The sequence below is a fragment of the Triticum aestivum genome, chromosome 1D, assembly GCF_018294505.1.
Source record: "Triticum aestivum cultivar Chinese Spring chromosome 1D, IWGSC CS RefSeq v2.1, whole genome shotgun sequence".
NCBI lineage: Eukaryota > Viridiplantae > Streptophyta > Magnoliopsida > Poales > Poaceae > Triticum > Triticum aestivum.
In genome coordinates, this window is record NC_057796.1 from 279,983,104 (window position 1) to 280,055,192 (window position 72,089).

At 44.2% G+C, this 72,089-nt stretch overlaps 1 protein-coding gene across 1 annotated transcript; it reads right to left on the bottom strand.

Annotated features, from left to right (window-relative positions):
- Positions 1-30,064: 30,064 nt before the first annotated feature.
- On the bottom strand, positions 30,065-46,810 carry LOC123181468 (dnaJ homolog subfamily C GRV2). Its single transcript, XM_044593727.1, has 22 exons — positions 46,033-46,810; positions 44,844-45,077; positions 44,671-44,758; positions 43,544-43,752; positions 43,192-43,293; positions 43,047-43,109; positions 39,843-42,038; positions 39,180-39,542; positions 38,940-39,080; positions 38,096-38,488; positions 37,496-37,987; positions 36,668-36,891; positions 36,229-36,573; positions 35,724-36,018; positions 34,353-34,799; positions 33,924-34,269; positions 33,209-33,552; positions 32,656-33,126; positions 32,123-32,247; positions 31,270-31,393; positions 30,736-30,804; positions 30,065-30,603 (listed from the first exon to the last, which is right to left on the bottom strand). The coding sequence occupies exons 1-22, from the start codon at positions 46,468-46,470 to the stop codon at positions 30,379-30,381; spliced, it is 7,734 nt and encodes a 2,577-aa protein (XP_044449662.1). The 5' UTR covers positions 46,471-46,810; the 3' UTR covers positions 30,065-30,378.
- Between the last annotated feature and the right edge of the window lie 25,279 nt (positions 46,811-72,089).

Consider the following 72,089-nt stretch of genomic DNA (forward strand, 5'->3'; position numbering starts at 1 on the left):
TTTGACCGTAGTCGGTCTATGTGTGGTTTTTGGATGATGTATGAATTATATTTATGTATTGTGTGAAGTGGCGATTGTAAGCCAACTCTCGTTATCCCATTCTTGTTCATTACATGGGATTGTGTGAAGATAACCCTTCTTGCGACAAAACCACAATGCGGTTATGCCTCTAAGTCGTGCCTCGACACGTGGGAGATATAGCCGCATCGTGGGCGTTACATATACGCTTTGATGAGTGATACGTCTCCAACGTATCTATAATTTTTGATTGTTCCATGCTATATTATATTCTATTTTGGATGTTTAATGGGCTTTGCTATACACTTTTATATTATTTTTAGGACTAACCTATTAACCGGAGGCCCAGCCCAAATTGTTGTTTTTTGTCTATTTCAGTGTTTCGCAGAAAAAGAATATCAAACGGAGTCCAAACAGAATGAAACCTTCGGAACGTGATTTTCGGAACAAACGTGATCCAGAGGACATGGAGTGGACGTCAAGCAACAGACAAGGAAGCCACGAGGTAGGGGGCGCGCCTACCCCCCCCCCCCAAGGGCGCGCCCTCCACCCTCGTGGGCCCCTCGTGGCTCCACCGACCTACTTCTTCCTCCTATATATACCTACGTACCCCCAAACCATCGAGGAGCACCAAGAAAACCTAATTCCACCGCCGCAACCTTCTGTACCCGTGAGATCCCATCTTAGGGGCCTTTTCCGACGCTCTGCCGGAGGGGGCATTGATCACGGAGGACTTCTACATCAACACCATAGCCTCTCCGATGATGTGTGAGTAGTTTACCTCAGACCTTCGGGTCCATAGTTATTAGCTAGATGGCTTCTTCTCTCTCTTTGGATCTCAATACAAAGTTCTCCTTGATTCTCTTGGAGATCTATTTGATGTAACTCTTCTTTTGCGGTGTGTTTGTCGAGATCCCATGAATTGTGGGTTTATGATCCAGATTATCTATGAACAATATTTGAATCTTCTCTAAATTCTTTTATGTATGATTGGTTATCTTTGCAAGTCTCTTCGAATTATCAGTTTGGTTTGGCCTACTAGGTTGATCTTTCTTGCAATGGGAGAAGTGCTTAGCTTTGGGTTCAATCTTGCGGTGTCCTTTCCCAGTGACAGCAGGGGCAGCAAGGCACGTATTGTATTGTTGCCATCGAGGATAAAAAGATGGGGTTTATATCATATTGCATCAGTTTATCCCTCTACATCATGTCATCTTACTTAAAGCGTTGCTCTGTTCTTATGAACTTAATACTCTAGATGCATGCTGGATAGCGGTCGATGTGTGGAGTACTAGTAGTAGATGCAGAATCGTTTCGGTCTACTTGTCACGGACGTGATGCCTATATACATGATCATACCTAGATATTCTCATAACTATGCTCAGTTCTATCAATTGCTCGACAGTAATTCGTTTACCCACCGTAATACTTATGCTATCTTGAGAGAAGCCACTAGTGAAACCTATGGCCCCCGGGTCTATTTTCCATCATATTAATCTCCTGTCAACGAGCTAATTCTGGCGCCGTTTATTTTGCTTTCTTTACTTTTAGTCTTTATCATAAAAATACCAAAAATATTATCTTATCATCTCTATCAGATCTCACTCTCGTAAGTGACCGTGAAGGGATTGACAACCCCTTTATCGCGTTGGTTTCGAGGTTCTTATTTGTTTGTGTAGGTGTGTGGGACTTAAGTGTGGCCTCCTACTGGATTGATACCTTGGTTCTCAAAAACTGAGGGAAATACTTATGCTACTTTACTGCATCACCCTTTACTCTTCAAGGGAAAACCAACGCAGTGCTCAAGAGGTAGCAATGAGGTGATCAAAGCATATGGTTTTATACAGACTTTTGGAGAAGCCTGTATTTACAAGAAAGTGAGTGGGAGCTCTGTAGCATTTCTAATATTATATGTGGATGACATATTGTTGTTTGGAAATGATATAGGATTTCTGGATAGCATAAAAGGATACTTGAATTAAAGTTTTTCAATGAAAGACCTCGGTGAAGCTGCTTATATATTAGGCATCAAGATCTATAGAGATAGATCAAGACGCTTAATTGGACTTTCACAAAGCACATACCTTGATAAATTTTTGAAGAAGTTCAAAATGGATCAGTCAAAGAAAGGGTTCTTGCCTGTGTTACAAGGTGTGAAGTTGAGTCAGACTCAATGCCCGACCACTGCAGAAGATAGAGAGAAAATGAAAGTCATTCCCTATGCCTCAGCCATAGGTTCTATCATGTATGCTATGTTGTGTACCAGACCTGATGTGTACCTTGCTATAAGTCTAGCAAGGAGGTACCAAACTAATCCAGGAGTGGATCACTGGACAGCGGTCAAGAACATCCTGAAGTACCTGAAAAGGACTAAGGATATGTTTCTCGTTTATGGAGGTGACAAAGAGCTCGTCGTAAATCATTACGACGATGCTAGCTTTGACACAGATCCGGATGACTCTAAGTCACAAACCGGATACGTATTTATATTGAATGGTGGAGCTATCAGTTGGTGCAGTTCCAAGCAAAGCGTTGTGGCGGGATCTACGTGTGAAGTAGAGTACATAGCTGCTTCGGAAGCAGCGAATGAAGGAGTCTGGATGAAGGAGTTCATATCCAATCTAGGTGTAATACCTAATGCATCGGGTCCAATGAAAATCTTTTGTGACAATACTGGAGCAATTGCCTTGGCGAAGGAATCCAGATTTCACAAAAAGAACCAAACACATCAAGAGACGCTTCAACTCCATCCGTGATCAAGTCAAGGAGGGAGACATAGAGATTTGCACAATACATACGGATTTGAATGTGGCAGACCCATTGACTAAGCCTCTTCCACGAGCAAAACATGATCAGCACCAAGACTCCATGGGTGTTAGAATCATTACATTGTAATCTAGATTATTGACTCTAGTGCAAGTGGGAGACTGAAGGTAATATGCCCTAGGGACAATAATAAAGTTGTTATTTATATTTCCTTATATCATGATAAATATCTATTATTCATGCTAGGATTGTATTAACCGGAAACTTGATACATGTCTGGATACATAGACAAAACACAGTGTCCCTAGTAAGCATCTACTAGACTAGCTCGTTAATCAAAGATGGTTAAGTTTCCTAACCATAGAAATGTGTTGTCATTTGATGAACGGGATCACATCATTAGGAGAATGATGTGATGGACAAGACCCATTCGTTAGCTTAGCATAATGATCGTTAAGTTTTATTGCTACTGCTTTCTTCATGACTGATACATATTCCTTTGACTATGAGATTATGCAACTCCCGAATACCGGAGGAATACCTTGTGTGCTATCAAACGTCACAACGTAACTAGGTGATTATAAAGATGCTCTACAGGTCCTCCGAAGGTGTTTTGTTAGGTTGGCATAGATCGAGATTACGATTTGTCACTCCGAGTATCGGAGAGGTATCTCTGGGCCCTCTCGGTAATGCACATTATAATAAGCCTTGCAAGAAATGTGACTAATGAGTTAGTTGCGGGATGATGCATTACGGAACAAGTAAAGAGACTTGCCGGTAACGAGATTGAACTAGGTATGAAGATACCGACGATCGAATCTCAAGCAAGTAACATACCGATGACAAAGGGAATAACGTATGTTGTCATAACGGTTCGACCGATAAAGATCTTCGTAGAGTATGTGGGAGCCAATATGAGCATCCAGGTTCCGCTATTGGTTATTGGGAGAGGTGTCTTGGTCATGTCTACATCGTTCTCGAACCCGTACGGTCCGCACGCTTAACGTTCGATGATAATTTGTATTATGAGTTATGTGATTTGGTGACCGAATGTTGTTCGGAGTCCCGGATGAGATCACGGACATGACGAGGAGTCCCGAAATGGTCGAGAGGTAAAGATTTATATATTGGATGATAGTATTCGAACACCGGAAGTGTTCCGGAATGTATCAGGTACATATTGGAGTACCGGGGGGGTTACCGGACCCCCCCCCCCGGGGGGGGAAGATATAGGCCATATGGGCCATAGGAGGGAGGCAAGCCAGCCCACAAGAGGTGGCACCCCCCCCCCACCCCAAGGGAGGAGTCCGAATTGTACAAGGGAAGGGGGTGGCGCCCCCCTTTCCTTCTCCTCCTCTCTCTCCTTCCCCCTTTCCTCTTCCGGTAAAAGGAAAGGGGGCGAATTGTACTAGGAGCCCCAGTGGGACTCCTCCCACTTGGGGCGCGCCTAGGCCGGCCTCCTCCCCTCTCCCTCCTTTATATACGGGGGTGGGGGCGCCTCTAGACACAATAATTGTTCCAAGCCGTGTGCGGCACCCCCCTCCACAGTTTATGCCTCCGGTCATATCCACGTAGTGCTTAGGCGAAGCCCTGCGCGGATAACTTCACCATCACCGTCACCACGCCGTCGTGCTGACGGATCTCACCCTCGACACTTTGCTGGATCAAGAGTTCGAGGGACGTCATCGAGCTGAACGTGTGCAGAACTCGGAGGTGTCGTACGTTCGGTGCTTGATCGGTTGGATCGAGAAGACGTTCGACTAAATCAACCGTGTTAAGCTAATGCTTCTGCTTTCGGTCTACGAGGGTACATGGACACACTCTCCCCCTCTCGTTGCTATGCATCTCCTAGATAGATCTTGCGTGAGCGTAGGAATTTTTTTAAATTGCATGCTATGTTTCCCAACACTCAATGCACACGGTTAGTCCGCAAACATATTGTCATAAATAACCAAAACCACTAAGGGACAAATATGCCCTAACATAAAGTGTCATGAAGAAAATGGAATAGCACATGATAACCAAAGGTTCACTCGAATGTCATTCGTGTACACATAGGGATCGATATGGATGTCCACGGTTCCGTTATCGGTCATTGAACAAAAGGGGTTTTGGTCATGTCTATGTTTTACCGAACCTACAAGGTCACAACCTTAAGGTAATTATGATTTATTAAGTGTTAGTAGGATAGGAGTAATGAGAAAATATTTATGAAATAGCTTCATTAATGTTCCAAATAGTTTCGAGAGGAACCGGAAGGGTTTTGGGGTTTACCGGGTAGTACTGACAAATAATATATAGGTGGAAATTGTTTTCGGAGATGTTAAATTAATATTAAAATGCTCGAAATATGATTAGGATGCTTTTATATTTATTTAAATAACAACAGGCCTTAAAAGTCCAAGTGGTGAAAAGGATATTGGGCCACTTGGGCCCAATAGGAGGTGGTGCCCCCTTCTCTCTTGGGGAAGGAAGGGGCAGGCCGAATTGGAGGGGGGGTTCCCCCTCCTCTTGGCGGGCGCAAGGGAGGAACCTTCCCCCTTCTGGCGCCCCCTCTTCCCTCCTCCAACCTATATATACTAGAGGTTTTGGGCACTTTTGAAGAAACAAGTTTTGGAGCCTTCTCTAGTTCTAGTTCTAGTTGATCCAATTAGAACTAGATCTAGTTCTCTCATCCTCATAATTAGAATCCAAGTGTGGTTCTAATCTCCTCATTCTAATTCTATAGCGATAATTTGCTCTGTACGGCGAAGCGCTACCGGATCATGAAGACCGTACGCTTGCAAACTGTGGAGAGGTCATGCTTTCGGTCTTTCGTTCAAGGGATCATTCGCGAACGGTTCGAGGGACTTCAAGCAGGATCTACACCGACTTTGTTGGGAATCGTTGCATGGTAAATAAAAAAATTCTACGCACATGCAATGATCTATCCATGGAGATGCATAGCAACGAGGGGGAGAGTGTGTCTACGTACCCTCGTAGACCGTAAGCGAAAGCGTTTCACAACGCGGTTGATATAGTCGAACTTCTTCGTGCTTCAACCGATCAAGTACCGAACGCACGGCACCTCTGCGTTCTGCACACGTTCAGCTCAGTGATGTCCCTCACCTTCTTGATCCAGCAAGACGTCGAAGTAGTAGATGAGTTCCGTCAGCATGACAGTGTGGTGACGGTGATGGTGAAGTGATCTCCGCAGGGCTTCGCCTAAGCACTACAAAAATATGATCAGGAGTGTAAACGATGGAGAGGGGCGCCGCACACGGCTAACAATTGATCTGTTGTGTGTTAGGCGCTCCCCCTCCTCGTATATATAGGTGGGAGGGAGGGAGGAGCAGCCATAGGAGGCGCCCAAGTAGGAGGAATCCTACTTGGAGTTCCTCCCAACCCCGCGCCCCCCTGCCATATATAACCGAGGGTGAAGGAAAGAGGGGGGAGAGGGAAGGAAGTAGGAATCCTAATCCACACTTTCCTTGCCCTCCCCTCTTTCCTTCAACTCCTCATAGGGCTGGCCTCTAAAGGGCGCACCAGCCCCTTGTGGGCTGGTGTGTTCCCTCACTTGGCCCATAAGGCCCATATCTTTGCCGGGAGTGCCCGAAACTCCTTTCCGGAGACCCGATATACCCGGTACCCTCCGAAACACTTCCGGTGTCCGAATACCATCGTCCTATATATCAATCTATACCTCTCAACCATTTCGAGACTCCTCGTCATGTCCGTGATCTCATCCGGGACTCCGAACAACATTCGTTCACCAAAACATATAACTCATATAACACTATGTCGTCAACGAACGTTAAGCGTGCAGACCCTACGGGTTCGAGAACTATGTAGACATGACCGAGACACCTCTCCGGTCAACAACCAATAGCGGAACCTGTATGCTCGTATTGGCTCCTACATATTCTACAAAGATCTTTATCGATCGAACCGTTATGACAACATACGTAATTCCCTTTGTCCATCGGTATGTTACTTGCCCGAGATTCGATCGTCGGTGTCTCTATACCTAGTTCAATCTCGTTATCGGCAAGTCTCTTTACTCGTTCCGTAATACATCACCTCGTGACTAACTCCTTAGTCGTTTGCTTGCAAGCTTATGATGTGTATTACCGAGAGGGTCCAGAGATACCTCTTCGATACTCGGAGTGACAAATCCTAATCTTGATTTATGCCAGCTCAACAAACACCTTCGGAGATACCTCTAGAGCATCTTTATAATCACCCAGTTACGTTGTGACGTTTGATAGCACACAAGGTATTCCTCCGGTATCTGGGAGTTGCATAATCTCATAGTCGAAGGAATAAGTATTTGACATGAAGAAAGCAATAGCAATAAAACTGAATAGTCATATGCTAAGCTACTGGATGGGTCTTGTCCATCACATCATTCTCCAAATGATGTGATCCTGTTATCAAATGACAACTCATGTCCATGGTTAGGAAACCTTAACCATCTTTGATCAACGAGCTAGTCTAGTAGAGGCTCACTAGGGATACGTTGTTTATTTATGTATTCACACATGTATTTAAGTTTCCGATCAATACAATTCTAGCATGAATAATAAACCTTTATCATGAATAATGAAATATAAAATAACAACTTTATTATTGCCTCTAGGGCATATTTCCTTCAGTCTCCCACTTGCACTAGAGTCAATAATCTAGTTCACATAGCCATGTGATTAACACCAATAGTTCACATCACCATGTGACCAACACCCAAAGGGTTTACTAGAGTCAATAATCTAGTTCACATCGCCATGTGATTAACACCCAAAGAGTACTAACGTGTATCATGTTTTGCTTGTGAGAGAGTTTTAGTCAACGGGTCTGCCACATTCAGAGCCGTATGTATTTTGCAAATTTTCTATGTCTACAAATGCTCTGCATGGATCTACTCTAGCTAATTGCTCCCACTTTCAATATGTGTCCATATTGAGACTCAGAGTCATCCGGATTGGTGTCAAAGCTTGCATCGACGTAACCCTTTACGACAAACTCTTTATCACCTCCATAAACGAGAAACATTTCCTTAGTCCTATTAGGTAACTAAGGATAATTTTGACCGATGTCTAGTGATCTACTCCTGGATCACTATTGTACCCCCCTTGCCAAACTCATGGCAAGGTACACAATAGGTCTGGTACACAGCATGGCATACTTTATAGAACCTATGGCTGAGGCATAGGGAATGACTTTCATTCTCTCTCTGTGTTCTGCCGTGGTCGGGCTTTGAGTCTTACTCAACTTCACACCTTGCAACACAGGCAAGAACCCTTTCTTTGACTAATCCATTTTGAACTTCTTCAAAATCTTGTCAAGGTATGTGCTTTGTGAAAGTCCTATTAAGCGTCTCGATCTATCCCCATAGATCTTGATGCCCAATATATAAGTAGCTTTACCGAGGTCTTTCATTTAAAAACTCTTATTCAAGTATCCTTTTATGCTATCCAGAAATTATATATCATTTCCAATCAACAATGTGTCATCTATCAGAAATGCTATAGAGCTCCCACTCACTTTCTTTTAAATACAGGCTTCACCGAAAGTCTGTATAAAACCATATGCTTTGATCACCTCATCAAAGCGTATATTCCAACTCCGAGAGGCTTGCACCAATCCATAGATGGATCGTTGGAGCTTGCACACTTTGTTAGCACCTTTAGGATTGACAAAACCTTCTGGTTGCATCATATACAACTCTTCTTTAAGAAATCCATTAAGGAATGCAGTTTTGACGTCCATTTGCCAGATTTCATAATAATAAAATGCGGCAATTGCTAACATGATTCAGACGGACTTAAGCATCGCCACGGGTGAGAAAGTCTCATCGTAGTCAACCCCTTGAACTTGTTGAAAACCTTTTGCGACAAGTCGAGCTTTGTAGACAGTAACATTACCATCAGCGTAAGTCTTCTTCTTGAAGGTCCATTTATTCTCTATGGCTTGCCGATCATCGTGCAAGTCCACCAAAGTCCACACTTTGTTCTCATACATGGATCCTATCTCAGATTTCATGGCCTCAAGCCATCTGTCAGAATCTGGGCTCATCATAGCTTCTTCATAGTTCGTAGGTTCGCCTTGGTCTAGTAACATGACTTCCAGGACATGATTATCGTACACTCTGGTGCGGATCTTGCTCTGGTCAACCTACGAAGTTCAGTAGTAACTTGATTTGAAGTTTCATGATCATCATCGTTAGCTTCCTCTCTAGTTGGTGTAGGCATCACGGGTACGGTTTTCACTGATGTACTACTTTCCAATTCGAGAGAAGGTAAAATTACCTCATCAAGTTCTACTTTCCTCCCACTCACTTCTTTCGAGAGAAACTCCTTCTCTAGAAAGGATCCATTCTTAGCAACAAAGATCTTGCCTTCAGATCTGTGGTAGAAGGTGTACCCAATGGTTTCCTTAGGGTATCCTATGAAGACGCACTTCTCCACTTTGGGTTAGAGCTTATCAGGCTGAAGCCTTTTGACATAAGCGTCACATCCCCAAACTTTTAAGAAATGACAGCTTAGGTTTCTTGCCAAACCACAGTTCATACGGTGTCATCTCAATGGATTTAGACGGTGCCCTAATTAACGTGAATACGGCTGCCTCTAATGCATAACCCCAAAATGATAGTGGCAATTCAGTAAGAGACATCATAGAATGCACCGTATCCAATAAAGTATGGTTATGACATTCGGACACACCATTACGCTGTGGTGTTCCAGGTGGCGTGAGTTGTGAAACTATTCCACATTGTTTTATATGAAGGCCAAACTCGTAACTCAAATATTTGCCTCCGCGATCAGATTGTAGAAACTTTATTTTCTTGTTACGACGATTCTCCACTTTACTCTGAAATTCTTTGAACTTTTCAAATGTTTCAGACTTGTGTTTCATTAAGTAGATATACCCATATCTGCTCAAATCATCTGTGAAGGTCAAAAGTAACGATACTCGCCGCGTGCTCCGATACTCATCGAACCACATACATCGGTATGTATTATTTCCAATAAGTCATTAGCTCACTCCATTGTTCCGGAGAACGGAATTTTAGTCATCTTGCCCATGAGGCATGGTTCGCAAGTATCAAATGATTCATAATCAAGTGATTCCAAAAGTCCATCTGCATGGAGTTTCTTCATGCGCTTTACACCAATATGACCAAAACGGCAGTGCCACAAGTATGTTGCACTATCATTATCAACTTTGCATCTTTTGGCATCAATACTATGAATATGTGTATCACTACGATTGAGATTCAATAAACCATTTACATTGGGTGTATGACCATAGAAGGTTTTATTCATGTAAATAGAACAACAATTATTATCTGACTTAAACGAATAATCGTATTGCAATAAACATGATTCAATCATATTCATGCTCAATGCAAACAACAAATAACATTTATTTAGGTTCAACACTAATCCCGAAGGTAGAGGGAGTATGCGATGGTGATCTTGTCAACCTTGGAATCACTTCCAACACACATTGTCACCTCACCCTTAACTACTCTCTGTTCATTTTGCAACTCCTGTTTCGAGTTACTAATCTTAGCAACTGAACCGGTATCAAATACCCAGGGGCTACTATGAACACTAGTAAAGTACACATCAATAACATGTATATCAAATATACCTTTGTTCAATTTGCCATTGAAAGGATTGAGAAGAGGTGTCTAGAGGGGGGTGAATAGACTCTTAGCAAGAAAAGTGGCTGTTTTTAATTTCTTCAAGTTGAGGTGGAATTTAAGCACAAGTTTAAACATTCACAATACATATCAAGCAAGCATGAAAAGAGTATGAGCAGCGGAAAGTAAAGCATGCAATTTGCAAGAATGTAGAGGGATGGGATTGGAGTGTGCAAACGCAATGTAGACACGGAGATTTTTTATCCGTGGTTCCGATAGGTGGTGCTATCGTACATCCACGTTGATGGAGACTTCAACCCACGAAGGGTAACGGCTGCGCGAGTCCACGGAGGGCTACGCCCACGAAGGGTCCACGAAGAAGCAACCTTGTCTATCCCACCATGGCCATCGCACACGAAGGACTTGCCTCACTAGGGTAGATCTTCACGAAGTAGGCGATCTCCTTGCCCATACAAACTCCTTGGTTCAACTCCACAATCTTGACGGAGGCTCCCAAGTAACACCTAACCAATCTAGGAGACACCACTCTCCAAAAGGTAATAGATGGTGTGTTGATGATGAACTCCTTGCTCTTGTGCTTCAAATGATAGTCTCCCCAACACTCAACTCTCTCTCATAGATTTGGATTTGGTAGAAAGATGATTTGAGTGGAAAGCAATTTGGGGAAGGCTAGAGATCAAGATTTATGTGGTTGGAATGGAATATCTTGGTCTCAACACATGAGTAGGTGGTTCTCTCTCAGAAAATGTATGCTGGAAGTGTAGGCACGTTCTGACGGCTTTCTCCACGAATGAAGAATGGGTGGAGGGGTATATATAGCCTCCACACAAAATCTAACTGTTACACACAAATCACCAAACTCAGTGGGACCGGATTAGAAAACTCGGTCAGACCGATTTAGTTCATAATGTGACCGTTAGGCATTTCGGTGGGACCGATATGATCAACTCGATGGGACCGATGTGCTAGGGTTAGGGTAAAACCTCATCTCGGTTTGACCGATTACACAAACTCGGTGGGACCGATTTTTGTAAGAAGCGAAACTGATAGTTGGTCAGGAAAACTCGGTGGGACCGATTGCATATCTCAGTGGGACCAAAACTATTGCAATAGGCAACAGAGAGTTTGCAAGCCCATCTCGGTGAGACCGAGATCCCATCGGTGAGACCGAATTGATTAGGGTTTCTGTCAGTGGCTATGTCAAGTGAACTCGGTGGCGCCGGGTAGATCAAATCGGTGGGGCCGAGTTTGACTTTAGGTTTGGGACATATATGGATGTGAGAAAGTGGTTGAGGGCTTTGGAGCATATCACTAAGCACTTTGAGCAAGCAAGCCATTAAGCAACACCTCATCCCCTTTTAATAGTATTGGCTTTCCTGTGGACTCAATGTGATCTTGGATCACTAAAATAGAAATTGTAGAGTCCTGAACTTTGAGTTTGAGCCAATCCTTCGTCCTTAGCATCTTGAAGGGGTTCCACATCCTCTTGTCCATGCCACTCCACTGTTGAACTTATCTGAAACATACTAGATAGAAGTATTAGTCCAACAAGAAATATGTAGACATTAATTACCAAAATCACCCAGGGAGAACTTGTGCTTTCAGCCATCCTTCTTATCCGCCAAGTATTCGGGGCAGTTCCGCTTCCAGTGACCATTTCCTTTGAAGTAGAAGCACTCGGTTCCAGGCTTGGGTCTACCTTTGGGCTTCTTCATGGGAGTGGCAACTTGTTTGTTGTTCTTCTTGAAGTTCCCTTTCTGTCCCTTGCCCTTTTTCTTGAAACTAGTGGTTTTGTTAACCATCAACACTTTATGCTCTTTCTTGATTTCTTCCTTCGTCGATTCAGCATTGCAAAGAGCTTGGGAATTGTTTTCGTCATCCCTTGCACATTATAGTTCATCACGAAGTTCTAGTAGCTTGGTGATAGTGACTAGAGAACTCTTGTCAATCACTATCTTATCTGGAAGATTAACTCCCACTTGATTCAAGCGATGTAGTACCCAGACATTCTGAGCACATGCTCACTGGCTGAGCCATTCTCCTCCATCTTGTAGGCAAAGTACTTGTCAGAGGTCTCATACCTCTCGACACGGGCATGAGTCTGAAATACCAATTTCAGCTCTTAGAACATCTCATATGCCCCGTGGTGTTCAAAAAATTTTGAAGTCCCGATTCTAAGCCGTAAAGCATGGCACACTAAACTATTAAGTAGTCACCATATCGAGCTTGCCAAACGTTCATAACGTCTGCATCTGCTCCTGCAATAGGTCTGTCACCTAGCGGTGCATCAAGGACATAATTCTTCTGTGCAGCAATGAGGATAATCCTCAGATCACGAACCCAGTCCGCATCATTGCTACTATCATCTTTCAACTTATTTTTCTCTAGGAACATATCAAAAATAAGGGAGCTATATCGCGAGCTCTTGATCAACAACATAGATTTGCAAAAACTATCAGGACTAAGTTCATGATAACTTAAGCTCAATTAATCAAATTACTTAAGAACTCCCACTTAAATATACATCCCTCAAGTCATCTAAGTGATACGTGATCCAAATCAACTAACCCATGTCCGATCATCATGTGAGATGGGGTAGTCATCAATGGTGAACATCTCTATGTTTATCATATCTACTATATGATTCACGTTCGACCTTTCGGTCTCCAGTGTTCCGAGGCCATGTCTGTACATGCTAGGCTCGTCAAGTTTAACCCAAGTATTCCACATGTGCAAAACTGTCTTGCACCCGTTGTATGTGAACGTAGAGTCTATCACACCCGATCATCACGTGGTGTCTCAACACGACGAATTGTCGCGACGGTGCATACTCAGGGAGAACACTTATACCTTGAAATTTAGTGAAGGGATCGTCTTATAATGCTACCGCCGTCCTAAGCAAAATAAGATGCATAAAAGATAAACATCACACGCAATCAAAATATGTGACATGATATGGCCATCATCATCTCGTGCTTTTGATCTCCATCTCCAAAGCATCGTCATGATCTCCATCGTCAGCGGCTCGACACCTTGATCTCCATCGTAGCGTCGTGGTCATCTCGCCAACTATTGCTTCTACAACTATTGCTAACTCATAGCGATAAAGTAAAGCAATACATGGCGTATGCATTTCATACAATAAAGAGACAACCATACGGCTCCTGTTGGTTGCCAGATATCTTACAAAACATGATCATATCATACAATAATGTATATCTCATCATGTCTTGACCATATCACATCACAACATACCCTGCAAAAACAAGTTAGACGTCCTCTACTTTGTTGTTGCAAGTTTTATGTGGCTGCTACGGGCTTCTAGCAAGAACCGTTCTTACCTACGCATAAAACCACAATGGTGTTTCGTCAAGTTTGCTGTTTTAACCTTCTTCAAGGACCAGCCATAGTCAAATTCGATTCAACTAAAGTAGGAGAAATAGACACCCGCCAGCCACCTTTATGCAAAACTAGTTGCATGTCAGTCGGTGGAACCGGTCTCATGTGTGTGGACATGTAAGGTTGGTCCGAGCCACTTCATCCCACAATACCGCTGAATCAAAATAAGACGTTGGTGGTAAGCAGTATGACTATCACCGCCCACAACTCTTTGTGTTCTACTCGTGCATATCATCTACGCATAGACCTGGCCTATGATGCCACTGTTGGGAATCGTTGCATCGAAAATAAAAAAATCTACGCACACGCAATGATCTATTCATGGAGATGCATAGCAACGAGGGGGAGAGTGTGTCTACGTACCCTCGTAGACCATAAGCGGAAGCGTTTCACAACGCGATTGATGTAGTCGAACTTCTTCGTGCTTCAACCGATCAAGTACCGAACGCACGACACCTCCGCGTCCTACACACGTTCAGCTCGGTGACGTCCCTCGCCTTCTTGATCCAGCAAGACGTCGAGGTAGTAGATGAGTTCCATCAGCACGACGGTGTGGTGACGGTGACGGTGAAGTGATCTCCGCAGGGCTTCGCCTAAGCACTATGAAAATATGATCGGGGGTGTAAACGATGGAGGGGGGCGCCGCACATGGCTAACAATTGATATGTTGTGTGCTAGGCGCCCCCCCCCCCTCCTCATACATATAGGTGGGAGGGAGGGGGAGAAGCCATAAGATGCTCCCAAGTAGGAGGAATCCTACTTGGAGTCCCTCCCAAGCCGCGCGCCCCCTGCCATATATAACCGCGGGGGGAGAAGAGAGGGGGGAGAGGGAAGGAAGTAGGAATCCTGATCCACACTTTCCTTGCCCTCCCCTCTTTCCTTCTCCTCCTCATAGGGCTGGCCTCTATAGGGGCGCACTAGCCCCTTGTGGGCTGGCGTGTTCCCTCACTTGGCCCATAAGGCCATCTTTGCCGGGGGTGCCCAAAACTCCTTTCCAGAGACCCGATAAGTACTCGGTACCCTCCGAAACACTTCCGTGTCCGAATACCATCGTCCTATATATCAATATTTACCTATCAACCATTTAGAGACACCTCGTCATGTCCATGATCTCATCCGAGACTCCGAACAACATTCGGTCACCAAATCATATAACTCATATAACACTATATCGTCAACGAACGTTAAGCGTGCAGACCCTACGGGTTTGAGAACTATGTAGACATGACCGAGACACCTCTCCGGTCAGTAACCACTAGCGGAACCTGGATGCCCATATTGGCTCCTACATATTCTACGAAGATCTTTATCGGTCGAACCGTTATGACAACATACGTAATTCCCTTTGTCCATCGGTATGTTACTTGCCCGAGATTCGATCGTCGGTATCTCTATACCTAGTTCAATCTCGTTACCGGCAAGTCTCTTTACTCGTTCCGTAATACATCACCTCGTGACTAACTCCTTAGTCGTTTGCTTGCAAGCTTATGATGTGTATTGCCGAGAGGGTCCAGAGATACCTCTCCGATACTCGGAGTGACAAATCCTAATCTCGATTTATGCCAACACAACAAACACCTTCGGAGATACCTCTAGAGCATCTTTATAATCACCCCGTTATGTTGTGACGTTTGATAGCACACAAGGCATTCCTCCGGTATCCGGGAGTTGCATAATCTCATAGTCGAGGGAATAAGTATTTGACATGAAGAAAGCAATAGCAATAAAACTGAACGACCATTATACTAAGCTAAAGGATGTGTCTTGTCCATCACATCATTCTCCTAATGATGTGATCCTGTTACTAATGAAAACTCATGTCCATGGTTAGGAAACCTTAACCATCTTTGATCAGCGAGCTAGTCTAGTAGAGGCTCACTAAGGACACGGTGTTTGTTTATGTATTCACACATGTATTTAAGTTTCCGATCAATACAATTCTAGCATGAATAATAAACCTTTATCATGGATAAGGAAATATAAAATAAAAACTTTATTATTGCCTCTAGGGCATATTTCCTTCAGACTTGTCTTCTTTTGCTACAACTCGGAGTTGGTAATGATATGATCTAAACCGTTATTGTATCTTCATAGTGTTCCGCGTTCATTGTAGGGCAATTTTTTTGTTTTCTACTATGTTCCCCAACATTCTTGGCCTTGACCAGGGTCCCGTATGGGTCCGCGGTCAGTAGGTGATGCACCACATCACTCACAGCCCCACCCCCCCCCCCCCCCGCCCCATGCTGAGGGTCGGTGAACTAACCAACTCAGTGAAGGTGCGCCTGTCTAGGAAAATAACACCTCATCTTTGAATTATTTGACCGAGGATGGAAAGATGAAACTTGAGCCAGAAAAGCAAAAGGGACTTACCTCTGGAGCTCGGTGCACCTCACAGTAGCCAACATTGTTGCCTTCAAGCCGGAAGGACTGGCCCTTGGCCTTGAAAAGGAGGGTCTGCATCCCTCTAATGTCCTTTCCTCGGAAGAAACTTCGGATGACCAAGGTCTGGTCCCCAGGAGCAAACTTCCATAGAGAAGAAGCTCTGGCTTGGAGTGGTTGAACTCAGCGGTGGAGCATGACGTGTACGACATCAATCAGGTTAACGCCCTCCTTGATGTAGAACTCCACCCGAATTTGGAGCATTTTGACCTCTTCTTTGTTCCCTCATTCGAGGTTCTTGGTCGTCCATGAGTGGAGCCAATCCAATGGCACTGCTGAGAAAGCAGGGACTCCTTCCCTGTCCTAGGATGGCACGTCGGCCATATAAAACCGTTCCTCATGCCAGTGCTTCACCGTTTCGATGAATTTTCCCTCCGGCCATTTGACGCATGGATCTTGCTGGCCCTGGCACCTCAACACTCCATGCTATGGCCGGCGTTTGTCTGCGGCTTGACACAGAAAAGCTTGAGCCAAAGCCCGAAGTGGGGCTCGATGCAGAGGAAAGCCTGGCAGAAGACGATGTAGGAGGAGATATGGAGGATGGAATTTGGGGCAAGGTGGTGGAATTGCATGCCGTAGAAGTAGAGGAGGCCCTGGAGGAAGGGGTGGATCGGAAACCCGAGACCTTGTACGAGGTGGGGGATGAACACGACGCGCTCACCTTCCCAAGGTTCTAGAACCCTGGTGGCGGAGCAAATGACCTTCCCGACAAGAGGGGAACGACACTTCACCTCACCCCGTGGGGGGAGGTAGCCGAGCGCCTGGAGCTCGGTGATGTCAGCGGCGGCGACAGTCGAGTGGAGCCATATCCCCCTCTTGCTCGCCACCTTTTCCTCCTCCGCCGCCGCCACCCAGGTATGCTTTCCCTTCCCAGTCATCGATGGAGATGAGGAGGGAAGGAAGGGGGGATTGGTAGGCTCTGTTTGAAGTTTTGGTATCTGGGCGCCGGAGCTTGGGAATCGCAAGAGCTGGGAGCAAGGACGAAGGTGTGAAAATGGAGTAAATCCGTTGTTTGGATTTTAAAAGCCGGTAAAAATACTCAACGGACGGATTGCGCGGCAATAATCTCGCAAGTTCCCAATGCGACGTGCGTTATGTGCGCGCGTGGATTGAGGCGTTTTACTGATAATGCCATCGAAAATCCAGGGCACTATCTCTTTACTGATGAGACGTGCCAATAGCAACGATCGCCGAGTTACGCCACCCATGACATAATGAATACTAATAAGACCTTTCGGTTCTACAATATATGGTGGTGTTTCGAGTTCGGTCAAAAGTTGTCAGAACCTGACCAAACCAGGCGCACCCACTCTTCCTCGGGAAAGATTTCGTTGTTAAGCTAACTAGTCGGGGTAAGGGTCCTCGGGTACGACAATAAAAATACTCTTCGGGAAGAGCTCGTTTGGGGCTCCTCGGGTGTCCGAGGTATATAATTCCTCGTACACAGGCTACGGTTATGTCAAAGGAGGAAGCACAAAGGTAAATGTTGAACCGGTTTGCAAGATCGAAGACTAACATAGAAGGGCAAGTCTTCCGAGGATTATCCTCGGCTTGGAAGACCGGTTCAGAGGCTACTGATGGTGTCCTACATAGGGGGGTGCTAACCACGTCGGCCCCCGAGCATGGGTTGGGCCAAGGACCCCCAAACTATCAACCAGTGGGCCGCGCCTGTCAGGCCCTCGGCGTACTCAAGATGAAATCTTTCGAAGACTTGGCACCTGCTCCAAGAAAAAATGCGATCCTCGGCATGTTTATATCCTGATGTAACCGACCTACGCGCAACCCTAGGTACCCCTGGTGTCTATATGAGCCAAGGGGTTTAGGACCGTAGACCCAGATTCATTCACATAAGATCTCGAGGTAGATCAACCTGTACTTTATATCTCATCCACAATTAATACAATACAAACATAATGTGGCTTACTTCTTTGGGAGGGCCCGAACCGTGGTAAATATTGTGTCCCTTTTTCATCCTATTACCATCTAGCCAAGACCACCCCCTTCTCGAGATCTGCCAAATTTAGCTCCATCCCCTGCCTACAGCGTCCTCCTACAGTGTCCGCCCGTCGCCTATAGCAACCATCGTCTACAACATCGACGCCCAACCTTGCAACAATTGGTGGCGGGGATCATTTGGTCGCCATTGCACGACCTCTCAGCAAACGCCAACGTGTCACATCACTTTGTGCGGCCACGCAACAAACGCCCATGCCGCTCCAAATTTGCATCTGTAACATCCCAAATTTTCAATTTGGAATGTTATACGTAGGTCATTCATGCATATCATATTTTATTGCATATTTGTTTTGCGATCCTCGAAATTCTAAGCAACTCAAGGACCCTCGGAGAGAGTTGGTGATTTCACGATTTTTATATTTGAATTTTATCAAATATTGAAACAAGGATCACTTTGGTTTTAATTTATTTTCTCTCCAAAAATATTTCATATTAAAAATATCGGAGAGGAGATAATATGACTTCTCCCAAAATAGATGAATATTGGAGGAAATATATTAAAATCAAATATTTTATTTCATTCGGATTTTATTGCAATTTTATTTGAATTAGGAAAACTGCGCGTTTTTCAAAATTGCATTTTAGGCCCAAATAAATGTTAACCTTGTCCGGCGTAATTTTGGAGGACGGGAAAAATTTATTTCGGGATTTTTGGAGTCCGTTTAGTATTCTTTTTCTTTCTTTTTCTGCGCATCGGAATTATTTAAAAATAATAACCGACCTACGGGCCCTAACCGGCCCGGACTCCCCAGGCCAGGCCACCTTTATAAGCCGCCCGAGCCGCCCGCGCCTCCCAAACCCTAGCCGCCGCCACCTCGAGCCGCGCGCCGCAGCCTCCGTTTGTTTTTCGTCGGTTTATTTTGGTAGACCCTAGATCTAGATCCGGTTTTTTATATTTCCGGTTTATTTCATTAGATCGGTCTTTCTGTCGGTTTATTTATTTTGCGGACGTTCATCGTTCATTCGTTTAAACGAACGCCATTCACCCGTTAGTCACAGACAGCGAACGTTCATTCGTTAGCCTGTTCGTCAGTTTTCCTTTTTCCAGAGTTTTTCGCGATTATTTCCGATCGCGATTTCTGACTCGATTTTTGTTTTAGTTTATCTTTTCGCTCGTTTATCGGAATCAGGCGATTCAAGCGCCTAGATCTTCGTCTCGAAGCCCTCTTTCTATTTAACCAACTTGAACAATATTTTGGTACTGTAAAATTTGACTTTAGTCCAGATTAGTAATCGGATCTTGTTTCTTTCGCAGTTTGAGTTTCGTTGCTCCGTTTGATTTGATTCTTTTTGCAAACCGGAGTTCTTAAGTTGAACTTTCTGGTTAGATCTTCTTATTTGAGTTTTACCCGTGTATCTTTGCTTGATTGCTTATATGTGTTATTGTTTGTTTGCGATAGAATTCCCGGAGTGCGAAGCGTGCTACTACGAGTCCCTAGGTTTTGCGGATCATCAACAAGGCAAGTAACACATTGATCATACTCTTTTCATACCCAGTTTTTTATGCATTAGTTACAATCCTCAAACATTGCATGATTAGGATGTGTTAACTTGTGGGTTTGGGAAGTAGTTGATGAGGTAGAACCTATTGCCCTGTTTATTATCAAACCCTGGGAGTTACTTCTACGTTATGCCTATATTGCTATGCTATGCTCGTAGACGTGGATTGGGTTTGAGTGAATTCATGACATATGTGAGATTTTTAATTAATGGTTCAACTTAAGGTGGCAACTTTAATACACATCTGGGTGGATTGCTTGTTTGGGCACCTGGAGAATCCAGTGTTGCCCTAGGATATCCCGGAGTACCCGTGTGATTATCCTACGGTCCGCCACCCAGGCTCAAAGGGATCATAAGATTATTCATGCTAGAAACTTCCGTGTGCAGCCACAAGCTATTATGGGCTCTAGCATAGTTGAGTATGTTGCATGACCTCTTTCAGTGGTGGGCTAGCAGATGTAGAGGGAAAGTAGGTGTAACTGTCCATCCAGAGTAAAGAGTTAATGTTTCTGAAAGACTGTGTCTCGGTCATCCGTTTCTCAAACACCATCTAGTGCGAGAAATCCAACGGAGGAGATCAAGTCTTGTGGGAAAAAGTGTGCAAACCTCTGCAGAGTGTACAAACTAATCATGGTTAGTCGTGTCCCCGGTTATGGACATCTTGAGTATCTAGTACTTGGATTATCCTATTGTATCTCAACACTCTAATTTAATTTGTTGGGTTGATAATTACCTTTAATTGGGATTGAGTTGGAGGAACCTTCTCAATGATGTTTCAACCACCATGATAGTTAAATAAAATTTATTCCTTTGTTGTAGGGAAAAATTGGCTTTTCGCAAAATCATATAACCATAGAGCCTGCACCAGCCATATATGCATATAGTGATAGTATTTATCCGTTCATTGCTCTATTGTGTTATATTGCCAGCATATTCCATGTGCTGACCCGTTTTCGGGCTGCAACGTATTATGTTGCAGACTTTTCAGACGAAGAGTAAGGTTCGCTAGGCCGTTGTCATGCACTCAGCTATGCCGTTGGAGTTGATGGACTCACTTTATCTTCCAAGCCTTCCGCTGTTATCGTGTTAGATGGTCTTAAGCCATATTTATTGTAATAAGTTCTCTTTGGAGACATTCGATGTAATAAGTGTGTGATTTCTACTCTGTTATAAATCCTTTGAGTACTGTGTGTGTCAGCATTACCGATTCAGGGATGACACTGAAGCACAGAGACTTGACCGTTTGAGGTCGGGTCGCTACAAGATGGTATCAGAGCACACGCTGAATGTAGGACACGACCACTAAGAAAGCCATAGGTCACTCTTCTCTACTCATTTCTGACTCCTCTCCATTTTCTACTCTTTAGGATGGCGGACTCGAGGAACAAGTTTGCACAACCGGAAGAAGATACACCTTTTGGACGACACTTGAAGGAAGTCACTAGATACCTGAACATTGGAATACCAAGCTTCACCGGGACCTACAACGCCACTTTACCAGAAGAGGAGCGCTGGATGATTCGAGTTCAAGTTCCAGGAAGGACATTCACGCCAGTCACGGAGCCCATAGAGTTTTCCTTTGATGCCCCAACCTGGAGTCTGGGAAAGAGCATGGCAGCCCACATCGCCATGGGACGCATTGGCGAAGTTTACCACAAGGATCTCAAGGATACTATCTACCAGATATGCGGGCACCGAGATGAGCAATGGGAGATAGTCAGCACCAGGAAGGACAGGTCCATTGCAGCATTCATCCAGGAGTTAAACCAACACATTCGACGCCAGGAGAACCAGATGTGCGCAAGCATGATAGATTTAAATAAGGCGATGACAAGGATCACCGAGTTAGAAGAGGAACTCAAGTCTACACGTGATGGATATGAGGAGGAAATCGCGACACTATTGGAGAAGAACGACGAACTGATAAAGAAGATCGGAGTATTCATGGGAGACCCCGCGCCAGGAGGAGAAGACGACGATTCCACTTGTCCGGAGAACTACATCATCATCGACGACACCGACTCCGACCCCGATGATAGTGATGATGATTATGAAGACGAAGCTGGAGCGGATATCATGGAGTCTTCCACCGATCAAAATTTCTAGTAGACCACCATATGATCAGTAGTATTTCCCCCATGAAAATAGTATAGTCCGAGCACTGTAATGATAGTTAGATCGATTGTATGCCCTTGCTTGATTGAGTGAGTGATATGATTGTGTTTGTCTCATGTGCATATGGGTAGTGTTTTCTCACTAGACCTAATTTCTATTCTACTCTCTTCCCTCTAAACCCATCAGATGCCTCCGCGACGTGACACCGGATTTGTCTTCCCGTCGGAGATCACCGAGTTGATCCAGCAGCAGAATGCCTTGATGCAGATATTAGTCCAGAACCAAGGCAACAACAACAACCCTCCTCCAATTGACAACTTAGCCCGTTTTCTGAGGTTACAGCCGCCGGTGTTTTCCAGTAGCACCGAGCCGATAGTTGCGGATGACTGGCTACGTAGGATTGGAAGGGAGTTGATCACCGCAGGTTGCACAGATGCAGAGAAAGTGCGTTTTGCCGCACACCAATTGGATGGACCAGCAGCGTCATGGTGGGAGAATTACACAGCCACTTTTCCCATAGCCAATGTCACTTGGGATCAGTTTCAGCAAGCATTCCGCACAGCCCATGTCTCAACTGGAGCTATGAGCATGAAGAAGCGTGAGTTTCGCAACTTACGCCAGGGAAATCATACTGTGGCTCAGTACGTAGATGAGTTTAGTAAGCTATCTCGTTATGCCCCTGATGATGTGGCCACAGATGCCGCGAAGCAGGAGAAGTTTATGGAAGGGCTAAATGATGAGATGAGCATGCAGTTGATGGTGGCAACATTCAACAACTACCAGGAGTTGGTAGACAAGGCTCTTATGATTGAAGGGAGCTCAGCAGAAGCCTCGTTTCACCCCGAACTCGGGAGGACTTGTCCATAACCATGGAGGCCACACCCACAACGGAGGGAGTTCTCACAACCACAATGGCTCCAAGAATGGAAACGGGAACGGAGCAGGCAGCAATCAGAACCGCTCTAACCCAGCCACACCCGCCAAGAAGGACCTAAGTCACATTACTTGTTTCAAGTGCGGGAAGACTGGACACTATGCCACTGAGTGCCCTGAAGCAAAGAATGGTAATGGCAATGGAAGCGCTGGGAAGAAGCCCAACCCTTTCAATAGGGGAAAAGTGAACCACGTGAACGTGGAGGAAGTTGAGGAGCAGCCTGATGCAGTTATCGGTAAGTTTTTGGTTAAGTCTTTCACTGCAATTGTTCTTTTCGATACTGGTGCATCGCATTCATACATATCAAGGGGATTCATGGATAAGTATAGGTTGCCCACTAAGGTACTTAGGACACCTATGTTAGTAAGTTCGCCAGGAGCAGAATATATGGCAAGTCAAGGATGTTTTCAGATGCCATTGACCATTGAAAGCCATGTTTTCCCCTCAGATCTGATAATTTTGGAATCACAAGGTTTGGATGTGATACTAGGAATGGATTGGCTATCGATGTATGGAGGAAACATCGATTGCGCGAGTAAGTCAATTTTACTCACCACCCCGGAGGGAAAAAGGATCAAGTATGTTTCCAGGCATGCGCCAAGGAGGACCCAAGTAAATTCTCTCACGGGAGTTGTTCAGGAGGAAGTGCCGGTAGTGAAGGATTACCCAGATGTATTTCCGGAGGAGTTACCAGGCATGCCACCAGATCGAGATATCGAGTTTTTGATAGAGTTGTTGCCAGGCACCGGGCCCATATCAAAGAGACCATACCGGATGCCCGCAAACGATCTGGAGGAGATTAAGAAGCAGATTAAGGAGTTATTGGAGAAAGGTTACATTCGAAGAAGTTCATCACCATGGGGAGCCCCAGTGCTCTTGGTTGAGAAGAAGGATGGATCGTTAAGGATGGTTGTTGATTATCGTGCGTTGAATGAAGTAACAATCAAGAATAAGTATCCACTACCGATGATCAACGATTTGTTTTACCAGCTGCAAGGAGCAAAGGTGTTTTCGAAGATCGACTTGCGATCGGGATATCACCAGTTGAAGATTAGGGAAAAGGATATACCTAAGACAGCCTTCACCACAAGGTACGGGCTATATGAGTATACGGTTATGTCATTTGGACTGACTAATGCCCCTGCCTATTTCATGAGTATGATGAACAAGGTGTTCATGGAGTTCTTGGATAAGTTTGTTGTGGTTTTCATTGATGATATCTTGGTATACTCGAAGAATGAAGAGGAACACAAGGAGCATTTGTGTTTAGTTCTCGAGAAGCTCAGGGAACATCAGTTATATGCCAAGTTCAGCAAATGTGAGTTTTGGTTGAAGGAATTTGGATTTCTTGGACATGTTATATCAGGAGAAGGTATAGCAGTGGATCCTACCAAGGTTCAGTCAGTCTCTGAGTGGTTGGCACCCACCTCAGTTGGAGAGATCCGCAGTTTTCTTGGACTCGCTGGATACTATCGGAGATTCATTGAGAATTTTTCTAAGATTGCGAAGCCTATGATGACATTATTGAAGGACACTAAGTTCCATTGGACTGATGAATGTGAAGCAAGTTTCCAGGAGTTGAAGAAGTGTTTGACTACAGCCCCAGTGTTGATTCTGCCAGATATACGCAAGGATTTCCAAGTGTATTGCGACGCCTCTCGCTTAGGACTTGGAGGAGTACTTATGCAAGACGGGAGAGTTGTTTCGTATGCCTCACGACAACTGAAACCGCACGAGTTGAATTATGCCACGCATGATTTGGAGTTAGCCGCTGTGGTGCATGCGCTCAAGACCTGGAGACATTTTCTCATTGGAAACCGTTGCGATGTGTACACGGATCACAAGAGCTTGAAGTATATTTTTACTCAGAAGGAGCTAAACCTCAGGCAGAGGAGATGGTTAGAACTCATAAAGGATTATGACATGAAGCTGCATTATCATCCAGGAAAGGCCAATGTCATAGCAGACGCTTTGAGCCGTAAGAGTTATGTTAACACCCTCGTAAGCGGAGGGATGCCAAAAGAGTTAGCCAAGGATCTCAGGGAGCTACGTTTGGAGATAGTCCCTAGAGGATTTGTTGTAGCAATGGAAGTTCAGTCTACATTGTTGGGAAGGATTCGAGAAGCTCAGATGGATGACAAGGAGATTGCCGAGATAAAGGAGAAGATGAGTGAAGGGAAAGCCAAAGGTTTTCTTGAGGATGAGCACGACACCTTATGGTTTGAGGACCGTATTTATGTGCCCAATAATGCAGAGATCAGGAAGTTGATACTTCAGGAAGCTCATGACTCACCATACTCGATACACCCCGGAAACACCAAGATGTATTTGGATTTGAAGGAGTGTTTCTGGTGGACTGGTATGAAGAAGGATATTGCCGAGTATGTAGCCGTATGTGATGTATGTCAGAGAGTGAAGGCAGAACATCAGAAGCCAGCAGGATTACTGCAGCCTATGCCGATACCCGAATGGAAGTGGGATAAGCTTGGCATGGATTTTATCATCGGATTGCCCAGGACCCGATCAGGATATGACTCTATCTGGGTAGTAGTGGATCGCTTGACCAAAGTAGCCCACTTTATCCCCGTGAAAACCACTTATACAAGTGCGAAGTTGGCCAAGATATACATGACCAGGATCGTATGTCTGCACGGAGTTCCGAGGACCATCGTATCAAATAGAGGAACACAGTTTACTTCAAAGTTTTGGCACCAGCTGCACCAGACTTTGGGGACCAGGCTAGAGTTTAGTACAGATTTTCACCCGCAGACATATGGACAGACTGAGAGAGTCAATCAGATTCTGGAGGACATGTTGAGAGCTTGTGCGCTAGATTACGGATCTAGTTGGGATGACAACTTTCCCTATGTGGAGTTCTCTTACAATAACAGCTACCAGGCCAGTTTGAAGATGGCACCGTTTGAAGCCTTGTATGGAAGAAGATGCCGGACACCGTTGATGTGGGATGAAGTTGGAGACCGCCAGTTGTTTGGACCGGATTTGATTAAGGAATCTGAAGAGAAGGTTAAGCTGATTCGGGATAGACTGAAGGTAGCTCAGTCCCGACAGAAGAGTTATGCGGATTCAAAACGCAAGGAGGTAGTCTATGAAATCGGAGACTGAGCATATCTGCGAGTGTCACCTCTTCGAGGAGTTAAGCGTTTTGGAGTTAAGGGAAAGTTAGCCCCGAGATTTGTAGGACCGTACCGTGTTTTGGAACGTATGGGAGAGGTTGCCTAGAAGTTGGAGTTACCCGAAGGACTGTCAGGAGTACATGATGTGTTTCACGTTTCCCAGTTGAAGATGTGCCATGCAGAGATGGCCGATATTCCTTTGAGAGATACAGTGCCCCTGAAAGCAATTCAGTTGGATAGTGATTTGACATATGAGGAGAAACCTGTCAAGGTTCTAGAGTTTGCCAGCCAGGTTACTCGCAGCAAGGTTATCAAGTTTTGCAAAGTTCAGTGGATCCACCATACGGAGGACGAAGCCACCTGGGAACGAGAGGATGATCTACGCAAAGACCACCCGCACCTATTTTCTAGCCAACCCGAATCTCGATGACGAGATTCATTTTAAGGGGGGTAGGTTTGTAACATCCCAAATTTTCAATTTGGAATGTTATACATAGGTCATTCATGCATATCATATTTTATTGCATATTTGTTTTGCGATCCTCGAAATTCTAAGCAACTCAAGGACTCTCGGAGAGAGTTGGGGATTTCACGATTTTCATATTTGGATTTTATCAAATATTGAAACAAGGATCACTTTGGTTTTAATTTATTTTCTCTCCGAAAATATTTCATATTAAAAATATCTGAGAGGAGATAATATGACTTCTCCCAAAATAAATGAAATACTGGAGGAAATATATTAAAATCAAATATTTTATTTTATTCAGGTTTTATTTCAATTTTATTTGAAATAGGAAAATACGCGTTTTTCAAAATTGCATTTTAGGCCCAAGTAAATGTTCACCTTGTCCGCCGTATTTTTAGAGGACGGGGAAAATTTATTTCGGGATTTTTGGAGTCCATTTAGTATTCTCTTTTTTTTCTGTGCGTCGGAATTATTTAAAAAATAACCGACCTACGGGCCGTAACCGGCCCGGACTCCCCAGGCCAGGCCGCCTTTATAAGCCGCCCCGAGCCGCCCCCGCCGCCAGCCCGCCCGCGCCTCCCAAACCCTAGCCGCCGCCGCCGCCTCGAGCCGCGCGCCGCGCCGCGCAAGCCGCCGCCGCCGACAACGACTTCGCCGGAGTTAGCCGCCGCCGCTTTTCGCCGCGCCGCGCAAGCCGCCGCCGCCGACAACGACTTCGCCGGAGTTAGCCGCCGCCGCTTTTTTTTTCGTCGGTTTATTTCGGTAAACCCTAGATCTAGATCTGGGTTTTTAAATTTCCGGTTTATTTCACTAGATCGGTCTTTCTGTTGGTTTATTTATTTTGCGGACGTTCGTCCGTTCGTTCGTTTAAACGAACGCCGTTCACCCGTTAGTCACAGACATCGAACGTTCGTTCGTTAGTCTGTTCGTCAGTTTTTCTTTTTCCAGAGTTTTTCGCGATTATTTCCGATCGCGATTTCTGACTCGATTTTCGTTTTAGTTTATCTTTTCGCTCGTTTATCGAAATCAGGCGATTCAAGCGCCTAGATCTTCGTCTCGAAGCCCTCTTTCTGTTTAACCAACTTGAACAACATTTTGGTACTGTAAAATTTGACTTTAGTCCAGATTAGTAATCGGATCTTATTTCTTTCGCAGTTTGAGTTTCGTTGCTCCGCTTGATTTGATTCTTTTTGCAAACCGGAGTTCTTAAGTTGAACTTTCTGGTTAGATCTTCTTATTTGAGTTTTACCCATGCATCTTTGCTTGATTGCTTATGTGTGTTATTGTTTGTTTGTGATAGAATTCCCGGAGTGCGAAGCGTGCTACTACGAGTCCCTAGGTTTTGCGGATCGTCAGCAAGGCAAGTAACACATTGATCATACTCTTTTCATACCCAGTTTTTTATGCATTAGTTACAATCCTCAAACAATGCGTGATTAGGATGTGTTAACTTCTGGGTTTGGGAAGTAGTTGATGAGGTAGAACCTATTGCCCTGTTTATTATCAAACCCTGGGAGTTACTTCTACGTTATGCCTATATTGCTATGCTATGCTCGTAGACGTGGATTGGGTTTGAGTGAATTCATGACAGATGTGAAATTGTTAATTAATGGTTCAACTTAAGGTGGCAACTTTAATACACATCTGGGTGGATTGCTTGTTTGGGCACCTGGAGAATCCAGTGTTGCCCTAGGATATCCCGGAGTACCAGTGTGATTATCCTACCGTCCGCCACCCAGGCTCAAAGGGATCATAAGATTATTCATGCTAGAAACTTCCGTGTGCAGCCACAAGCTATTATGGGCTCTAGCATAGTTGAGTATGTTGCATGACCTCTTTCAGTGGTGGGCTAGCAGATGTAGAGGGAAAGTAGGTGTAACTGTCCATCCAGAGTAAAGAGTTAATGTTTCTGAAAGACTGTGTCTCGGTCATCCGTTTCTCAAACACCATCTAGTGCGGGAAATCCAACGGAGGAGATCGAGTCTTGTGGGGAAAAGTGCGCAAACCTCTGCAGAATGTACAAACTAATCATGGCTAGCCGTGTCCCCGGTTATGGACATCTTGAGTATCTAGTACTTGGATTATCCTATTGTATCTCAACACTCTAATTTAATTTGTTGGGTTGATAATTACCTTTAATTGGGATTGAGTTGGAGGAACCTTCTTAATGATGTTTCAACCACCATGATAGTTAAATAAAATTTATTCCTTTGTTGTAGAAATTGGCTTTTCGCAAAATCATATAACCATAGAGCCTCCACCAGCCATATATGCATATAGTGATAGTATTTATCCGTTCATCGCTCTACTGTGTTATATTGCCAGCATATTTCATGTGCTGACCCGTTTTCGGGCTGCAACGTATTATGTTGCAGACTTTTCAGACGAAGGGTAAGGTTCGCTAGGCCGTTGTCATGCACTCAGCTATGCCGTTGGAGTTGATGGACTCACTTTATCTTTCAAGCTTTCTGCTATTATCGTGTTAGATGGTCTTAAGCCATATTTATTGTAATAAGTTCTCTTTGAAGACATTCGATGTAATAAGTGTGTGATTATTACTCTGTTATAAATCCTTCGAGTATTGTATGTGTCAGCATTACCGATCCAGGGATGACACTGAACCGTTTGAGATCGGATCGCTACACCATCACGCCGATCGCAATAAAGACACGCGTCGCAGCAGTGGACATCCATGCCATCCGGAGGCAAAGCTATGAGGAAGCGACAAAGTGCTTGTGCGCTGCGACGGTGTAGGTGGAGCGGGGGGAGGGGAATGGGGCAAGACACATGAAGAAGAGACGAGGTAGAGAAAGATAGAGAGAGGCGACTCGCACCGGGCCACATAGCCACGCAGCGAGAGAGTGAGGAGGCCGACGAAACAGTCGATCAGTCGGGCGATTGAAAAAACGAAATGAAAGGTAGATCCTTCTATCTTATATATTCAAAACAGGCAAAGACTGAAGACCAGTGGTCAATTACATGAGGCTTGTGATGTGCACCGTGGTGCAAAAGGGCCACAAGAGAAAGAAAGGAAGGCAGGGGCAAGAGGAACAACTTATATGCACTAAAACACGTAACGAAACTGCTCCACAGACTGACATCTCCTGGCCGACTTGCGGACGATCAAACAATCCAGCGGCCCTTGCAAAGTCAATCCTGCGCATGTGTGGCTGATTTAACCTGTCGTCTTAGAATCGTCCGGAAAGAATCGTGTGTATAGCAAGACTCAACATGTAAAACAGCGAGCTAATCAACACTCCAACTTATGTGCCCAAGCCAACAGAGTCCCTTATCTTCCACCTTGCGCTATGATCTGTCGCTCCAAAGCCTGAGCATTTCGGGCACATATGTACTGATGTAGGCAGCAGACCAGCGCTTGTTGAAAACTCATTCTGAGCGTGCCAAAGCGTGACAGCGCACGCAGCAACGACAATGTACCATTTGTGTGGAGAGGCTCGGTGGTGCAGCTGTGGGGAGGCTAGGTGGTGAGCCGCACGCCCCATGAAATCCATCTGATCAGTAGATATGCAAGCCACGGATGACAAATTGAGCTTCGCCCAGAGCAAGTGAGCAGGCAAGCATCTGAGAATCAAGTGACAAATAGTTTCGGTGGCTGGGCAAACATCAAAATGTGAGAGGCAAAAGAAATACCATGCAGCTCATTCCTCTTATGTGAAAAGGACAATGTATTGGCATGGCATGAAGCCGAAACGAATCGATGCAATCATTTCCATCCCGGATTTTTTCTATGGACAGGTGAAACTCACAAAAAGGAGTGCTTTTACATGTACAAGAAACGCACACGACACCCGACCTCTGTAACAGAAAAAACTGTACATGCTATGTACTTGCAATCCACCTGCAGTCGCTCTGAAGAGCTAACCAACTCCAAAATGTTCACGCCATCGTCAAGAAGCTGAGATCAGCGTGTTTTTCAACTTGTGCGCTACGAATGCCGCCGCCCGCTGGCAGGATTTACAGGACCAGTCGATGGAGGAGGAGAAGACGATGGTAGACGGACCAGGGCGGGTTGAGACGAGGGCGCCGCCGTGAGGGCATAGGTGAGCCTTGAAGATGAGCTCTCAATAAGCCCTGCAACTCCGGCAGCAGAAGTTTGTGCGTTGGATGGAAGAAACAGGTCATGTTTCTGGTCTTTGTAAGCGCTCCATACCTGCGAAAGACAGAAAAAAGATCTTAATTAACTAACTAGAGTTCTTGTTTACTGCCGAGTGAGTCGCTTCATCAATGATCTACTCCTGCAATTTCATGAGCTAATATGAGCCGTAGAGTTCTATAGACTCACATCAGAAGAATTAAGGATTTCTCGAACTTTAGCACAGTGAGCGCCTTCCGTTGCAAAAGCATGAAGTACCTGTTTAGATAAAACAAAACGAAAAACAAGTACATCAAATATTATCAACAAAACACAAGCCGTAGAGGCTATTCAAGTATGAAGAAATTGAATTTTCAAACGACTCGAACCTAAAATGCATAAATACCACAACGAGGCCTTGACAGGATCCAAGGATTGCACCCTCTTATATCATGCTTTAACTACTCAATAGTCACGAGACTAATGCTCTAAAGACTTGACGACACGAAATGTAGTTCAGCCAATTCTTTGGGTAAACACTTGATTTATTTTCAGGTCAAATATTTCAGGGCAATCTTAAACTCATACCACCCAGTACCCAAAACAAGCAAAATGGAAGATGCACTTTGGACATCAGCTCCCTAGAGACTGTCTATGATCAAACCAATTCTCTTTTGATTGCATCTAACTGCTCAGTGCAATAGCAAGATTTAGCTAAAATGCTACCCAGAATATGATGCTTACCTCCACTGCTAGTACACGCCCAATTGAAGCCTCTGATTCATTCCACTTCATTTGGTTACAGAGTCCCTGCCTTCCACCAGCTCGCCAGTCAAGAATGCCAAGGAGCACATCAACAAGACCAACCCTATTTTGATTCGTAGTAAATACAGAGCAAAAAATAATTATTATTGAGCTGTTTTCACTGAAAAGCAGTAGCTCTACCACTGCAGTGACTAACAAGATGAAGCAAGTAGACACTGGTAGTGGTAGGTCCTGGTTAGGATTCATTTTCATTCAAAAAAAGTCTCAATATATTGCAAATGATGGTCATTTAGACAAAAGGTGTATTCCAAAGTCTAACCAGAAGAAAAACGATACAAGTTAATATGTTTTAGTTCTGTAAAATGTCAAAAAATAATGGGGTAAAGGCAGATGCTGAGATGCTGCAGAATACCTAGTTTTCCAATCAGAAAAAAATAGCTATATTGAATAAGTTTTGATCAGAAAGGTTTTCAACATAAATGGAACCCACTAAATGCAAATGTTTCATAAATTACCAGGTGCATCCTTTAAAGTTGCATATTCACGCAAGTCTGCCCTCTAACAATATATAGCATCAAAGCATTCAATAGTGATTGTTGAAGGCCACTTCAAATTTGCGAAATTAAATGATACTCCCTCCGTAAAGAAATATAAGAGCGTTTAGATCACTACTTTAGTGATCTAAACGCTCCTCCGTAAAGAAATATAAGAGCGTTCAGATCACTACTTTAGTGATCTAAACGCTCTTACATTTCTTTACGGAGGGAGTATTTGGGAAATGGAATATTCTATTCTATATTTAAAGACCTATAGCTAAACTGGAGCAGCTTACTTTAACCCTTGTGCAACAAGCGCGTCTCTAGCTCGATTACCAGCGCCAACAACACGCTTTAGTGTCTCTAATGCCAGTATACTTCCACCTTGCCATCCAATTGCTTTCATAAGCAGTGCAACAACCTGCAAGGTAGTTCAAGAAATAGATCACGATGGGCCCTTAGATGCCATTTATGAAAAGATGTGCTACGCCAATCATATTGGATTTCCTCTTCTGGCTTCTCCCCCCATAAGTTCTACAGAATATACTTTCAAACTATAAAGGCAAACATCTTGTAAATTTAAGAGATAAATAGTTATTATTGAAGTGACGCCAGAAAAGGAATTTTCAGTCATAATTTCTTTAAACACCAAGGTTCACACTGAACTTAGTATTATCAAGCTTTGTCACCAAACGTTTTCAGATGAAGTCAAATTACATTAGTGGCCATGCCGCTGTATCAGCAAAAAAGATGCTACAAAAAAGTTCAATATGCAATGTTCCCCTCAAGAGTCATAACAAACACAAATAAGTTCATTATAATTTAATACCTGAGGAGTTCCTGCACTTGTTGCCGCCATAGCTTCAGCACAAGTGGTGCTAGACGCCAGCTGATGTAGTACTCGCAAACAACTAAGGCGAACCCTCTCTTGTGGAGTCTGCACAGTGGTCTCAGGGACACCATCAGAGTTATCGTGCTCAATAGGTTCTGCTTGCGCTCTACTTGTGTCCTGTCCAGATGCCATAGTCTCCCTTCTTCCCTCATAAGCCATAGCTGCAACTAGCTTTGGAACATAACCTAGGTAACCAACATGGTCTGCAAGTGCCGGATGAACACGCAACAAAGAAACAAGTGCGGCAGAAAGCAGCAAAGGAAGTTCTGGATCAACTGCATTTGCTTCATAGTGGGTAGCAGCAACTGAAGAAACATACTGATCTAGGAGCCCTTCAAGGAATCTTTTAGGGTTTCTCAGTGGAAACTTGGGATCCTTTAGGAAAAGTCTCACATATATTCCACCAACCTGAAATTTGCACAGCATGATAATACCTAAGCCAATGTTATGAAATGCAGATACCAGAATGATTCTAGAACAAGCACTATACCTGTGGTTCATCCTTCATTACATGTTGGCCAGATGGTTGTTCCGGCACATCCCAATCAACAAGACGTCCTTTCATCTGCTCTTGGTAAAGGTCTGCCGCCATGGTAGACAGCTGCGCAGAAAGAGAAGCTGCCATTGCAGGTGTCCATACAAGTTCAGGAGTTTCTGTTGTCTGTTCAAGAGATGAAACAACAGCTTCACCAGGTCCATCTCTAATTGCAGAAACCAAACCATCGGGCAAGAATCTAGCAAGTGTGATGGCCACCCTGGGACCATGCATCGGCTGCCCAGCGAGTTTGCCCAATAAGGATGCAGCTGCAGCTCTTTGCTGCATAGGGATTTCCTCTACATGATATAAACTAAGTGAGTAATATGTTGTGCATAATTAGATCTCTAAACTAGTGGTAGTTAAACATGAAAAAACCAATGTGAACGGTAATAAGTTAAAAATAGAACAAAGTTTGATAAACACATAGGAAACTTAAAGGTGGTGGATCAGTGCAAGATACTGGTGAGAAGTTCACACTACATTTTAAAAAATCGATTAATTAAACATACTATTGCTCATCAAATAACAGCTGGTGCCAACAAAACAGCAAGAGCATGAAGAATGTGAAACGTGTAAAATACACATTAGTTTCTGAAATAGCAACAACACCATAGCCTCATATAAATATCTAAATGTAGCAAAAAAATGCCAACATAGAGATTGTCACCTTGAAGGGGTAACATAAGTTCGAGAATGTACACTACACCACCATGCTTGGCAGCAGCCCAGGCCAACTCTGGCGTGCTGGCCAAAGAATAGAGGACAGCAAGCGCCCCATCCCTACAAGAAGGATTGCAGTGTAGTATCTGAAATAGCAAAATGAGACTCGTCCTTTCTGCGACCATGGCCTCCAAACAAGGAGCATGCTTTGTCAAGAGAGAAAGAACACTTAAACAAATTTGTGGAATATTGCTTTCAGGAGGAACAGGCAGCGCAAGGCATTCAAATAGAGGTGTCAATCGTTCCTTGGAAGCAAAAACAGCAGCCAAGCCTGGATTACTTGTCAGAAGATTCTGTAGCAAAAAAGAATGAAAAAAAGAGTCAGAAAATGAGCAGCATACACAGAAAACTTGAGAAACCTGTTCTAAAAGAGTACCTGAAGCGATGTTAACCCACTTCTGAGGTTTGTAATAACTTCACAATCTCCGCCAGTTTCATATTTACCGCCTTTTTCAAATGAATTATCCTCTTTTCCTTCATTAGTTGAATCACTGGCTCCACCATTTTCAGTAGATGTATCAATAACCGAATCATGTTCATGCGTCATATTTTCCTCCGAATTTATGGAATTCCACTTTTGCACTAGACCTGCTATAAACTTAAGAAGAGCAATGCAAAATCCTTCCTGATCACTTATTTCATAATCTGGTTGATTGTTGTAAACTCTCAAGTAGACATCACCAACATTCAATTCTTTTGACAAAGCTTCATAGTTGAAAGACTCTGATTCTGTCAAATCGTACGAACCATCGGGACCTTGGCTAGTTCGCTGCTGATCTACAAATTTGAGGAGCTCTCCTCTGGTTGAAGAATTCCATATGATCTACAGCAAGAAAAAGTTCTTAAGCTATAAAAATCAAGTCTACACATACAACTAAACAGTAGTAGATTGTCGTATAATAATCTCTGAAACGTGTTCATGAAAAGCAGCTTGCAATTGCTCACTTAAAGCAACAAAATATGTAAATTAGTGAAGCCATCATCAGATATATATAGAACCAAACTGTAGTAGATTTTTGGAAAGTTACTCCTTCCATTAGTAATTAGATTACCTTTCATAGTCTCCAAGATGCAATTTTGGCCACTACTTTCCATACGAATATTTTAGTACAAACTATCAAATTGTCATATTATGGAAATAATTTTCATGACATTTATAATATTGTTTTTACTTAACCAATCTAAAAAATATTACAAGTTAAATGTAGAGAAGTTTAACAGCATACACTCAAGGAAGTCGTCCATTTGCGAACTGGCGTAGTACATAAGTAGTGAAATACTCCCTCCGTTCACAAATATTAAATATTCTAACTTTTTTTCTGAATTGGATGTATATATACACGTTTTAGTGGGTTTGGTCACTCATTTCAGTCCGTATGTAGTCCATGTTGAAATATCTAAAACATCTTATATTTTTGAACGGAGTTAGTAGTTTATAATTGCTCCCTATGAAGCAATTGCATGGTTGATTAAATAAACAACAGCATCACTACTCAGAGTGTGCTTCTGTTTATACCCGTAGAGAACATCACTTCCATAGCTAATTAATATCAAGTCGGGACTAGAGACTAAGTAAGACTATGAAACTGCTCTTGCTACATCCTTGAAGCTAGATCCACTGTCATGGAATTCACTAAGTCCAGTGAGGTGTATGCACGTGTGCATGGATTATGTGCCAGTAATAATAATAGTAAAGTAGTAAGCTTAGCAAATTGCCTAATATACAATTGAACAGAGAACCTATTACCTCTGGTGACTCCAAGTTTGAATTCAGATTTGATAATAGATCTTTGGGTGGCCGGTTTCTCAGCATGTCAGCAAGCTTGGGAGTAAGAAGTGCTCTTAATGTATTGAAAGCAGGAAAGTTAGATGGGCTTGATATTCCGTCACCACCAAGACCACAAAGCTTTGACAAAGCCTGAGCTGCATGTACTGCATGAAGATTTTTGGCAATCTGCACCCTTGCCCCAACACCATGTGATTCATTTGTCTCATTCTCTTCTGCTGTTGAATCGTATTGAAGCAGTAAGGGCAAGACAAACCTGCAAAAACATTTGAATTGATATGTCACTGCTATGGCTTCACATTACCTACTTTTTTGCTAATGTATATGTCAATTTGATTCAGTCAAGTATAATATGTACAGAATTCGTTCAGTACTAACTCCATGTTACTATAGCTTCTTTTCTTTTAGAGAGAGGAGGGAATCATCATATTATAATAGCAATAGCAAAAAGATGGCAGGGCAGTACCATAAAAAGCCAGCGGCAAGCAGAGCATTTTGCAGTTCAGATGAAACTGAAACATTAGCAGCTGTCTGCAGAGCAGCATCCACAGCCGATGGAACAAATTCAAGTTCTGTACAGTGCACAATGTCCTCAACAAGGCCAGCAAACGTAAGAATCTCAACTCTTCCTGACTCAAACAGGCTGAGCGCTGAAAATGTGTGCATTATATTGGTGACTATTTTAGCCGCTGGTTCATGTGCCGGAGTTGTGGGCTGAACGATGCACATGCAACGTGAAAGCAGTGTTGCCAACAACGGGATACCGCTGTCTCGTATAAGCTCTTCTCCATTTAGTGAAGATGATGAACATCTGGCAGCAGATGAGAAGAACATGAGAGGCAATGAAAATAAACAGTTTCTGGAAAAATATATAAACATAGCTAAACTAAGTTTTTTTAGCTTACGTCAGCCAAATCAGCTCTGAAGCGGCTATCAAAAGAGGGGCTCTATCAGATGAAAGGAAATTGCTATCATCCTTGTCTACAGTAACTGCATTTAGCAACATAGGATAGCCAGCATATTTGAATGGTTCCAAGACATGTCCATATCTCTTGTACAAGATACACTGTGCCTTAAGTAAGAGTATCAGCCTCCAGAGCTGTGGTCCCTGCAATCCTTGCATACTTGCCTGCATGCATAGATATTACATTCACAGTAAATATCTTTAAAAGGGCTCGATGTCAATAGTCAAACACTGTGGGAATAATCTTAACAGTACTCAATATTTCCTCACATGTTCCCTTTTGCCTTACTCCAATTTGTAGGGCGAATGTTACAAGGTGGAAAATGATTTGTGAAGTGCACAGAAGAAATCTGCTCATACAGTTACCCCAATAAAAGAAAAGGACGGACCAAATAAGAATAAGAAACAAAAAGAGAAGGCAAAACATGGAGAACAGCTTAATCAAATTCAACAAGCAAATGCTTTTCCATACACAATTATAATTTAGATTTAGAGATCTTCCACAGGAGAAAACTTAAAGCTAAGAAAAAAAGAAGCATCTACTTCCTAAGAAAGGATAACCTGAGATTTACTACACTCATTTTATGTTGCTAGCAATCCTCCTCGAAAAATTACTCTATACTAAAAATGATCCAGTTATAACTCCATATAACTAACCCGTCTATCATTTTATTTATGGTGCCTCCAATTTAATTAATTAATTTAACTATAAGAAATCAAGCATACCAAAGGTGGCATGGTGTCAACAGTCATAGAAACAATGGAATACCTGCAATCGCTCGTAAGCCTTTTGCACAGCAACAAACTTTTCTCTTCCCTCAGGGTTCTTGTCTGGGTGGTATTTTATTGCCAGCTTCCGGTATTGGCGCTTAAGCTTCTCTTCGTCGATGTTTTCAATATTTTTTGCCAAACTGGCCAGATTTAACTCGGATGACTTTTTGCTACTACCCTTCTCGCCAATTACAAGATCATCGAGAGTAATCTCCAGTATCTTGCAGGCTTCTTCTTCAGACAAATCCATTGGACGGCGAGTTAACTCTTCACGCCACATTGCCAGTAGTGACTGCAAAAACTCTACGTGTTCAACAATGGGCCAGTTAGGAAACCTGATTTCATCACATAGGTTCCGAAGGTAGTAACGATGGCACCACATCTCATCTTTCAGATTCGGGTAGGTCACAGGTGGCATAGGAGCATAATCATACAATGAATGGCAATGTTGAGCCAATTTCTGAGAAAAATCACCGAGATGCTGCAGAACCTAAGAAAACAAGTAGAACGCAAAAAAGTATTTGAAAGTAAGATTAAAATCCAGAAATTTCAAAGCAAATGTCTTAAAAAATAGCAATGAAGGCTACAGGCAAAATACCTGGCGGATAAGATGTTCTGCCCTCATTTTGTGGGTCCATATAATCTCTGGTGTGTCAGAATCAGACACCATTGCGGCAGCAAAAGCAGAAGGACCACTACGTTCTAAGACATACAGCAGTGATTCTGGGAGCAGTCCACCTAGTACACTGCGCTTTGCCAAAGGCAATGATGAAGATACTGCAGCCTCTTCACCGCCATGAAAGGCTTGATGAGTATGCGTGGCCGAAAAAAGTTGTGCGATTGATAGAAGGTTTGAACCAGGGTATGCCAATGCAAAGTAAAAGGCACCAGTACTATATAATCGAATCATAGCTTTGGGGTTTCTTGTGACAATAGCCTTAAGAAAAGAGGCAGATACTTCAACAATGCTTGGTTCCCCAGTAAGCATGGCCTATATATAATTTCAAAATGTTTTGTTTCATCAGTGTTTGATTGATAAAATGATTCCAGAAGTCATGAAAAATAAGTCAACAGAATAACTGAAGAGTTAAATCAATTTATCACAATATAAGCATGAGGTTTACTGGTACGACAACAGCTTATCATAAAAACAAATGCTAGATCAGTAACGGTGATAACCACGCTAACAGGTTAACTAGGGATTTATAGTCTGCTGGCATGTTCTGGGATTGTTACTTCATCTGCACACTTCGCTGTTTAGATTATGTTTATCAAACATGTTCCTATCTGTATCCTAGTTGCGGATTAAGGGGTATGTTAGTATTTTATGGGAATAAATTCCCCATATCATGCACCTGTATGATCAACAGTATAAACAGGATAGCTACAAAGTAGTATCCACTGATTATAGAAAAACAAAGCAAACTTAAGCTAAAAAACACCTGAGCAACATGAGGAAGGCATCTTGGACTTGACAATATACGTTTCACCCTAGGAGTTGGGGTCACTATCTCTCCCGCATCATCAAGATCAGAATGTGCAGATGCCATACTATGCAATATAGACAAGGCAGCATCCGCAATCTGCGTACAGAAATACATTTTCATGAATCAACGACGGTACAGAAAAATTGCATGTGGGCCGCATGAGTGCACATGATCATAAAGCTGCAGACTGAATACCTGACTAGAAGTCAGAACAGGTGTCCTAACAGAAAGTGCCCAACGCAGCTCTCGAATGTCACGTAATCTTTTCCAGTCAGACATACTGGAGGCCCAACATTTTGTTGTCCAATCAATTGACTTCTTTGACCACAGCCTTCTAATAGCATCCTTTTCAAGTGGACCAACTTTTGTACCATCGTTGTCAATATACATCCACTCTTTTGAAGGCTCCATAAATGCGGTTGATGCAATGAGATTAGACTGTAGAGGAATAGCTGTCCGCTCAGATGCTTCATGAGCAACAGTTAACAAATCAACAGCCAAAACACAGCCTCCAACAAGAACACATGCTTCAACATTTGAAAGGTCATTCATGAAGGCCTACAAAAAGAGGGGAAACCAAAGAAGTGAAATTTATCAGCATGGAAAAGACGCGCCACATCAGCAAATAACCTATTGATAATTGATCTTGATAAGATTGTATAAAATTATTGCCCACGTTCACTGTTCTACGGGTATCTAAAGGTATTATGGATGATACTGATGTGGCCAGGAAAACTCCATGTGAATAAAGCTCATTGATGTTTTCATATCTAGTGCATCTTATGTAATCTTACCAGATGATAAGATGGGAAAGAAAAAACAAAACTAAAGGGGAGGTCATGGTGTAGCACAACCAACCTTTAACAGAAGTAGCAATCGGTGTCTTAAAGCCCTATCATCTGTTCTGTCTAAGAGAACTGTAATATGTGCTGTGCCATCAAAAGGCCCAATAACTTTGTAATGTTGCTCATAAACTATAGCCATTGCCCTTGAACAAAGCTCTCTTACTGAGGAACCTCCACCCCCACCAAACCCATCCAACCTTCCCATGTCACACCAATCATCAGACGAACCCAGTTCATCAGGAACTGCACCATCCACAGTTAGACCAACATCCGCATCACACAAGAAACGATGGTACAGAGCTCTAAAAAAAGCAACAGGGTCACGTAGTGGAAAATCCTGTGCTCGGTAATTACTTCCACTTTCAAGCAGCAACCGTAAGTAATATTGCCCAACACAGACTTCTTTAGACAAGCTAGGGTAGCTGACAAAAAATTCAGCATAGTTCCATGAAATTCGCGGTAAGGTGTCACTACCACCATCATCCTCACTTACCGAACTTCCAGGGTCAATATCATCGGTTCTTTCTTTCTCAACATCAAGGTTATGAACTTCAGTTTGCAACGCTTCCCTTAATTCTTGCCTTGTGCGTTCATTCCATATCAAATCTGCTCTATTGTGATCTAGACCAAATGCTCTCCAAAATCCAAACCAATTACATAGTAGCCTGCCAGATCCCACAGGAGTGTTTTCCACCACAATCTGTGCAGGTACTGAGAAATCTGAATGTGAGGACTCAATAAGGTCACCATTAGCAGTGGGGTCCACTGAATAAGTGTGTGAATCCAGCTGTGGTGTTCCAAGTTGATGATTTTCAGAAACAGACTGAGGTACAGCACCATGTGGAACTGCATGAGAAGGGTCAATACTCATAGCAGGAGAAGGGGTGTGGACGGTTGAGTACTGGCCGGCATGCCTCTGATTGACATCTGCTCCTCCATAAGGACCCACACTGGTGTGCCTGAAGAAATCTGCATCATCAACACTATTGGGGGGCATTCCTTGTTCTGGTGTTTCCATGTTCTTACCACCAAGAGCCCTCCTCTGCTGAAGTATCCGCTTCTGCCTTCTGCTTAGCGGTACTTCGTCATACTGGTTCTGAGAATCTTCATCTGACCTCGTATGAAGATAAGCAACAAGTCCAGGAGGAAGTATTCTGGACAGCAAATCCAGCGCAGGTTGATAAGAATCGGCCCACAGAGCAACAAGCTGCCGACTAACATCACGCCGCTCACCGGCAGGGAAGAAGAAAGCATTTAACAAATGCCTCAGAAGCGCACCATCCTTCAAGGCAGCATCACGCATAGACTCTGCTGCTATTGCATCTTCCTCAGCGATTGTACGCATAATAACTGAAATGGTCTCTCTTACACTTTCAGCAGGGTGCGCAAATAAGGCAAACAACCGACGGCGCAAACCAGCAACTTGACGTAGTAACTCAACAAATGTAGCATGTTGGGTTGTTTCACCATGGGGATCACAAAGCATAGCTTCAAGGATTTCCACAACAGACAGAGAAAGTAATGGTGAAACTGATAATGGCTTCAATCTGCTAACAAGGACTGGAACATAGATCGGTTGTGCAAACAGTACAGACTTTGCATGCATGTAGGTAGCATGGGATTCTCCCCTCGTATCCATCAACATCGATGTATCACCAGGACCACCACCAATTAGCATAGCCACAAGCCCAGCAGCCTCAGCTGCCACTCCCTCTGAGCCATTCCTAAGCAAACCCATTATTCTCCCAACAGCAACAGGAAATGCCATCACATGTGATGACACACTTCTTGATGTAAGTAGCCTCCGTAAGCATGCAACGAACCCCATTATTGTTGCTGCTGCTTTTGGTGATGGAGGCGGAAGAGGTGGAGCATCAGCAGGAAGATTTTGCGGGGTGGCTGGAAGAAGACTAATTAAAGCCATTAGGACCACCTCAGGCACTTCAATATTGATGGGCACTCCGGTATATGGTATACATGCATTAAACTCCCTTATTCTACGCCATAATCTGATTTTTGCTCCCGGAACAGTGTCAGATGAAGCTACAGCCTCTTTCGCGACCACAGCTAAATGTTTTACGTACATGTTAGCAGCTTCCATATCAACAGTAGCATTTTGAGGTATCTGAAGATGGGCAACCCCACAAGGTGGATCTATACGATGACCAGGCATAGTCAACCTTGGCAGCACTGGAATTGCACATTGCCTCTGCAAGCAACAAGGAGATTAAAATAAAGAGAATGCTTGGACGCAGAGATCAAGGTGAGCATAGTAGACAAACACATGCAAGACGAACATCAACTGATAAGAAAGGAAGGCTGAATTGTACTATGCATTCTAAGCATGTGGTAGTGATCTATGCTAGAGGAGTATAACTGTAGAAGAAACTCATGTCATGGGCACGAGAAAAAGATAAATCAATTTAGTACAGAACAGAGCTACATGACAGTTGAATTGCTTTAATGTTGACCAAGTAGTTATGCAGTCCTCAGAGTGATTTCTTTCATGTAACACCACCACATTAGGTGATCAGTAACTATACACGACATGTGAACTTACACTGTGTGTGAACTTACACTGTGCTTGTGAGATTAAGTGTATATGTAATGGGGCCAGGTGTGGTACATATCCATGCGTTTTGTTTCACTGCACTTCTAGTGCCTAGAAAGCACTTTGGTGTTTACACTCAGTAATTGCTAAGCTGTATATTGTGAATATGTAACACGTACACACGAAGAAACTGTACTCTTCATACAGCTAATCAGGCACGACTGGAGATAGTGACTTGGAAAAAAAAGGGCAGCCCAGTGCATGTAGCTCCCGCTTGCGCAGGGTCCGGGGAAGGGTCCGACCACTCTGGGTCTTTTGTACACAGCCTTTCCCTGCATTTCTGCAAGAGGCTGTTCCCAGGACTTGAACCCGTGACCACATGGTCACAAGGGAACAGCTTTAGCACTGCGCCAAGGCTCCCCTTCAGATAGTGACTTGGAACCGCAAACTAAATTCTAACCAGGATGTATGTCTCTATTTTCATTGGAAAGTATTGACTTAGATGAGCAAAAAGTACAAGTCACTTCAAGCTTGCTAAGGACCGTAAATCTGAGTATTGGAATATATCAGGGTAGAACTAGTACAATTTTCCACCTCCACAAAACATTATATCAACTCTGTTAACCTCAAGTGGTGCAAAGTCGAGAAAGATCAAAGAAGTGATACCTGGGTTTGTAAAACATCAACAACTGTTGCAATTAAATTATCACGGGACGTACTTGCATATACCTGAGTGAGAAACAGAAGACAATTAGAAGGCGTTCCTGGCATTGGGCTTAGAGGCTATTATATTATATTGCATACTACTTACATGAATCGGGCAACCATCATTGAATTCGAATGCAAACATCTGCGGCTCTTCTGCAAATCGTACAAGGGCACTTACTGCTGATAGAGGCCGGACAATAGTAGCCTGGAAAGATAAGATACAGGGCAACCAAGTAAGAAGCCTACCACACCAAAGTCATAGCAGAAAGAAAGAACAAGCAATCTAATAGAAACATATCCACAATTGATGTAAGTGCCCTTAGACCTTGTACTCAAGACTACCATTTATTGAAAGCTGATTTGCCAATGGCAGCATACTTGCAGCATGTGCATATGCTATCAAAAGTTTCAGTGTGAATGATTTATACAAAAATAAAAAATAAAAAAATGGCTACCTCATAATTCTCAGGGCGCCTTTCCACAAGTGATGTGTTTGTAAGAACGAGCTGCCGAGAAACAGAATCACCCTGTTCTCCAAGTCCTCCCCGTGGTCCAACACCCAAACTCAAGCTCTCAATACAGGCAGTGCCATGTGCAGCAGGACGTAATCTTATTACTGACCATTCTCCATGCCGAGTTTCAGCAGCTCCAACTGCCTCATTAGCTAAAATGAAAATCAAGTGAGATGATAGCCACAGGGAACACAGAGAACATCAGTTCAAGTTTTACTCCTTTGTTGCATGAGGCAGATGTAGATTTGATGACATTGTAGATAAACTTGAAACTAATACATGAGATAGATGTGAATTTTATGTACCAATCTGAAACTTGGTGCTATTTCGCTGAGTCTGTTTGTTTTATATTGATATTGAAGCTGTATACTGAAAAAATGTATTGAAAACTTTATATAAGCATTAATATGTGCAGCCTCATCATCATAAACAATAAAAGGGCAGCCCGGTGCATGTAGCTCCCGCTTGCGCAGGGTCCGGGGAAGGGTCCGACCACTTTGGGTCTATTGTACACAGCCTTTCCCTACATTTCTGTAAGAGGCTGTTTCCAGGACTTGAACCCGTGACCTCATGGTTGTTACAGTATATGTGGATTGCACTAGCCCTTTCCATCAGTTCGGACTTTCGGTTGCGTTGGCTAGTGCATGAAGCTTAACATGGTATCGGAGCTATGGTCTTGAGTTCAAGTCCTGATTTTCGCAATTTTTTAAAAAAAAATTGCTTATAGCCCCCCTTTGTGTCCACGCAGAGGCCTCTTGAGTCATACGTGAGTTTCGCGTGCCGTCGCTCTCTTTCAGTTGCACGTGTTGACTTGTCTTCCCCGTCACACGTGAGAGGGGGTGTTACAGTATATGTGGATTGCACTAGCCCTTCACATCAGTTCGGACTTTTGGTTGCGTTGGCTAGTGCATGAAGCTTAACAATGGTCACAAGGCAGCAGCTTTACCACTGCGCCAAAGGCTCCCCTTCCCTCATCATCATAAACAATAGTCACCTAAAAATCTACTCAATATCCCCAACAAAACGGCAGCACAAGTAAAATTCATCATCACCAGATATACAATATTCACCTCTCCTTGCTATGAAGTCAGCAGCTGTCATTGACTGAGAATTGTCAATGGAGAGTGATAGTCCAATTGCTGACTTGGCAGTTTTTGTCTGAAAGATAACTGGCATTAGAATGCTACATCAACTTGTAACAGGCAATGAAACAACTAACAAAGAAGAATACAAAAAGGCATACCAAAGATGATATAATCAGAGTGTTTGTACTGCCTGATGCAGCCATAAATGCTTTCGACTTCCTTCCATAAAGGGGGCATAGCACAAACCCTCCGCCTTCAGCGCTCCTCCTCCCATAATTATCCCCCAAGAGCAAGATAGCAGGAGAATCCATATCTCTAAAGTCCAAGCACCAGCGTAGATTACCAGAGTGTACTTCAAGGAGCTCAATTCCCAATGAAGTGACCTTAATTTTCTACATAATGTTTTTCAATGCCAGTAACCAAGATATCATCAGATGTTAAACAGCTGATGATTTAAAACAGTAGATTCATCTGAAACAGCATGGTGTAAGTAAATTACAGTAGAGGTACTCTACAATCAGCTGCCCGTCTAACAATTCATCAACTGAGTGCAGTAATGTTCATTTATTATTAACTACTTAAATGCTTGGTATTAGCATTGCGGTCTTGCGGCACAATTTGAAAACTGAGTGATTTAGTTTTCAGCCATTTATTGTAGCACGGTTTGAAAATTGGTGTTCATTTGTTAATTTTGTCCATAAATAGAGAGATAACCAATTGCGTGAAAAAATACTACTACCTCTGTACCAAAATATAAGACGTTTTTGTAGGCTAAACTAGCCTACAAAAATGTCTTATATCTTGATACGGAGAGAGAATTATACAAGTATGCTACACTATTTTTAATGCCCCTTCAATTAGTAGCTTTGTAAACTAAGTTCGGCACCAAAAAGATGGAAGTATGGCACGATCCGAAGACCATTTATTTTTTTACATCCCTTCAATTTGTAGCTTTGTAAACTAAGTAAGCCCCATGCCAAAAAAAATGACCACATAACAATCTGAGAATCAGCAAGGATTTTGCCGCCGGGATTAACAACAACTAGCTAACTATTTGACTTCAGTACAGGCATATAAGATAACCCTCTTCTCAATTCCACCTCATTTGGCTAACTGGACAATTCTTTGGCTAGTTACCTGATGCAGCCCTTTAAATATGAAGTTTCAGTAATGCAGTTATCAGTACCATATACCCCAAAACTAAGTTGGATTGGGCATGAAAGCATCGACTGATGACCGTGTAGGTATTATATTCCAACCTAGTATTATTCAGAATAGTAGCACGGCTGGATAGTGCTCGGGAGAGAAGATAAGAAAGGCGCGATGGGGCAAGGGCGGAGAACTTACGAAGGGTGCCCACTCTTGGGTGCGGCGGCGGAGGTGGAGGACGGGGAACTCGACAACCGGGTGCACGGGGCGCAGGCGGTGGAGCTCGGTGAGGATCCCGGCGCGGAGCGGCGAGGAGAAGCGCATGGCCTTGAACTTGCCCTTGCCGTCAGAGCGGACGCTGAGCGAGAATTCGGCGGCGCCGTTGGGGTCGGGCGCCGCGCGGTCGAAGTCTGCGGCGAAGTCGTAGGAGTTGGTGACGGCGAGCGTGGTCGGGTCGAGCGTGACGACGCCCGAGGCGGCGATGCAGAGGATCCGGCGGTACCTCCCCCGCCACGAGTGCTTGACGACGAAGTACCTGGCGAGGTACTCGGGCTCCTCGGTGACGGCGGAGGAGGAGGCGTCGGCCCCGGCGTTGGCCGGCGGGGCCGCGGCGGTGTGGCGGCTGGCGAAGTCCATGTTCTCTAGGAGGCTGCGGCGGCGGGCATTAGGGTTCCGCCAGGGGAGCGGGAGCTGGAAGAAGGGGGAGCGCGGCGCCGCCGGAGAGTGGCGGGAGTGATTCGCCCCCAGCGCGGCCGATCTGGGCGACGAGATCCCCCCACCCGGCGATCCTGTCCAGGGTGGCCCGCGGGTACGCCGATCGCCGGAGACCGGTAGGGTGGTCGGAGATTGAGAATTTCGCTGTCTTCTCGTCGGCGTCCGATTGATTTCGTTGATTTGGTTTTGGCTTTTGTGTATTAGTTTTGTGCTTTTGTTGAGAGAAGCTGTACCACCTTCCGATCTCGGTTTTTCCACGGCTGTGGTGAAATCGTCGTGGTATCGTATCGTGGCAGGGAAGTGGAGCTGGCTCGACTCAGCCCCGCGAAGACAGGTTCACTCCATCATCGTCAACTTGTCATAAAATCAAATCAAATTATTTTTCTTCTCTTCTTAGAAACAATCAATTTCTATGAAATCACTCCCGCCCCTAGTAGTAGATAGAGTAGAAAATAAAAGGAATTCATCAGTTGTGAAAGTTCATCATGACATACAAGTTGATGGTTCCAGATGCATGTTATTATAAGTTTTAATGTAGATGACTCATCAAAGAAAATCCAGTTGTTCTGTAAATATGCCCTGAAGGCAATAATATTTGTATTATTTATTTTTGAGTTTATAATTAAGTGTTTATATTCTATGTTATGACTGTTATGGTTCTTGAATATGTAATACAGAAGAAAATTGATAAGCACGTGCAGAGTCATATGATTTGAATGGAACTAACCCGGACTGACGTTGTTTTCAGCAGAACTACCGTGGTGTTGTTTTTTGTACAGAAATAAAAGTTGTTGGAATGGGCTGAAACTTTTTGACGGTTTTTTTGGAACAAAATAGACCCCCGAAGCTTTGTAGGACGACCAGAAGAGCCACGACGGCCCACTCACCACCTGGGCGCACCCGGGGGTGATGGTGCCCGAGTGCCTCGTGGGCCCACTTAGCCCCTCTTCGCGTGATTCCAACTCTGAAAATTCCTATAAATACCAAAACTCTGGAAAGTTAACCTAGAACTTCGACTCCGCCGCCGCAAGCCTCTGTATCAAAGAGATCCCATCTGGAGCCCTACTCCGGCACCATGCCGGAGGGGAAAATCATCATCGGAGGCCATCTTCATCATCCCGACGGTCTCCATGACGAGGAGGGAGTAGTTCACTCTCGGGGCTTAGGGTATGTACCAGTAGCTATGTGTTTGATCTCTCTCTCTCGTGTTCTTGATTTGGCACGATCTTGATGTATCGCGAGCTTTGTTAATATGGTTGGATCATATGGTGTTTCTCCCTCTCTATCTTGTTGTGATAAATTGAATTTTTAACTTTGAGGTTTCACTATTATCGGACTGAATACTTTTTTTATTTGAGAACACTTGATGTATGTCTTGCATGTGGATACCCGTGGTGACAATGGGATGTTCTATTGATTCACTTGATATATGTTTTGGCAATCAACTTGCAGATTCCCGCGGTGACATTGGGGTAATCTATGCATACTGGTTGGTGCACGTTTTCGTCCTTCTTTCTCCGGTAGAAACCTTGGGGCACTCTTTGAAGTTCTTTGTGTTGGATTGAATATTATGAATCTGAAGTTGTTTGATGCATATCGTATAATCAACTCACGGATACTTGTGGTGACATTGGAGTATCTAGGTGACATTAGAGTTGGTTGATGTGTATCATATGGTGTTATTTTAGTACGGACTCTAGGGTTGTTTGTGACACTTATAGGGATGGCTCAATAGATTGATCGAAAAAGATAACTTTGAGGTGGTTTCGTACCCTACAACAATTTCATCTTATGTTCTCCGCTAGATAAGAACTATGGAGTGATTGTTTGTCGCACGTTGAGGGATTGTTATAGGATTCAATTATATTAGCACTGTTGAGAGATTGCACTAGTGAAAGTATAAACACTAGGCCTTATTTTCAAGCATTGCAATACCGTTTGTGCTTTGTTTTATCACTTGCTACCTTGCTATTTTATATTTTCAGATTACAAAAACCTATATCTACTATCCATACTACACTTGTGTCACCATCTCTTTGAAGGAAATATGCCCTATAGGCAATAATAAAGTTGTTATTTATATTTCCTTACATCATGATAAATGTTTATTATTCATGCTAGAATTGTATTAACCGGAAACTTAGTACATGTGTGAATACATAGACAAACAGAGTGTCACTAGTATGCATCTACTTTGACTAGCTCGTTGAATCAAAGATGGTTAAGTTTCCTAGCCATAGACATGTGTTGTCATTTGATGAACGGGATCACATCATCAGTGAATGATGTGATTGACTTGACCCATCCGTTAGCTTAGCACTATGATCGTTTAGTTTATTGCTATTGCTTTCTTCATGACTTATACATGTTCCTATGACTATGAGATTATGCAACTCCCGAATACCGGAGGAACACTTAGTGTGCTATCAAACGTCACAACGTAACTGGGTGATTATAAAGATGCTCTACAGGGTGTCTCCGATGGTGTTTGTTGGGTTGGCATAGATCGAGATTAGGATTTGTCACTCTGTGTTATGGAGAGGTATCTCTGGGCCCTCTCGGTAATGCACATCACTATAAGCCTTGCAAGCAATGTGACTAATGAGTTAGTTGCGGGATGATGCATTACGGAACGAGTAAAGAGGTGATATGTCTCCGTCGTATTTACTTTTCCAAACACTTTTGCCCTTGATTTGGACTCTAACTTGCATGATTTGAATGGAACTAACCCGGACTGACGCTGTTTTCAGCAGAATTTGCCATGGTGTTATTTATGTGCAGAAACAAAAGTTCTCAGAATGACCTGAAACTCCACGGAACATATTTTTGGAAAATATTAAAAATACTGGAAGAAGAATCCACGTCAGGGGGCCCACACCCTGTCCACAAGGGCGCGCCCCCCTGCCTCGTGGCCCCCCTGACGCTCCACCGACCTCAACTCCAACTCCATATATTCGTGTTCGGGGAGAAAAAAATCAGAGAGAAGGATTCATCGCGTTTTACGATACAGAGCCGCCGCCAAGCCCTAAAACCTCTTGGGAGGGCTGATCTGGAGTCCGTTCGGGGCTTCGGACAGGGGAATCCGTCGCCGTCATCATCATCAACCATCCTCCATCACCAATTTCATGATGCTCACCGCCGTGCGTGAGTAATTCCATCGTAGGCTTGCTGCACGGTGATGGGTTGGATGAGATTTATCATGTAATCGAGTTAGTTTTGTTAGGGTCTGATCCCTAGTATCCACTATGTTCTGAGATTGATGTTGCTATGACTTTGCTATGCTTAATGCTTGTCACTAGGGCCCGAGTGCCATGATTTCAGATCTGAACCTATTATATTTTCATGAATATATGTGAGTTCTTGATCCTATCTTGCAAGTCTATAGTCACCTACTATGTGTTATGATCCGGCAACCCCGAAGTGACAATAATCGGGACCACTCTCGGTGATGACCGTAGTTTGAGGAGTTCATGTATTCACCATGTGTTAATGCTTTGGTCCGATACTCTATTAAAAGGAGGCCTTAATATCCCTTAGTTTCCATTAGGACCCCGCTGCCACGGGAGGGTAGGACAAAAGATGTCATGCAAGTTCTTTTCCATAAGCACGTATGACTATATTCGGAATACATGCCTACATTACATTGATGAATTGGAGCTAGTTCTGTGTCACCCTATGTTATGACTGTTACATGATGAACCGCATCCGGCATAATTCTCCATCACTGATCCAATGCCTACGAGCTTTTCACATATTGTTCTTCGCTTATTTACTTTTTCCGTTGCTACTGTTACAATCACTACAAAACCCAAAAATATTACTTTTGCTATTGTTACCGTTACTTCCATATTACTTTGCTACTAAATACTTTGCTGCAGATATTAAGTTATCCAGGTGTGGTTGAATTGACAACTCAACTGCTAATACTTGAGAATATTCTTTGGCTCCCCTTGTGTCGAATCAATAAATTTGGGTTGAATACTCTACCCTCGAAAACTGTTGCGATCCCCTATACTTGTGGGTTATCAAGACTATTTTCTGGCGCCGTTGCCGGGGAGCATAGCTCTATTCTTTGAGTCACTTGGGATTTATATCTGCTGGTCACTATGAAGAACTTGAAAGACGCAAAAACAACAATTTATCCCTCAACTACGAGGGGAGGTAAGGAACTGCCATCTAGCTCTGCACTTGATTCACCTTCTGTTTTGAGTAAGCTTGCGACACCTAAACCTGCTTCTGCTATTCATTCTGATATGTCGCATGTTATTGATGATGCCACTTCTGCTATGCATGATACTACTGTGCCGCTTGGTGAATTTCTTGATGAACAACTTGCTAGGTCTAGAGAGAATGAAATTATTGAAACTGATAATATTGATGATAGTGATGATGAAGGCTCTCCTAATAAATATGAATTGCCTATTGTGCGTGAGGGCTATGTTATGGATGAAGAAACTAAAAGAGACTTTCTTTCTTGCAATGATAGAAGTGATCTTAAGAAATTATTAGCTAAGCTTAAACAAAAAACTCTGAATGCTAGAATGAAATATGATCCTGCTTATGCTACTTCACCTATCCGTGTTACTGATAAGGATTATGAATTCTCTGTTGATCCTGATATAATTACTTTGGTTGAATCTGATCCTTTTTATGACTATGAATCTGAAACTGTTGTGGCACATCTCACTAAATTAAATGATATAGCCACCCTGTTCACTAATGATGAGAAATCTCGCTACCTTTATATCCTTAAAATATTTCCGTTCTCATTAAAGGGTGATGCTAAGATATGGTTTAATTCTCTTCATCCTGCTTGTGTGCGTAGTCCCCAGGATATGATTTATTACTTCTCTGCTAAATATTTCCCTGCTCATAAGAAACAAGCTGCCTTAAGGGAAATATATAACTTTGTGCAAACTAAAGAAGAGAGTCTCCCACAAGCTTGGGGGAGGCTTCTCCAATTACTTAATGCTTTGCCTGATCATCCTCTTAAGAAAAATGAAATACTTGATATCTTTTATAATGGACTAACCGATGCTTCCAGAGATTACCTGGATAGTTGTGATGGTTCTGTTTTCAGGGAAAGAACACCGGATGAAGCTGAAATTCTATTGAATAATATGTTGACAAATGAAAATAATTGGACACTTCCTGAGCCAACTCCTAAGCCTATTCCTAAACCAACTCCGAAGAAAAGAGGTGTTCTATTTCTCAGTCCTGAAGATATGCAAGAGGCAAAGAAATCTATGAAAGAAAAAGGTATTAAAGCTGAAGATGTTAAGAATTTACCTCCTATTGAAGAAATACATGGTCTAAATTTACCGCCTGTTGAAGAAATATATGATCTTAATCCCTCACCTATTGAAGAAACACATGGTCTTGATAACCCGACACAGGTAGTAAAGGTAAATTCTCTCTATAGATATGATAAAGCTGAAATCCCTCCTACTAAGTTTGCTAGCCAATGTTTGGATGAATTTGATAACTTTATGGTTAAGCAAGAAGATTTTAATGCTTATTTTGGTAGACAATTAAAACAAAATGCTTATATGATTGAACACTTGAGTAATTACATGGCTAATGTTAAGGGTGAACTTAAACTCATTAGCAAACATGCTTCTATGGTCACCACTCAAGTATAACAAGTACTTAAAGCTCAAAATGATTTGCTCAATGAATTAAATAGTAAGAATAATGACTATGCTGTTAGAGTGGCTACTAGAACTGGTAAGATGACTCAGGAACCTTTGTATCCTGAAGGACATCCTAAGAGAATTGAACAAGATTCTCCGAGAAATAATATAGATGCACCTAGTCCTTCTAAAAGGAAGAAAAAGAAAAATGATAAGACTTTGCATGCTTCTAGTGAACCTATTGCTGAACCACCTGAGAATCCAAATGATATTTCTATTTCTGTTGCTGAAACACAATCTGGTAATGAACATGAGCCTAGTGATAACATTAATGAAGATGTTCATGATGATGCTCAACCTAGTAATGATAATGATGTAGAAATTGAACCTGCTGTTGATCTTGATAACCCACAGTCAAAGAATCAACGTTATGATAAGAGAGACTTTGTTGCTAGGAGGTAAAGAAAGGGAGCCATGGGTTCAGAGACCCATGCCTTTTCCTCCTAAACCATCCAAGAAAAAGGATGATGAGGATTTGAGCGCTTTGCTGAAATGATTAGACCTATCTTTTTGCATATGCGATTAACTGATATGCTTAAAATGAATCCTTATGCTAAGTATATGAAAGAAATTGTCACTAATAAAAGAAAGATACCGGAAGCTGAAATTTCCACCATGCTTGCTAATTATACTTTTAAGGGTGGAATACCAAAGAAACTTGGAGATCCAGGAGTACCTACTATACCATGCTCCATTAAAAGAAACTATGTTTAAACTGTTTTATGTGATCTTGGAGCCGGTGTTAGTGTTATGCCTCTCTCTTTATATCGTAGACTTGATTTGAATAAGTTGACACCTACTGAAATATCTTTGCAAATGGCTGATAATTCAACTGCTATACCTGTCGGTATTTGTGAGGATGTGCCTGTTGTGGTTGCAAACGTTACTGTTTTAACGGACTTTGTTATTCTTGATATTCCCGAGGACGATAGTATGTCTATTATTATTGGAAGACCTTTTTTGAATATTGCAGGGGCTGTTATTGATTGCAACAAAGGCAATGTCACTTTTCATGTTAATGGTAATGAGCATACGGTACACTTTCCGAGGAAACAACCTCAAGTTCACAGTATCAACTCTATTGGAAAAATTCCATCGATTATTTTTGGAGGTTTTGAATTTCCTCTTCCTACTGTCAAGAAGAAATATGATATTCTTATTATTGGGGATGTGCATATCCCCGTTGAGGTAACATAGTGTTATTCGAAATTTCTCCGGTTCCATGTTATTCAGAATGAGTTTGTTAACAAGACTTGATCAACCTTGTTAGTGGATTCCTTTTGATGAGCATGAGATGGATGAAACTAGAAGGCACAACCTTCTGTACCCTCTCTCTACTTTCTGTTATTTAGTTGAAATAAAGTAAAAATAGCATTTTCCTGTCTTTTTCTGAATTATCCGTGCAATATAAAAATACCCCAAAAATAAAAGTTCTCCAAATGCCCTGAAAATGGAATATGATTTTTCTGGAATATTGGACAATATCTGGCACTGAGAACACAGCAGGGGGAGCAAGCACCTGGCCACGAGGGTCCAGGGCGCGCCCCCTGCCTCGTGGGCCCACGGTGGCTCCCCTCCACTTATTCCTGCACCCACACACTTCTTCTTCCTCCCAAAAAAATCACCATCCAGCTCAAGCACGAGTTCTAGCTCATTTTGCTGCGATTTTCGATCTCCTTGCTCAAAGCACCTCTCACAAAACTACTTTGGGAGATTGTTCCTTGGTATGTGACTCCTCCATTGGTCCAATTAGTTTTTGTTCTAGTGCTTTATTCATTGCAAATTTGTGCTGCCTAGGTGACCATGTTCTTGAGCTTGCATGTCAAATTTATATGGTTCCAAGTAGTTCTAATGCATGATATAGTCTCTAGGCACTTGTAGGAGTAGTTGCTATCAATTTTGTTGAGCTTGGTTCACTTTTTGTGACACCCCGAGAATCATGCTACAGTAACTCTCTGTGATTAAGCTAATCATGTTGCTAAACAGGGCATGATCACATTTGGAATCACATTTCTTTTCAAACTCCTAATTCAAACTTCAATTAAAATTAAAGTGGAAAATAAAAGTTTTCAAAAATTTAAACAAAAATGTTCGATGGGTGCCAAATAATACACTGGTAATTATGGTGGAGAAAACACATTTTATAAAATACCTAATTACTTTTAAATGAAATAAAACAGGAAAGAAAATAAATAAATAAAAAGAAAATACAACGAAAAACAGAACAGGCAAAGAAAAAAAAAGAGAAGGCCCTTTCCCCCGCTGGACCCCTGGCCCGACTGGGCCGACCCCCGGCCCAACCCACCTCTCCCGCTCGCCCCCTTCCCTGTTCCCCCGACCGGGGTCGGAACAGGGGCAGTCCCCGCCGCACCCCCTCGCCGGCGACGGGGAGGATAAGGACGCCAGCTCCCCCCGCCTCCTCGGGCCTCTCTCCCACTCACCCCCGCTCACCTCTCGGCCCCTGCGCCTCTCTCTTCTCCCCCCCAGATCCGCGCCACTCCTTCCTTCCCCACGCCCGACGCGGTCGCCGCCGTTCACCGTCGTTCACACGGCCACCGTACCCACCTCGCCGCCCCAAGGTGTCTTCAAGGACCGCCGTCGCCCGCTGCTTCGTCTGGTGCAGCCCGTTGGAGACCGGAGCCCCTGCAACGACCTCCTCGAGCTCGCCTTCAACTTCGGACGCCGGCGACCCCCTTCTTCCCCGGCGCCGATCTGCTGCTCCTAAGCCCCTCACCGGCCTCCGTGTGCCGCGCGGTGAGCCTCTCCCCCTCCTCCCCTGTCCTTTCTCTCTCGCGCGCCCCCTAGCGGCTTCCCCACGCGCGCCCGAACGCCGCGCCGCGAAGCTCGTCGCCGGCGGGTCTCCGGTGACCATTTGGTCATGGGCGTAGGCCCGTTAGCTCGACCGCATCGTGCCGCACCCGCCTAGCTAGTTAGTTCGGCCGCTCGCGCGCTCTAACGCCGCACCCGCCCCAGCCCGAAGCACTTCGCCGCCGGCGAGCTCGTAGCGCTCGCCCCCGCCCGTTCCAGCCGCTCCGGCCACCACCGTTGGACGCGCGCCCCTCCCGAGCCGCGCCGCCGCGTTTGGCTCGTCGGAGTTGCTCCGGCGCCGGCCGCCGACGTGGCTGGCCTGGGGCCACCCCCCAGTGCCACTGCCAGTGGGCCCGTGGGCCCCATTGACTGGGTCCACCCAGTCAACGTGCTGACTGGGCAGGCCCAGCCACTGACATGCGGGCCCCGCCGCAGAAAATAAAAAAAAAGAAGAAAAGAAAATGTTTTTATAATTAAAACTAATTAATTAATCTAATCACTCACTGACAGGTGGGCCCAGTAGTTAATTAACTAAAAATTAATTAGTTTAATCTTCTGTTAACCCACTGTCTATGACAGGTGGGTCCCCCGTGTCAGTTTTGACCAGTCAACCCGGACTGTTGACCGCTGACGTCGCTCATACGTCATGCTGACGTCATACCCCTTTTTTCTGTTAATTAAATAATTCCAGAAATTCAAATAAACTTTGAAAATTCATATCTTTTAAACCGTGACTCGGATGAAAATGTTTTCTATATGAAAGTTGCTCAGAACGACGAGACGAATCCAAATACATAGTCCGTTCGTCCACCACACCTCCTTAACCTATCGAACTAGCAACTTTCCCCCTCCGGTCCGTCTGTCCGAAAACGCGAAACATCGGGAATACCTCCCGGATGTTCCCCCCCTTCACCGGTACCACCTACTGTCGCGTTAGGACACACCTAGCACCGCTCATTGTCATGTCACGCATCGTCATGCTTATGTTTGCATTGTATTTACTGTTTCTTCCCCCTCCTCTCTCCGGTAGACTACGAGACCGACACTGCTACTGCCCAGTTCGACTACGGAGTTGACGACCCCTCCTACTTGCCAGAGCAACCAGGCAAGCCCCCCCCTTGATCACCAGATATCGCCTATTCTTCTCTATACTGCTTGCATTAGAGTAGTGTAGCATGTTACTGCTTTTCGATATCCTATCCTGATGCATAGCCTATCCTTGCTACTACTGTTGATACCTGTACCTGCAATCCTACATGCTTAGTATAGGATGCTAGTTTTCCATCAGTGGCCCTACATTCTTGTCCGTCTGCTGTGCTATACTATCGGGCCGTGAACACCTGGGCGGTGATCACGGGTATATACTTATATACTACATACATGACACATGTGATGACTAAAGTCGGGTCGGCTCGTAGGAGTACCCGCAAGTGGATCTTTGTGGCGGAGCGACAGGGCAGGTTGAGACCGCCTAGGTGAGAGGTGGGCCTGGCCCTGGTCGGCGTTCGCGGTTACTTAACACGCTTAACGAGATCTTGGTATTTGATCTGAGTCTGGCCATTTGGTCTATACGCACTAACCATCTACGCGGGAGTAGTTATGGGTATCCCAGCGTCGTGGTATCAGCCGAAGCCTTCTTGACGTCAGCGACTGAGTGGCGCGCGCCGGATTGGACTGGAACGCCACTAGGCTAGGTCTGCTTCCGGCCGCGTACGCAACGTGTAGGTGTGCATAGGGCGATGGGCCCAGACCCCTGCGCGCATAGGGTTAGACCGGCGTGCTGACCTCTCTATTGTGCTTAGGTGGGGCTGCGACACGTTGATCTTACGAGGCCGGGCATGACCCAGAAAAGTGTGTCCGGCCAAATGGGATCGAGCGTGTTGGGTTATGTGGTGCACCCCTGCAGGGAAGTTTATCTATTCGAATAGCCGTGTCCCTCGGTAAAAGGACGACCCGGAGTTGTACCTTGACCTTATGACAACTAGAACTGGATACCGAATAAAACACACCCTTCCAAGTGCCAGATACAACCCGGTGATCGCTCTCTAACAGGGCGACGAGGAGGGGATCGCCGGGTAGGATTATGCTATGCGATGCTACTTGGAGGACTTCAATCTACTCTCTTCTACATGCTGCAAGATGGAGATGACCAGAAGCGTAGTCTTCGACAGGACTAGCTATCCCCCCTTTTTATTCTGGCATTCTGTAGTTCAGCCCACTGATATGCCCCTTTACACATATACCCATGCATATGTAGTATAGCTCCTTGCTTGCGAGTACTTTGGATGAGTACTCACGGTTGCTTCTCTCCCTCTTTCCCCCTTTCCTATCTATCTGGTTGTCGCAACCAGATGTTGGAGTCCAGGAGCCAGACGCCACCGTCGACGACGACACCTACGACACTGGAGGTGCCTACTACTACGTGCAGGCCGCTGACGACGACCAGGAGTAGTTAGGAGGTCCCAGGCAGGAGGCCTTGCCTCTTCGATCGTTGCTACTTTTGTGCTAGCCTTCTTAAGGCAAACTTGTTTAACTTATGTCTGTACTCAGATATTGTTGCTTCCGCTGACTCGTCTGTGATCGAGCACTTGTATTCGAGCCCTCGAGGCCCCTGGCTTGTATTATGATGCTTGTATGACTTATTTATGTTGTAGAGTTGTGTTGTGATATCTTCCCGTGAGTCCCTGACCTTGATCGTACACATTTGCGTGCATGATTAGTGTACGGTCAAATCGGGGGCGTGCATGATTAAGTTAATTAATTAGTTTTAATTATAAAAACATTTTTCTTTTCCTTTTTTTTTAATTTTGCGGCGGGGCCCGCATGTCAGTGGATGGGCCTGCCCAGTCAGCACGTTGACTGGGTTGACCCAGTCAACGGGGCCCACGGGGCCCACTGGCAGAGGCACTGGGGTGGCCCCAGACCAGCCACGACGGCGGCCGGCGCCGGAGCAACTCCGACGAGCCAAACGCGGCGGCGCGGCTCGGGAGGGGCGCGGGTTTCGCGCACAGGGGGTCTGCGGGGGTGTGGCTGGGCGCGTTCGACGCGGCTCGGCGCCGCGCGTCCAACGGTGGTGGCCGGAGCGGCTGGAACGGGCGGGGGCGAGCGCTACGAGCTCGCCGGCGGCGAAGTGCTTCGGGCTGGGGCGGGTGCGGCGTTAGAGCGCGCGAGCGGCCGAACTAACTAGCTAGGCGGGTGCGGCACGATGCGGTCGAGCTAACGGGCCTACGCCCATGACCAAATGGTCACCGGAGACCCGCCGGCGACGAGCTCCGCGGCGCGGCGTTCGGGCGCGCGTGGGGAAGCCGCTAGGGGGCGCGCGAGAGAGAAAGGACAGGGGAGGAGGGGGAGAGGCTCACCGCGCGGCACACGGAGGCCGGTGAGGGGCTTAGGAGCAGCAGATCGGCGCCGGGGAAGAAGGGGGTCGCCGGCGTCCGAAGTTGAAGGCGAGCTCGGGGAGGTCGTTGCAGGGGCTCCGGTCTCCAACGGGCTGCACCAGACGAAGCAGCGGGCGACGGCGGTCCTTGGAGACACCTTGGGGCGGCGAGGTGGGTACGGTGGCCGTGTGAACGACGGTGAACGGCGGCGACCGCGTCGGGCGTGGGGAAGGAAGGAGTGGCGCGGATCTGGGGGGGAGAAGAGAGAGGCGCAGGGGCCGAGAGGTGAGCGGGGGTGAGTGGGAGAGAGGCCCGAGGAGGCGGGGGGAGTTGGCGTCCTTATCCTCCCCGTCGCCGGCGAGGGGGTGCGGCGGGGACTGCCCCTGTTCCGACCCCGGTCGGGGGAACAGGGAAGGGGGCGAGCGGGAGAGGTGGGCTGGGCCGGGGGTCGGCCCAGTCGGGCCAGGGGTCCAGCGGGGGAAAGGGCCTTCTCTTTTTTTTCTTTGCCTGTTCTGTTTTCCGTTGTATTTTCTTTTTATTTATTTATTTTCTTTCCTGTTTTATTTCATTTAAAAGTAATTAGGTATTTTATAAAAATGTGTTTTCTCCACCATAATTACCAGTGTATTATTTGGCACCCACCGAACATTTTTGTTTAAATTTTTGAAAACTTTTATTTTCCACTTTAATTTTAATTGAAGTTTGAACTAGGAGTTTGAAAAGAAATGTGATTCCAAATGTGATCATGCCCTGTTTAGCAACATGATTAGCTTAATCACAGAGAGTTACTGTAGCATGATTCTCGGGGTGTCACAATTAGGCGGGGGGAGCTGGCGTCCTTATCCTCCCCGTCGCCGGCGAGGGGGTGCGGCGAGGACTGCCCCTGTTCCGACCCCGGTCGGGGGAATAGGGAAGGGGGCGAGCGGGAGAGGTGGGCTGGGCCGGGGGTCGGCCCAGTCGGGCCAGGGGTCCAGCGGGGGAAAGGGCCTTCTCTTTTTTTTTCTTTGCCTGTTCTGTTTTCGTTGTATTTTCTTTTTATTTATTTATTTATTTATTTTCTTTCCTGTTTTATTTCATTTAAAAGTAATTAGGTATTTTATAAAAATGTGTTTTCTCCACCATAATTACCAGTGTATTATTTGGCACCCACCGAACATTTTTGTTTAAATTTTTGAAAACTTTTATTTTCCACTTTAATTTTAATTGAAGTTTGAATTAGGAGTTTGAAAAGAAATGTGATTCCAAATGTGATCATGCCCTGTTTAGCAACATGATTAGCTTAATCACAGAGAGTTACTGTAGCATGATTCTCGGGGTGTCACACTTTTGTTTGAAGTTACTAAAAATTTCAGAAATTTTTCAGAGGAAGAAATATGCTTAGGAAAATGTACCAAGGTGGTTCTTCAAGGAAGCAAGGACCCAGGCTTGCAATGCGTGATGCTGACGATGAGCCACCAAGGGACGCTCCAGTGCGGCCTTGTGAATGGCCTTCAGAAAACTTTATGGATCGAGCGGGAATCAAGGAAGAATTTAACGCATATTTGTGTAACGCTGATCTTGTGAGCTTCGAGGAAGAAAAGTGCTGCCAGTACTACTATCTCACTAGTTCCTTTGTGAGAAGGTTTGAATTTTCATCTTCACGCAATTCTCCAACTGTCCTGTTCGATCTTTATGAAAAATCTTATACGATGGACTTAGAGGATTTTACCGCTGCTTGCAAACTTCCACAATGGGGTAGTGCTAGTGAACCTCGCAAATCTGAATTTAGAAATTTTCTTGCTAGTATAACTGTGGGGGAATCTAGAGATATAGCACAAGCTACCATAGGGAGCATTCATTTTCCTGCTATACATTATTTTGCTCTCTTCATAGGTAGGTGCATAAATGGTAAAGATGAAGCATGTCATATGTGTGTCCCTGGCCTCAGTATTCTTAGGAGTGCTGTGTTAGGAGACAAATCTTATAATTTGGGAGCCATTGTTGCATGTAGGTTGCATCATAATAGATTTAATGGAGATTTCTTCGGTGGAATTTATGCAACCCGCTTAGCTGATTTTCTTGGTGTAACCATACGTAATGATGGTATTGAATTGCCTCCTGCTTATTTAGACTTTAATGCTATGGTTCACCACCAGTTTGTCGAGAGGAATGAATCACCTCTCCGCTATCGCTTAATCTTTGACAGACATCGTGCTGTTCGTATTACTCTCCCTGCTCCTGCCTTCTTTGATTATCAGGCAAAAGGAAGACATTTCATTACCAGAGAGGAGGCAGATGAGTACGAGAGGAGGGCGGAGGCAGCTCGCCGCCACGCCGCAGCCCAGGAGGCAATAACTGCCGCATCGCAGTACGACCCCAGCTACAACTATGGATATCCGCCAGGCCATCCGTGGCAATAGACCAACTTAGGCCAAAAGCCTAAGCTTGGGGGAGTACGTATTTCCCACCGACATTACATTTATGTTCACACACTCATTGCTAGATGTCGGTGCTCATACTCTTTCATTGTATTATCCATGCAAGTTTATTTTCTTTTTCTTGCTTTCTTCTTGTGTGTTTGATAAACCTTAAGAAAAACAAAAAAATTAGTTGTAGTTTTTAGCTAGTTTACTTTTCTTGCTGTAGTAGTAATAATTAAAAAGAAAACCAAAAAAGATTTCCCGTTCTTCTTTTGCTTGTTGGGAGCTTTCCCGTGTAAATAGTTTTATTTCTTTTCTTTTCTTTGGGGGTCGATAGGAGAAGACCATAATGAAATTGTTGAAGTGGCTCTTATATGCATTATTGTTGATTTAACCAAGAGCCCATATTGCCTTGTCTTCTCTTGTTTATTGAATGCTCGCAGATTCCAGCTTAGTCCAATGCACATGCACTCTTATTATTTTCACATCGTTCGGTCGTGCAAGTGAAAGGCAATTATGACGATATATGATGGACTGACTGAGATGAGAGAAGTTGGTATGAACTCGACCTCTCTTGTTTTTTGTAAATATGATTAGTTCATCGTTCCTGATTCAGCCTATTATGAATAAACATGTTTGCAATGAAAATTAGAGATTATAGTTGCTCGTGCCATGCTTGATTATCTATGAGTTATAATGGTTTACCTTGCGTGCCAACATGCTATTAAAATGGTTGTGATGTGGTATAGCGGGGTGGTATCCTCCTTTGAATGATTTAAGTGACTCGACTTGGCACATGTTCACACATGTAGTTGAAACAAATCAACATAGCCTTCACGATATTTATGTTCATGGTGGATTATATCCTACTCATGCTTGCACTCAATGTTTATTAATTTTAATGCATGTTCATGACTGTTGTCGCTCTCTAGTTGGTCGCTTCCCAGTCTTTTGCTAGCCTTCACTTGTACTAAGTGGGAATACTGCTTGTGCATCCAATCCCTTAAACCCCAAAGTTATTCCATATGAGTCCACCATACCTTCCTATATGCGGTATCTACCTGCCGTTCCAAGTAAATTTGTATGTGCCAAACTCCAAACCTTCAAATGAAATTCTGTTTTGTATGCTCGAATAGCTCATGTATCAACTAGGGTTGTCCATATCTTCCATGCTAGGTGGGTTATTCTCAAGAGGAGTGGACTCCGCTCCTCACTCACGAGAAAATGGCTGGTCACCAGGATGCCCAGTCCCATGCTTTATGCAAACTAAATCAAAATAATTGCAAACAAAACTCCCCCTGGGACTGTTGCTAGTTGGAGGCACTCGTTGTTTCGAGCAAGCCATGGATTGATACTTGTTGGTGGAGGGGGAGTATAAACTTTACCATTCTGTTTGGGAACCGCCTATAATGTGTGTAGCATGGAAGATATCGCCATCTCTTGGTTGTTATGTTGACAATGAAAGTATGCCGCTCAAAATATTATTTATCTCTGCTTTTAAAATCGAGCTCTGGCACCTCTACAAATCCCTGCTTCCCTCTACGAAGGGCCTATCCATTTACTTTCATGTTGAGTCATCACCCTCTTATTAAAAAGCACTAGCTGGAGAGCGCTGCTGTCATTTGCATCCATTACTATTAATTTATATTGGGTATGACTGGATCTCTTTTACCATGAATTACAATGTTTAGTCAGTCCTTGATCTTTAAAGGTGCTCTGCATTTATGTTTGCGGTCTCAGAAAGGGCTAGCGAGATACCATCTTGTTATATCATATCATGACTGTTTTGAGAAAGTGTTGTCATCCGAGATTTATTATTATTTCTCGCTAGTTGATTATGCCATCGACATGAGTAAACATGAGACCTAAATGTTATTGGGAATATGGTTAGTCATAATCTTTGCTGAAAACTTGAATGCTGGCTTTACATATTTACAACAACAAGAGCAAATAGAGTTTGTAAAAAAATTTCTTTATCACTTTCAGTTTGTCAACTGAATTGCTTGAGGACAAGCAAAGGTTTAAGCTTGGGGGAGTTGATACGTCTCCGTCGTATCTACTTTTCGAAACACTTTTGCCCTTGTTTTGGACTCTAACTTGCATGATTTGAATGGAACTAACCCGGACTGACGCTGTTTTCAGCAGAATTGCCATGGTGTTATTTATGTGCAGAAACAAAAGTTCTCGGAATGACCTAAAACTCCATGGAACATATTTTTGGAAAATATTAAAAATACTGGAAGAAGAATCCATGTCAGGGGGCCCACACCCTGTCCACGAGGGTGGGGGGCGCGCCTGCCCCCCTGGGCGTGCCCCCCTGCCTCGTGGCCCCCTGACGCTCCACCGACCTCAACTCCAACTCCATATATTCGTGTTCGGGGAGAAAAAATCAGAGAGAAGGATTCATCGCGTTTTACGATACGGGCCGCCGCCAAGCCCTAAAACCTCTCGGGAGGGCTAATCTGGAGTCCGTTCGGGGCTCCGGAGAGGGGAATCCGTCGCCGTCATCATCATCAACCATCCTCCATCACCAATTTCATGATGCTCACCGCCGTGCGTGAGTAATTCCATCGTAGGCTTGCTAGACGGTGATGGGTTGGATGAGATTTATCATGTAATCGAGTTAGTTTTGTTAGGGTTTGATCCCTAGTATCCACTATGTTCTGAGATTGATGTTGCTATGACTTTGCTATGCTTAATGCTTGTCACTAGGGCCCGAGTGCCATGATTTCAGATCTGAACCTATTATGTTTTCATGAATATATGTGAGTTCTTGATCCTATCTTGCAAGTCTATAGTCACCTACTATGTGTTATGATCCGGCAACCCCGAAGTGACAATAATCGAGACCACTCCCGGTGATGACCGTAGTTTGAGGAGTTCATGTATTCACCATGTGTTAATGCTTTGGTGCGGTACTCTATTAAAAGGAGGCCTTAATATCCCTTAGTTTCCATTAGGACCCCGCTGCCACGGGAGGGTAGGACAAAAGATGTCATGCAAGTTCTTTTCCATAAGCACGTATGACTATATTCGGAATACATGCCTACATTACATTGATGAATTGGAGCTAGTTCTATGTCACCCTATGTTATGACTGTTACATGATGAACCGCATCCGGCATAATTCTCCATCACTGATCCAATGCCTACGAGCTTTTCACATATTGTTCTTCGCTTATTTACTTTTCCGTTGCGACTGTTACAATCATTACAAAACCCAAAAATATTACTTTTGCTATCGTTACCGTTACTTCCATATTACTTTGCTACTAAATATTTTGCTGCAGATATTAAGTTATCCAGGTGTGGTTGAATTGACAACTCAACTTCTAATACTTGAGAATATTCTTTGGCTCTCCTTGTGTCGAATCAATAAATTTGGGTTGAATGCTCTACCCTCGAAAACTGTTGCGATCCCCTATACTTGTGGGTTATCAAGAGACTTGCCGGTAACGAGATTGAACTAGGTATTGAGATACCGACGATCGAACCTTGGGCAAGTAACATACCGATGACAAAGGGAACAACGTATGTTGATATGCGGTTTGACCGATAAAGATCTTCATAGAATATGTAGGAACCAATATGAGCATCCAGGTTCCGCTATTGGTTATTGACCGGAAGTGAGTCTCGGTCATGTCTACATAGTTCTCGAACCCGTAGGGTCCGCACGCTTAACGTTTGGTGACGATTGGTATTATGAGTTTATGTGTTTTGATGTACTGAAGGTAGTTCGGAGTCCCGGATGTGATCACGGACATGACGAGGAGTCTCGAAATGGTCGAGACATAAAGATTGATATATTGGAAGGCTATGTTTGGACACCGGAAAGGTTCCGGGTGGTTCGGGCATTTTTCTGGAGTACCGGGAGGTTATCGGAACCCCCCGGGGAGTTAATGGGCCTTAATGGGCCTAGGTAGAAGAGAGGAGGAGGCGGCCAAGGTGGGGGCGCCCCCCCCAAGCCCAATCCGAATTGGGAGGGGGGGCGACCCCCTTTCCTTCTCTCCCTCTCCCTCTTCCTTCTTCTCCTACTCCAACTAGGGAAGGGGGGAAACCTACTCCTATTGGGAGTAGGACTCCCCCCCTTGGGAACGCCATGAGAAGGCCGACCCTCCCCTACTCCACTCCTTTATATACGGGGGAGGGGGCACCCCATAGACACACAAGTTGATTGTTTAGCCGTGTGCGGTGCCCCCCTCCACAGATTTCCACCCCAGTCATATCGTTGTAGTGCTTAGGCGAAGCCCTGCATCGGTAACTTCATCATCACCGTCATCACGAAGTCGTGTTGACGAAACTCTCCCTCGACCTCAGCTAGATCTAGAGTTCGTGGGACGTCACCGAGCTGAACGTGTGCAGATCGCGGAGGTGCCGTACCTTCGGTGCTAGGATCGGTTGGATCCTGAAGACGTACGACTACATCAACCGCGTTGTCATAACGCTTCCGCTTTCGGTCTACGAGGGTACGTAGACAACACTCTCCACTCTCGTTGCTATGCATCACCTAGATAGATCTTGCGTGATCGTAGGATTTTTTTTGAAATTACTGCGTTCCCCAACAGTGGCATCCGAGCCAGGTTTATGCGTAGATGTTATATGCACGAGTAGAACACAAAGAGTTGTGGGCGATAATAGTCATACTACTTACCAGCATGTCATACTTCGATTCCGCTGTATTGTTGGATGAAGCGGCCCAGACCAACATTACGCGTACGCTTACGCGAGACTGGTTACCGACGTGCTTCCCACACAGGTGGCTAGTGGGTGTCTGTTTCTCCAACTTTAGTTGAATTGAGTGTGACTACGCCTGTTCCTCGTTGAAGGTTAAAACAACACACTTGACGAAAAATCGTTGTGGTTTTTGATGCATAGGTAAGAACGGTTCTTGCTAAGCCCGTAGCAGCCACGTAAAACTTGCAACAACAAAGTAGAGGACGTCTAACTTGTTTTTGCAGGGCATGTTGTGATGTGATATGGTCAAGACATGATGCTATATTTTATTGTATGAGATGATCATGTTTTGTAACAGAGTTATCGGCAACTGGTAGGAGCCATATGGTTGTCGCTTTATTGTATGCAATGAATCGCCATGTGATTGTTTTTACTTTATCACTAAGCGGTAGCGATAGTCGTAGAAGCAATAGTTGGCGAGACGACAACGATGCTATGATGGAGATCAAGGTGTCGCGTGATACGTCTCCAATGTATCTATAATTTTTGATTGCTCCATGCTATATTATCTTCTGTTTTGGACATTATTGGGCTTTATTATTCACTTTTATATTATTTTTGGGACTAACCTATTAACCGGAGGCCCAGCCCAGAATTGTTGTTTTTTTGCCTATTTTAGAGTTTTGCAGAAAAAGAATATCAAACGGAGTCCAAACAGAATGAAACCTTCGGGAACGTGATTTTCGGAACGAACATGATCCAGAGGACTTAGACCCTACGTCAAGAAAGCCACCAGGAAGCCACGAGGTAGGGGGCGCGCCTACCCCCCCAGGCGCACCCTCCACCCTCGTGGGCCCCACGTTGCTCCACCGACGTACTCCTTCCTCCTATATATACCTACGTACCCCCAAACGATCAGATACGGAGCCAAAAACCTAATTCCACCACCGTAACCTTCTATACCCATGAGATCCCATCTTGGGGCCTGTTCCGGAGCTCCGCCGGAGGGGGCATCAATCACGGAGGGCTTCTACATCAACACCATAGCCTCTCCGATGAAGTGTGAGTAGTTTACCTCAGACCTTCGGGTCCATAGTTATTAGCTAGATGGCTTCCTTTCTCTTTTTGGATCTCAATACATTGTTCTCCCCCTCTCTCGTGGAGATCTATTCGATGTAATCTTCTTTTGCGGTGTGTTTGTTGAGACCGATGAATTGTGGGTTTATGGTCAAGTTTATCTATGAACAATATTTGAATCTTCTGAATTGTTTTATGTATGATTGGTTATCTTTGCAAGTCTCTTCGAATTATCAGTTTGGTTTGGCCTACTAGATTGATCTTTCTTGCAATGGGAGAAGTGCTTGGCTTTGGGTTCAATCTTGCGGTGTCCTTTCCCAGTGACAGTAGGGGCAGCAAGGCACGTATTGTATTGTTGCCATCGAGGATAACAAGATGGAGTTTTTATCATATTGCATGAATTTATCCCTCTACATCATGTCATCTTGCTTAAAGTGTTACTCTGTTCTTATGAACTTAATACTCTAGATGCATGCTGGATAGCGGTCGATGTGTGGAGTAATAGTAGTAGATGCAGGCAGGAGTCGGTCTACTTGTCTCAGACGTGATGCCTATATACATGATCATACCTAGATATTCTCATAACTATGCTCAATTCTGTCAATTGCTCAACAGTAATTTGTTCACCCACCGTAAAATACTTATGCTCTTGAGAGAAGCCACTAGTGAAACCTATGGCCCCCGGGTCTATTTTCCATCATATTAATCTTTCAACACTTAGTTATTTCTGTTGCTTTTACTTTACTTTGCATCTTTATCATAAAAATACCAAAAATATTATCCTATCATATCTATCAGATCTCACTCTCGTAAGTGACCATGTAGGGATTGACAACCCCTTATCGCGTTAGTTGCGAGGATTTATTTGTTTGTGTAGGTGTGAGGGACTCGCGCGTAGCCTACTACTGGATTGATACCTTGGTTCTCAAAAACTGAGGGAAATACTTATGCTACTTTGCTGCATCACCCTTTCCTCTTTAAGGGAAAACCAACGCAGTGCTCAAGAGGTAGCATCGCGCCGGTGACGATGGTGATCATGACGGTGCTTTGGAGATGGAGATGAAAGGCACAAGATGATGATGGCCATATCATATCACTTATATTGATTGCATGTGATGTTTATCCTTTATGCATCTTATTTTGCTTAGTTCGGCGGTAGCATTATAAGATGATCTCTCACTAAATTTCAAGGTATAAGTGTTCTCCCTGAGTATGCACCATTGCGACAGTTCGTCGTGCCGAGACACCACGTGATGATCGGGTGTGATAAGCTCTACGTTCACATACAACGGGTGCAAGCCAGTTTTGCACACGCAGAATACTCGGGTTAAACTTGACGAGCCTAGCATATGCAGATATGGCCTCGGAACACTGAGACCGAAAGGTCGAGCGTGACTCATATAGTAGATATGATCAACATAGTGATGTTCACCTTGAAAACTACTCCATCTCACGTGATGATTGGACATGGTTTAGTTGATATGGATCACGTGATCACTTAGATGATTAGAGGGATGTCTATCTAAGTGGGAGTTCCTAAGTAATATGATTAATTGAACTTTAATTTATCATGAACTTAGTACCTGATAGTATTTTGCATGTCATGGCCCGTGCTAATGTTCCATTGAATTTTAATGCGTTCCTAGAGAAAGCTAAGTTGAAAGATGATGGTAGCAACTACACGGACTGGATCCATAACTTGAGGATTATCCTCATTGCTGCGCAGAAGAATTACGTCCTGGAAGCACCGCTGGGTGCCAGGCCTGCTACAGATGCTACTGATGACGTTAAGAACGTCTGGCAGAGCAAAGCTGATGACTACTCGATAGTTCAGTATGCCATGCTTTACGGCTTAGAACTGGGACTTCAATGACGTTTTGAACGTCATGGAGCATATGAGATGTTCCAGGAGTTGAAGTTAATATTTCAAGCAAATGCCTGGATTGAGAGATATGAAGTCTCCAATAAGTTCTATAGCTGCAAGATGGAGGAGAATAGTTCTGCCAGTGAACATATAGTCAGAATGTCTGGGTACCACAATCACTTGACTCAACTGGGAGTTAATCTTCCTGATGATAGTGTCATTGACAGAGTTCTTCAATCACTGCCACCAAGCTACAAAAGCTTCGTGATGAACTATAATATGCAAGGGATGGATAAGACAATTCCCGAGCTCTTCGTGATGCTAAAAGCTGCGGATGTAGAAATCAAGAAGGAGCATCAAGTGTTGATGGTCAACAAGACCACCAGTTTCAAGAAGAAGGGCAAAGGGAAGAAGGGGAACTTCAAGAAGAACGGCAAGCAAGTTGTTGCTCAAGTGAAGAAGCCCAAGTCTGGACCTAAGCCTGAGACTGAGTGCTTCTACTGCAAAGTGTTGGGGAACGTAGTAATTTCAAAAAATATCCTACGCACACGCAAGATAATGGTGATGCATAGCAACGAGAGGGGAGAGTGTTGTCTACGTACCCTCGTAGACCGTAAGCGGAAGCGTTATGACAACACGGTTGATGTAGTCGTACGTCTTCACGATTAACCGATCCTAGTATCGAAAGTACGGCACCTCCGCGATCTGCACACGTTTGGCTCGGTGTCGTCCCACGAACTCACGATCCAACAGAGTGTCGAGGGAGAGCTTCATCAACACGACGACGTGATGACGGTGATGATGAAGGTACCGGCGCAGGGCTTCGCCTAAGCACTGCAACGATATGACCGAGGTGGATTATGGTGGAGGGGGCACCGCACACGACTAAGAGATCAATGATCAACTTGTGTGTCTATGGGGTGCCCCCTCCTCCGTATATAAAGGAGTGGAGGAGGGGGAGGGCCGGCCCTCCTATGGCACGCCCCAAGGGAGTCCTACTCCCATCGGGAGTAGGATTCCCCCCTTCCCTAGTTGGATTAGGAGAGGAAGGAAGGGGGAGAGAGGGGGAAGGAAAGGGGGGGCCGGCCCCCCACCCAGTTCGGATTGGGCTTGGGGGGGGGGGGGTGGCGCGCCCCCTCCTAGTCTTCCCTCTTCTCTCTCCCACTATGGCCCAATAAGGCCCATATACTTCCCGGGGGGTCCGGTAACCTCCTGGTACTCCGGTATATGCTCGAACTCACCCGGAACCATTCCGACGTCCAAACATAGTCATCCAATATATCGATCTTTATGTCTCGACCATTTCGAGACTCCTCATCATGTCCGTGATCATATACGGGACTCTGAACAACCTTCTGTACATAAAAACACATAAACTCATAATACCGATCGTCACCGAACGTTAAGCATGCGGACCCTAAGGGTTCGAGAACTCTGTAGACATGAACGAGACACGTCTCTGGTCAATAACCAATAGCGGAACCTGGATGCTCATATTGGCTCCTACATATTCCGTGAAGATCTTTATCGGTCAAACCGCATAACAACATACGTTGTTCCCTTTGTCATCGGTATGTTACTTGCCCGAGATTCGATCGTCGGTATCTCAATACCTAGTTCAATCTCGTTACCGGCAAGTCTCTTTACTCGTTCCGTAATGCATCATCCCGCAACTAACTCATTAGTCACATTGCTTGCAAGGCTTATAGTGATGTGCATTACCAAGAGGGCCCGGAGATACCTCTCCGACAATCGGAGTGACAAATCCTAATCTTGATCTATGCCAACTCAACAAGTACCATCAGAGAGACCTGTAGAGCACCTTTATAATCACCTAGTTACGTTGTGACGTTTGCTAGCACACAAAGTGTTCCTCCGGTATTCGGGAGTTGCATAATATCATAGTCATAGGAACATGTATAAGTCATGAAGAAAGCAATAGCAACATACTAAACGATCAAGTGCTAAGCTAACGGAATGGGTCAAGTCAATCACATCATTCTCTAATGATGTGATCCCGTTAATCAAATGACAACTCATGTCTATGGCTAGGAAACTTAACCATCTTTGATTCAACGAGCTAGTCAAGTAGAGGCATACTAGTGACAGTCTGTTTGTCTATGTATTCACACATGTACTAAGTTTCCGGTTAATACAATTCTAGCATGAATAATAAACATTTATCATGATATAAGGAAATATAAATAACAACTTTATTATTGCCTCTAGGGCATATTTCCTTCAGTCTCCCACTTGCACTAGAGTCAATAATCTAGATTACATAGTAATGATTCTAACACCCATGGAGTCTTGGTGCTGATCATGTTTTGCTCGTGAGAGAGGCTTAGTCAATAGGTCTGCAACATTCAGATCCGTATGTATCTTGCAAATCTCTATGTCTCCCTCCTTGACTTGATCGCGGATGGAATTGAAGCATCTCTTGATGTGCTTGGTTCTCTTGTGAAATCTGGATTCCTTTGCCAAGGCAATTGCACCAGTATTGTCACAAAAGATTTTCATTGGACCCGATGCACTAGGTATAACACCTAGATCGGATATGAACTCCTTCATCCAGACTCCTTCATTTGCTGCTTCCGAAGCAGCTATGTACTCCGTTTCACACGTAGATCCCGCCACGACGCTTTGTTTAGAACCGCACCAACTGACAGCTCCATTGTTCAATATAAATACGTATCCGGTTTGTGACTTAGAGTCATCCGGATTAGTGTCAAAGCTTGCATCGACGTAACCATTTACGACGAGTTCTTTGTCACCTCCATAAACGAGAAACATATCCTTAGTCCTTTTCAGGTATTTCAGGATGTTCTTGACCGCTGTCCAGTGATCCACTCCTGGATTACTTTGGTACCTCCCTGCTAAACTGATAGCAAGGCACACATCAGGTCTGGTACACAGCATTGCATACATGATAGAGCCTATGGCTGAAGCATAGGGAACAACTTTCATTTTCTCTCTATCTTCTGCAGTGGTCGGGCATTGAGTCTGACTCCACTTCACACCTTGTAACATAGGCAAGAACCCTTTCTTTGCTTGATCCATTTTGAACTTCTTCAAAACTTTATCAAGGTATGTGTTTTGTGAAAGTCTAATTAAGCGTCTTGATAGATCTTGATGCCTAATATATCAGCAGCTTCACCGAGGTCTTTCATTGAAAAACTCTTGTTCAAGTATCCTTTTATGCTATCCAGAAATTCTATATCATTTCCAATCAACAATATGTCATCCACATATAATATTAGAAATGCTATAGAGCTCCCACTCACTTTCTTGTAAATACAGGCTTCTCAAAAAGTCTGTATAAAACCATATGCTTTGATCACACTATGAAAGCGTTTATTCCAACTCCGAGATGCTTGCACCGGTCCATAAATGGGTCGCTGGAGCTTGCACACTTTGTTAGCATCCTTTGGATCGATAAAACCTTCAGGTTGCATCATATACAACTCTTTTTCCAGAAATCCATTCAGGAACGCAATCTTTACATCCATTTGCCAAATTTCATAATCATAAAATGCAGCAATTGCTAACATGATTCGGACGGACTTAAGCATCGCTACGGGTGAGAAGGTCTCATCGTAGCCAACTCCTTGAACTTGTCGAAAACCTTCCTCAACAAGTCGAGCTTTGT

Bases quoted from the DNA above. Each gene is read 5' to 3' on its own strand.
- LOC123181468 (XM_044593727.1), bottom strand. From the start codon at position 46,470: ATGGACTTCGCCAGCCGCCACACCGCCGCGGCCCCGCCGGCCAACGCC. The intron at 36,574-36,667 runs GTAAGCTAAAAA...ATCTGCTGCCAG, and splicing joins TCAGAGCTGATTTGGCTGAC to ATGTTCATCATCTTCACTAA. The intron at 33,553-33,923 runs GTGACAATCTCT...TATATCATGTAG, and splicing joins ACTTATGTTACCCCTTCAAG to AGGAAATCCCTATGCAGCAA.